The 70,126-nt window shown below is 44.8% G+C and overlaps 5 protein-coding genes across 6 annotated transcripts; 1 reads left to right on the plus strand and 4 right to left on the minus strand.

The window, feature by feature from the left end:
* Positions 1-4,286: 4,286 nt before the first annotated feature.
* LOC139388444 (stanniocalcin 1, like) lies at positions 4,287-5,728 on the minus strand. Its single transcript, XM_071135106.1, has 5 exons — positions 5,614-5,728; positions 5,190-5,332; positions 4,923-5,030; positions 4,652-4,755; positions 4,287-4,584 (listed from the first exon to the last, which is right to left on the minus strand). The coding sequence occupies exons 1-5, from the start codon at positions 5,726-5,728 to the stop codon at positions 4,287-4,289; spliced, it is 768 nt and encodes a 255-aa protein (XP_070991207.1).
* A 945-nt stretch (positions 5,729-6,673) lies between these two features.
* Positions 6,674-19,309, minus strand: LOC139388028 (cGMP-dependent protein kinase 1-like). The gene is made up of 21 exons (XM_071134521.1): positions 19,179-19,309; positions 18,697-18,896; positions 18,293-18,425; positions 18,111-18,177; positions 17,788-17,887; positions 15,190-15,303; positions 13,506-13,611; positions 12,270-12,333; positions 11,655-11,732; positions 11,364-11,458; positions 9,901-9,966; positions 9,498-9,572; positions 9,237-9,333; positions 8,968-9,107; positions 8,771-8,860; positions 8,349-8,490; positions 8,031-8,194; positions 7,778-7,900; positions 7,570-7,632; positions 7,275-7,341; positions 6,674-7,196 (listed from the first exon to the last, which is right to left on the minus strand). Exons 2-21 carry the CDS (start codon positions 18,890-18,892, stop codon positions 7,098-7,100), a joined length of 2,079 nt encoding a protein of 692 aa, XP_070990622.1. The 5' UTR covers positions 18,893-18,896; positions 19,179-19,309; the 3' UTR covers positions 6,674-7,097.
* A 519-nt stretch (positions 19,310-19,828) lies between these two features.
* LOC139387942 (L antigen family member 3-like) lies at positions 19,829-20,740 on the plus strand. Its single transcript, XM_071134340.1, has 3 exons — positions 19,829-19,913; positions 20,054-20,182; positions 20,340-20,740. Exons 1-3 carry the CDS (start codon positions 19,864-19,866, stop codon positions 20,482-20,484), a joined length of 324 nt encoding a protein of 107 aa, XP_070990441.1. The 5' UTR covers positions 19,829-19,863; the 3' UTR covers positions 20,485-20,740.
* Positions 20,741-21,339: 599 nt separating this feature from the next.
* LOC139387941 (ras-related protein rab7-like) lies at positions 21,340-32,541 on the minus strand. Its single transcript, XM_071134339.1, has 6 exons — positions 32,312-32,541; positions 28,761-28,836; positions 28,386-28,512; positions 27,436-27,654; positions 23,200-23,328; positions 21,340-22,934 (listed from the first exon to the last, which is right to left on the minus strand). Exons 2-6 carry the CDS (start codon positions 28,811-28,813, stop codon positions 22,845-22,847), a joined length of 618 nt encoding a protein of 205 aa, XP_070990440.1. The 5' UTR covers positions 28,814-28,836; positions 32,312-32,541; the 3' UTR covers positions 21,340-22,844.
* A 112-nt stretch (positions 32,542-32,653) lies between these two features.
* Positions 32,654-36,016, minus strand: LOC139388083 (WD repeat domain 45). 2 transcript variants are annotated; one of them, XM_071134639.1, is made up of 11 exons: positions 35,877-36,016; positions 35,534-35,649; positions 35,335-35,409; positions 35,146-35,250; positions 34,722-34,827; positions 34,480-34,574; positions 34,302-34,381; positions 33,862-34,070; positions 33,670-33,771; positions 33,272-33,417; positions 32,654-33,072 (listed from the first exon to the last, which is right to left on the minus strand). In XM_071134639.1, exons 2-11 carry the CDS (start codon positions 35,580-35,582, stop codon positions 32,963-32,965), a joined length of 1,077 nt encoding a protein of 358 aa, XP_070990740.1. In that variant the 5' UTR covers positions 35,583-35,649; positions 35,877-36,016; the 3' UTR covers positions 32,654-32,962. The 2 variants fall into 2 exon arrangements, with proteins under 2 accessions (XP_070990740.1, XP_070990739.1); XM_071134638.1 differs by having other exon boundaries at positions 32,707-33,072; positions 35,146-35,409; positions 35,877-36,003.
* Positions 36,017-70,126: the final 34,110 nt, after the last annotated feature.

Here is a 70,126-nt window from a genome sequence, read left to right on the forward strand (position 1 = left end):
GAGAGAGACACAGTGAGAGAGAGAGCGAGAGAGAGAGAGAAATAAAGTCTTTATGTCATTACGGAACACTTAGGGGGCCATTAGCAGTATAGATCTTTTCCTCTGGTACACCTCCCCTCCGTTTCAAACTGTCTGGGCCAACAACCTCCTAACTGATCACACGGATTGATTGAGGAGACTTATTACCGTTGCCTCAATTTAAAAATTCGGCATGTTTTAAACCACTGCTGTACACTTAGGGCTGGTCTGCCAGATACAGACCTGCTTGGTAAACCAGCCCTAAGTCATCTAACAGACGAGTTTGCAAAGCAGAGAAACTGACTGTGAGAAAGTGGTAAGAGGGCTTACAGGCCTGTGATTTAGAATGCTGGTTCTGGCTGTATGTACAAAGGTCTGGTAAAGTCATAGGCCTGGGGAGTTTGGCTGGGACTGGAGATTTGTACCAGAGATAATCTCGTTGGAGGATAGACTGTCCTAAAGACGCCCAGCCCCATCAACGACAGGAGTATACTGCCACCCAGTGGATGGAAATTACAGAATAAACTTTGAAAATACTTTAACCTCACACTCTATATTTATTTTATTTTATTTAACCTTTATTAAATTAGGCAAGTCAGTTAAGAACAAATTCTTATTTACAATGATGGCCTACCCCGGACGACACTGGGCCTATTGTGCCCTGCCCTATGGGACTCCCAATCACGGCCGGATGTGATACAGCCTGGATTCAAACCAGGGACTGTAGTGACCCCTCTTGCACTGAGGATGCAGTCCCTTAGACCACTGAGCTACTCAGGAGCCCAAATCTAACACCAATGCAAACGATTAAAGATTACCAATGTGTGAAACTAGGATCGCTCAATCACTAGTCTGGTATGGCAACTGCTCGGCCTCCAACCGCAAGGCACTACAGAGGGTAGTGCGTACGGTCCAGTACATCACTGGGAACAAGCTTCCTGCCATCCAGGATCTCTATACAAGGCGGTATCAGAGAAAGGCCCTAAAAATTGCCAAAGACTCCAGCCACCCTAGTCATAGACTGTTCTCTCTGCTAACGCACGGCAAGCGGTACCTGAGCTCCAAGTCTAGGTCCAAAAGGCTTCTAAACAGCTTCTACACCCAAGCCATAAGACTCCTAAACAGCGAATAAAATGATCCCGAGTGGCACAGCGATCTAAGGCACTGCGTTGCGGTGCTAGGGGCTTCACTAGAGACCCTGATTTGATTCCAAGCTGTATCACAACCGGCCATGATTGAGAGTCCCTTAGGGTGGCGCACAATTGGCTCAGCGTTGTCCGGATTAGGGTGTGGCCTGGGTAGGCCTTCACTGTAAATAAGAATTTGTTCTTAACTGAATTGCCTAGTTAACATTTTTTTTACCTCCGCGGACTATTTTCATTGTCCCCTCCCCACATTTTTACGCTGCTTCTACTCTCGGTTTATTGTCTATGCAGTTACTTTACCTCTACCTACATGTACATATTACCTCAACTAACCTGTGCCCACCCCTGTATATAGTCTCGCTGTTATTTTGTTGTTGCTCTTTAATTATTATTGTTTGTTTAATTATTATTGTAGGGGCTACATTTATTTTTAACTTGCTTATTTTAGTAAATACTTTCTTAACACGTATTTTTCTAAAAACTGCATTGTTGGTTAAGGGCTTGCAAGTGAGTATTTCACTGTAAGGTCTACTGTACACCTGTTGCAATCAGCGCATGTGACAAATAACATTTGATTTGAAATCTCTGTAGTCAATATGATGCAGATCACAACATTTATTTGTAGCAGAGAGAATTACCCCCAAGCCCCCATAGTGTAGAGTACCAGACTTGACTACACTATAACACACACACACACACACACACACACACACACACACACACACACACACACACACACACACACACACACACAGGATCTCAAATCATACACGATTTAACCACATCTTCCACAGCATACTATTGTCGTGTTCTTACACAGTACAGGATCTTACATTAACACAGACAGTGACAGAGAAGGACGTGGTGAGCCCCCCGACCAGCGCGTTGACATCATGTTCCCGTGAGGGGGTGGTGACATCGTCGTAGAGCGGCATAACAGCACGGCATCAGAATTTGACGTCCCATCTAGATGTCAAGCTCCGCCCGCTGCCGACAACTCAAACCAATCACAACTAAAGACGTATAACAACATCATAAATAAACATTTAGTGAGAAAATAAATATCAATAATAATATTATGGTAATATATCCAGGGGTCTTTTTAAATAGGCTTCTCTTGGTAATCTCTGGTCAAAACTGGGACGTTATGGCTGCTGTGCCATGTTGAAATCAGATGGAAACGACAGTGAAGGTTCGTCTTCTTAGATAGCCTTTGAAACGTTTCAATTGGTTCACATTAAATGATCAGACTTTTCAACAGCTCTCTAGGTTAAGTTCAGTCTATTCTGAGCGGATGTCATCCTCCACATTCAACGTCCAGCTAACAAGTTTCAACCCCCATTCATCAAGCGTCAGCCGGCACAGAAACACTTTCAACGGCAGTTAGAGATCGACGCTTCCCCAAATCAACTACTACATTACAGCAGCTCCAAACTTCCCTTAATCATTTGGCCTTAATCATTTGAGGAGAAACCTGTGTGTGTGCGTGCATGTGCACGTATGTGTGTGTCAGCATGCATGGAGAGTTGAAGCATTCATGACTGTCTGAGTTGTGTGTTTAAGGTAGCTGTGGTGTGTTTGTGTGTATAAGGTATGAGTGGTGTGCATGTACACTACCGGTCGGTCAAAAGTTTGGACACACCTGCTCATTCAAGGGTTTTTCTTTCTTTTTTTTACTATTTTCTACATTGTAGAATAATATTGAAGACATCAAAACTATGACATTACACATGGAATCATGTAGTAAGCAAAAAAGTGTTAAACAAATCAAAATTCTTCAAATAGTCACTCTTTGCTTTGACAACAGCTTTGCACACTCTTGGCATTCTCTCAACCAGCTTCACCTGGAATGCTTTTCCAAAAGTCTTGAAGGAGTTCCCACATATGCTGAGCACTTGTTGGCTGCTTTTCCTTCACTCTGCGGTCCGACTCATCCCAAACCATCTCAATTTGGTTGAGGTTGGGGGATTGTGGACGCCAGGTCATCTGATGCAGCACTCAATCACTCTCTTTCTTGGTAAAATAGCCCTTACACAGTGTTGAGGTGTGAAAATCAAATGGTAGTCCCACTAAGAGCAAACCAGATGGGATGGCGTATCGCTGCAGAATGCTGTGGTAGCCATGCTGGTTGTGTGCCTTGAATTCTAAATAAATCAGACAGTGTCACCAGCAAAGCACCCCCACACACTAACACCTCCTCCTCCACGCTTTACGGTGGGAAATACACATGCAGAGACATCATCCGTTCACCCACACTGTGTCTCACAAAGACAAGGCTGTTGGAACCAAAAATCTCACAATTTCCACGGGTCTAATGTCCATTGCTCGTGTTTCTTGCCCAAAGCAAGTCTCTTCTTATTATTGGTGTCCTTTAGTAGTGGTTTCTTCACAGCAATTCAACCATGAAGGCCTGATTCACCGTCTCCTCTGAACAGTTGAAGTTGAGATGTGTCTGTTACTTGAACTCTGTGAAGCATTTATTTGGTCAACAATTTCTGAGGCTGGTAACTCTAATGAACGTATCCTCTGCAGCAGAGTTAACTCTGGGTCTTCCATTCCTGTGGCAGTCTTCATGAGAGCCAGTTCTATCATAGCGCTTCATGGTTCTTGCAATTGCACTTGAAGAAACTTTCAAAGTCCTTCACATTTTCCGTATGGACTGACCTTCATGTCTAAAGTAATGATGGACTGTCGTTTTTCTTTGCTTATTTGAGCTGTTCTTGCCATAATATGGAGTTGGTATTTTACTAAATAGGGCTATCTTCTGTATACCCCCATGTCACAACACAACAGATTGGCTCAAACACATTAAGGAAAGAAATTCCACAAATTAACATTTAAGGCACACCTGTTAATTGAAATGCATTCCAGGTGACTACCTCATGAATCTGGTTGAGAGAAGCCAAGAGTGTGCAAAGATGACATCAAGGCAAAGGGTGGCTACTTTGAAGAATCTCAAATTAAAATATAACACTTTTTTGGTTACTACATGATTCCATATGTTACTTCCTAGTTTGGATGTCTTCACTATTATTCTACAACGGAGAAAATAGTAGAAATAAAGAAAAACCCTGGAATGAGCAGGTGTTCTAAAACATCTGACCGGTAGTGTTTGTCTCCTCTTTACTCCATCTCTCTATCCGACTCCTCCAGAGAGCGTTTCCTAGCGAACAGGTGGGTGGGGTCTCTTCCTCTCATGCTGGGCTGGATCTTGAAGGAGGGGGGAGACCCCATTGGCCAGTGCCAGCCGGCGGGGGCGGAGTTAGCACCTTGGTTAGACTCCTGGGGGCAAGGCTTGTTCTGCAGCAGCTGGAAGAGGGTCTCCATGTCTGGCCCCAGCCTAGAAACAAACTCCGCCCTGACAACCGCCACTGTCCCCTGATCACAGGCCAGCAGGGACTGAAGCAGAGTGCTGTAGTACCTGGAACGCACACGTCGCATTAGACAAATACACCGGGTTAGTCACGCGCACACACAGTTTGGCTCACCTGTTGGGGAAGTGTGCAGGTACCTGTACCACCTCTCCAATGGCCTCAGGGTTGGAGCGAGCCACACCACAGATGTCTAGTCTACTGTAACACTCCTCCTGGACCTACACACACACACACACACACACACACACACACACACACACCTTAACTCTCAGAAACTAGCACTTCATCCTACCACACAGTAGAGGTTATTTGGGATCACTTTGGCGCCGATAGAAAGATATGACGGCTGACAAGGAGTGAATCTCTAATAAAGCCAGTGACTGACCTCAGAGATCATCCTCTGGAAGATTCCACAGCGCCTGATGGTCTGGAACACTTTAGATGTGACGCCGTTGGCAATACACCTCAGACTCTCCTTTACAAATGTCTTACCCTGTGTGCACACACACACACACACACACACACACACACACACACACACACACACACACACACACACACACACACACACACACACACACACACACACACAGGGTTAGAGACACTGCGGTGGGTCGTCACAAAAGTGTGTGTGTGTGTGTGTACAGATTACCTGTGTGTTGAAGGTAGCTGCGGTGTGGAGGAACAGTTGGCAGATATCGTGCATGCCATCCGTGTCACAGGTAGAATTCTCCAGGCAGGCAAATGTTCCACATCCCACAGCTAGAGCACCATTCAAGCACCCAGCCACATCCGCTGGAGAGAGAGAGAGAGAGGGGGGGGGGGGGGGGGGGGGGTAAATCAAACTTCGGCAATTGCCAGAGGCTATAGTGGGCTACACTCACATACATGTAAGAAAGTGCCTATGTCTCTATTCATGGGAATGCAACTATTTTAGCAAGGTTTGATTACAGGAGGCAACTTTCACACCCAACTCTTGTGCATGAACCCAACGCACTCGGTATATACAGCCTTTTTAGGATAAGAACTGCAGTTTGCATCGTCTTTTGCACTTTAGGCTAACCAACGGTACTCACAGGGGCTACTGGAGGAGAAGCGTGCACGGCCAGGAGAGGATTCCTCCGGTTCGGCATCGAAGGCGGAGGTCCCCAGGACTAGGAAGATCGCGAACAGGCCGAATTTAGCTAGCATCTTGTTGAAATATGGTGATGTTCATCGGGTGCAAGAGGTAGGCTTGATTTTTGGTGGAGAACACTTGGGATGTAGCTCTCTGTTAGTTCCCTGGTTAGTGTTACATTGACAAGCTGTTTTTTTTATAGCTGTTTGTTACACAAATCACTGGACCCCCAGCGGGTTTGTCCAATCAGCGACCGGCATCTCCAGTGGGGGTCGCGGTGCATGCGTTAGGCTAATTTATCAAATGTTTCCACTGAGCGCTTTGGAACTTTCCGTGTGTCTGCTCATATTTATTCATGTAAGAACGTTCATTGTGGAAATTGAAACTAAAGTGATTATTTAATTTCAAAATGCATCGGGCGAGGTTACAATGGGTCTGCTAATTGTGAGAAGCAGCTGTTCAGGTGTGGTTGTAGGAAAAATGACTTGTCTTCAAAACCAGAATCCTTTCAGCATTGTAATACGACTACGATTAGCTCAAGTTTTGATTTAGAATAGGTGACCTCCCTAGTTAAATTAGGCCTAGGAAACTGAAATGAGTTGTTTTAAAAATTCCAGTCATGTTTCATGTTCATGTGGTTCAGTCATGTAGAAAGGCCGATCAGTCATTGTGAAAGGCATGCGTGTGTTGGTTTGTGTGTGCGTTATGGGGGGGGGGGTTGTTCGTGGAGGTGGCAGGGTCTCCATGATGACCTGTGTTGCCATGGAGTAACAGTCGACAACCTATTTTGGATCTGATAACCTGTCACCGCTCATAAGAGGTTCAAATGTCTGTTAAGGGTCTCAGAGCTGTGACATGTGAGAGAGGAAATGGTTATGTTTTAACTTTCATTAACTTTCCCCTCATTCATTCTCACACCCCTTTATTCTTCCCTTGACATGCACAGTCACATCTCTCTCCCTCTGGGTGCTCCTGCACGACGCCGCTCTGTCGAGTTATTCAGACATTTGCTACAGAGTTGAATGTTTTTTGATAGATGTTTTTTATTTTGGTGATATATTTTACGACCAAATACTGCGGGAACTAACAATCACCCCAGTCAAAACAGATGAACACAAACAAATCTCCAAAAACTCTTATTGTATTGTAGAAAACTGTCACGAGGAGGAGTCGGTGACAGCAGCAGCTGATGGGCCGCTGCTACCTGGGGGTTCTATGACTCCCCCAGCTCACTTTGGCAGAGTCACAACCTGACATACTTAGCTTACCTGGTAACCTGTCAGATACTCCTAACTCACCTGGTAAACCCACCAGTTAAACCTAGCACAACCAGGTTCACATTGGGGAGGGCGCAGACAGAAAGGCCATTATTGGAGCTGACGCGATGCCTTAATCTACATGTCAGAAAGGGCATGTCTGTTCTACATAATGTATGTTGTCCAATTAGAACTCCAGGTCCCAGCCGGACTCCTCGTCTGGGGGCGGGGCCTCGCTGTCATCGGGGAAGCAGTCAAAGTTTCTGGTGTCCAGTGGACCCTCCACCTGGGAAAGACGAGACACGGCTGAGTGTGTGTGTGTGTGTGTGTGTATATGTGTGTGTGTATTAACGTGTATACTCACAGTAGGAGTGAAAGGAGGGGCCAGAGTTGTCTGTCGGAGGCCCTCCCAATTGAAACCTTCAAACCACCTGAAGACAAATAAAAAAAGAATCACAGCTAGGACAACTAAACTCAGCTCTCGTTGTTGTATCACGATGACCGTGGCTGTGTCCAAAAATGGCACCCTAATTGAGGCAAAATAATCTGCATGGGAGCTGAAGAACAAAACGTCCTTTCAGAGAACGTAGCTATTTCTGTTCCATGCAGTCCTATTGGCTGGTAGGTCCAGCAGTCCTCGTCACCACGGTAACTCTTACTTGTGTTTCTGGATGTCCTTCACCCCATTCTTCTGGTTCCCCACCCTCTCAGATGGGTTGTCCCTGGGCAACACACATACACACACACACACACACACACAGTCACATATACACACTCTGCAGCAAGCACCATTTGATGAGGTCTCTATGCTCTGTGTTTGTGCGTGGTGTGTGTGGGTGTGTGTGTTTGTTTGTGTGGGCGTGTAACCTGCAGAGGCGTTTGATGAGGTTGGCAGCACTCTTGGAGATCTTCTTGGGGAACTCCACCATGTCGATTCCTCTCAGGATGATGTTATAGGTGTTCATAGGGTCAGAACCAGAGAACGGAGGACTGTAGAGGAGGTGGGGAGGGAGAGAGAGAGAGAGAGAGAAAGACAATCCCGGCATTGAGACCAATAAGAAGATCCCATCTCTGAGCGCGCGCGCACACACACACACACACACACACACACGCGGTGTACCTGCCGCTGAGCAGTTCATAGATGAGTATCCCCAGGGACCAGCAGTCTGCAGAGATGTCGTGTCCCTTGTTCAGGATGATCTCTGGGGCCACGTATTCTGGAGTCCCACAGAACGTCCACGTCTTCTGACCCAGACCCACCTTCTTAGCAAAGCCAAAGTCCACCTGATAGATAAACACGCACACTTAAATATGGTGCTTTTTGTTCTGTGTGTCTGCGCCCCGAGATTCAATCAACTGAAGACGAAGGAAAACCACACTGCCTGCTTATCCCGAAAACTCTATGCCGCGTCAGAGGTGTTTGTGCGTGAACTAGTACCAGTTTGGCGTATCCTCGTTGGTCCAGTATGATGTTCTCAGGTTTGAGGTCTCTGTAGATGATGCCTCGAACATGGAGGAAGGCCAGAGCCTCTACAACACAGCCTGTATAGAACCGTGTGGTGCCGTCCTCAAACGAACCCCTAGAAGAGTCAGATGAACATGTTTAGGCCCATAGATGATCCAGGGGTGCTCAGACTATCAACCGCGACTCTATTGATATGTAACAATTTGCCAGGGCGAGGGTTCTGGTTCGGGTTGAACTGGGAGGTGGACGTGAAGCTAGGGTTAGGTTGTGGGTTGTGGTTGAGGGTTAGAGTTGAACCGGGATGTGGGCATGACGCTAGGGTTAGTTGATAGCTGGCTGAGCAGTTTGTGTACAGTCAGGTTTCATTTGGAGTCGTTCTAGACCTACACACACACCTGGCACTCAGTAGAGTCCACAGTTCTCCTCCCAGACAGGCCTCCTGCAGCATGTACAGATACTTAGAGTCCCTAAACGTCCGATACAACCTGGACAAGGACACACAGCGTCAGTGTGTGTGTGTGTGTGTGTGTGCGTAATTGTCAGTGAAGTGGCTGTGTGGTGTGTGTGTGTGTGTGTTTGTGTGTGTGTGTACCGGACGGTGAAGGGGCCGTGTGCGTCCATCATGATGCGTCTCTCTGAGAGGATGTGGCCCTGTTGGCTGGTGTCCAGAATGTGACGCTTCTTCAGAACCTTCATAGCAAACGTCCTGCTGGTGTCACTCTTCAACTGCACCTGAACACACACACACACACACACACACACACACACACACACACATTATACATATTAAAACACACACAGGCGTTGCACACACACACAGTCCTGTTAGCGCACACACGTTATACACACACTCGCACCCACCAGTTCGACGCGACTGAAGCCTCCAATTCCGAGGGTGCAGATGACGTGGAAATCGTTGAGAGACACGCTGGAGAAAAACACTGCCTCTGCCTCCAACCTGGAGACGGAGGGGGGTCAATCAATTGCCCAATATCTTCTCACTGAAACTAGCGAGTCTGTGTGGTTGGATATATCACAAACTAAATGTACTAAACTTAGTTTGGGTGAAACAAGAGAAAGGAGGATCGAAAGAAGAGAATTCAGAGGTGTAGCGACACTTACTTGGCCTTGAGCTCGTCACTCTCGTTGTGTCTGCTGCTGTCGTCATCAAGCCCTCCTATCAGCTGCATGAACGACCTGGAACAGGGGAGGGGTTAGGGTTACACAACCCCGCATCTACCAATGAAGAAGGGTTCAGTTACACACACACACACCACAGGAGGTTGGTGGCGCCTTAATTGGGGAGGACGGGCTCATAGTGATGACCGGAGTGGAATGGTCAACTCATCGAACACGTGGTTTCCATGTGTTTGACACGGTCTCATTTACTCCATTCCAGCCATTATTTTGAGCCATCCTCCCCTCAGCAGCCTCCTGTGGTACACACACACACACACACACACACACACACACACACACACACACACACACACACTCTTGCTTTCTCCCCCCAGGGGTCTCTCACTCTCTGTCCACGACCAGACAGGTCACTCCCCCTACTGCTGTGACACTGGCCGTACGAACATCCTCCCTGGGGAGAGAGAGAAATATTTATTAATTCATTCATTATAAACATAAATAAGCAGTCATCTTTATTATTTTCCTTTGCAAAACACAACTCTACTCTAATCCTATGAGACTATATGTTTACTTAGGCAATTGGTTGGTGTGTTTGGTTGTTCTCTAAAGCTGCTGGTTGTTGTTTGGTTGTTAGAGGTGTTGTTTGGTTGTTAAAGGTGTGTTTGGTTGTTAGAGGGGAGTGTTTGGTTGTTCTCTAAAGCTGCTTGTTGTTGTTTGGTTGTTAGTGGTGTTGTTTGGTTGTTAGAGGAGTTGTTTAGTTGTTAGAGGTGTGTTTGGTTGTTAGAGGTGTGTTTGGTTGTTCTCTAAAGCTGTTTGTTGTTGTTTGGTTGTTAGTGGTGTTGTTTGGTTGTTAGAGGTGTTTTTTGGTTGTTCTCTAAAGCTGCTTGTTGTTGTTTGGTTGTTAGAGGTGTGTTTGGTTGTTAGAGGTGTTGTTTGGTTGTTCTCTAAAGCTGCTGGTTGTTGTTTGGTTGTTAGAGGTGTGTTTGGTTGTTAGAGGTGTTTTTTGGTTGTTCTCTAAAGCTGCTGGTTGTTGTTTGGTTGTTAGAGGTGTTGTTTGGTTGTTAGTGGTGTTGTTTGGTTGTTAGAGGTGTGTTTGGTTGTTCTCTAAAGCTGTTTGTTGTTGTTTGGTTGTTAGTGGTGTTGTTTGGTTGTTAGAGGTGTTTTTTGGTTGTTCTCTAAAGCTGCTTGTTGTTGTTTGGTTGTTAGAGGTGTGTTTGGTTGTTAGAGGTGTGTTTGGTTGTTCTCTAAAGCTGCTTGTTGTTGTTTGGTTGTTAGAGGTGTGTTTTTGGTTGTTCTCTAAAGCTGCTGGTTGTTGTTTGGTTGTTAGAGGTGTTGTTTGGTTGTTAGAGGGGAGTGTTTGGTTGTTCTCTAAAGCTGCTGGTTGTTGTTTGGTTGTTAGAGGTGTTTTTTGGTTGTTAGAGGTGTGTTTGGTTGTTAGAGGGGAGTGTTTGGTTGTTCTCTAAAGCTGCTTGTTGTTGTTTGGTTGTTAGAGGTGTTGTTTGGTTGTTAGAGGAGTTGTTTAGTTGTTAGTGGTGTGTTTGGTTGTTCTCTAAAGTTGCTGGTTGTTGTTTGGCTGTTAGAGGTGTTGTTTGGTTGTTAGAGGTGTTGTTTGGTTGTTAGAGGTGTGTTTGGTTGTTCTCTAAAGCTGCTTGTTGTTGTTTGGTTTAGAGGCGTTGTTTGGTTGTTAGAGGTGTTATTTGGTTGTTAGAGGTGTTGTTTGGTTGTTAGAGGGGAGTGTTTGGTTGTTCTCTAAAGCTGCTTGTTGTTGTTTGGTTGTTAGAGGTGTGTTTGGTTGTTCTCTCATAGCTGCTTTTTGTTGTTTGGTTGTTAGAGGTGCTGTTGTCTCACCCTTTTAGCGCCTGCTCTCCAAACCAGTCCCCCCTAGAGAGTGTGGTCAGAAACTCTGGCTCCTCATTGGATGATTTCTGTTGCGTGACCTTTACCTGAGCGCAGACAGGAGAGACAAGAAAAAAAGGGGGGAGAGGAGAGGGGAAGAGAGAGGAAGTTATTGGGAGGAAGTCTGTGAACTTAAATTATGATTATTACTGGTATGTTTTAATTGCATTACTGATTGTGTCCACATGGTGGCAGTGTGATTGTGATTTTATACACTTCTCTCCTCCACCTCCTCTTCCTCACCTGTCCTTCGCTGATGATGAAGAAGGTGTCTCCTGTGGCGCCCTGCCTGATGATGTAATCACCTTCACTGTAGTGAGTCTGAGCGAGAGAGAGATAGATAGATAGAGAGAGGGAGAAAGAGAGATGAGGAAAGGGAGTGGGAGAGGATAAGGGAGAGGGAGAGAGACAGAGGACAGCAGAGGAGGAGAGAGAGAGGTGGGGAGCAGGAGAGGACAAGGGAGGGGGAAAGAGAAAGAACAGCAGAATAGGAGAGAGAGAGGTGGGCAGAGAGACAAAGGGAGAGAGTGAAAGATGAAGGGAGGGAAGATGGAGAGAGAGGACAGCAAGGGAAAAGAGAGAGAGGGGCATGGCTCTCAGACAGAAGCACTTTCCCACAGAAAGGAGAAACAGTCTGCGTGTCTCTAAAAGCTGGAAGGCATGTGACTATGGCAGTATGCAGTTAACACACACACACATGCAAGTGCCCTCACGCACACACACGAACACACAAACTCTTAAAACAAATCCACACTGACTGTCACCACCAGCTGCTCTCCATCTGACCATGCTTGTGTGTGTGTGTGTGTGTGTGTGTGTGTGTGTGTGTGTGTGTGTGTGTGTGTGTGCACTCCTCACCTCCTCCAGAACATCAGCTACCTTACTAAGAACGTCCTCAGGCAACGACTGAAAGGAGGGAACACTGACAGAAAGAGAAAGAGAGGGAGAGAGAGAGAGATGGAGAGAGAACAACAACATGCTTGCCAAAATCAATTGTGTGAATAATAATAATTTGAAAATACGTGACTAGGGTTGCAAAGGGAGGGTATATTACTTGAAACTTTCTAAGTTTACCAGTAAACTACTAGAATTTTGGTAACTTTCAAGAATTTCATGTAATTTATTACAAAACATCTAGTGGCCATTTGGGGTACTTCAGATTATCTCAGGTGTTTGTAATTATCTCTGGCCCTCTGCGTGGACTTAGAATATAGAATATAGAATATAGAATATAGAATATAGAATATAGAATATAGAATAAAAGAATATATCAAATAATCAAAAAAGATGATTTTAAAATAAAACATAGAGTGGCGAAGCTGTAATACATTATTTTAAATATAAACCATCAACTTAGTGAATACCATTTAATATGAGGGTTTCAGCACTTTATTGTCCCTCAGATGAAATCGTGGAGAGGAATGTGTATCTGTCTCCGTCCGTCCATCCGCTCGTACGTTAGTTACACGCGATAAGGACACGGTTATAAAACATGAATAATATAAATACTTATTTAAAAAAATAGTTATTTTAGTGTACATTTCCAAAATTACCATAGATTACCTGTTAAATACCAAAATGACAGAGTATTCCAGTAACTTTGGTAAATGACTTGTAGCTTTGCAACCCTAGACGTGACAGAAGCTAGCGAACATTCTGTGTTCTGTGGCTACTGAATCTTAATCTTCTGTCTATTCAACTAGGCTCACAGAAGTCTGCATAGCTGCAGAATAAAGAGTGTGTTCCAAGCAGAAGCGAACCGTGCTTGTGTGTGTGTGTGCGTGCGTGCCTGTGTTTGTGTGTGTGTGTGTGTGTGGGTGCGTGCGTGCGTGCGTGCGTGCCTGTGTTTGTGTGTGTGCGGGTGCGTGCGTGCGTGCCTGTGTTTGTGTGTGTGTGTGGGTGCGTGCGTGCCTGTGTTTGTGTGTGGGTGCGTGCCTGTGTTTGTGTGTGTGTGTGTGTGTGTGTGTGTGTGTGTGTGTGGGTGCATGCGTGTGTGCGTGCGTGCCTGTGCCTGTGTTTGTGTTTGTGTGTGTGTGTGTGGGTGCGTGCGTGCGTGCGTGCGTGCCTGTGTTTGTGTGTTTGTGTGTGTGTTACCTGCGGAGGAACTCCATATACTGGGAGTGTTTAATGAGTCCAGTCCTCATCATGATGGTCTGGAAACCCTGTCTGTTTATCGCCCACAGCTTAATGTCCGTCAGAGCTGGAGGGAGAAATGGAGAGCGAGAAAGACAGAGGAAGAAAGAGGGAGAGGAGAAAGAGAGGGGGAGAGAGAGAGAAGAGAGGGGGACAGAAAGGCAGAGAGAAGGGTTCAGAGAGAGATATGAGGAAGTGGAGAGGGGTGAAAGAAGAGCAGGACAATTTCAATGAATTTCAAAGCCTCCATATTCACACCTACTGCTCACAGGAACACTCTCCATCCCGTTCAACACACACAAAAAAAGACGATAATATGATTCAATCCTTTAGCAAGTAGCCAGTAGAGGGAATCTCAATGAAAGACTTACATACACAAACAATCAGAGAGATGCAGGCCCTGCGTGCGTGTGTGTGTGTGTGGTTGCAAAAGGAATGAACAGGGCACAGTTTCAAGGTCTCGCTCCTTTTCTCTCACACACATTTACAACCACACGTACTGCGCACTTTATGAAAAACATACACACACAATAATACACGGACAAAAGTACACACGCAGTCACGTGCAACAACACGCGGCAGCACAGTACACATAGCAGTTGATAGGAAATGCCATTATCTCAACAGTTCTCCTTCTAGAGATGAGAGCCTTCACATTCCCACTCTAATTATCTGCTATAACACACACACACACACACACACACACACACACACACACACACACACACACAGTTTCTCTCTATTCTAATAAGAGGGTAATTATATAGATTATATTTATATATATACACATTTCACCTCCTCCTGCAGCCCCTCACAGACCCTGTCCTCACCCCCTCCGCCCACACCACACATGTTCACTACCTGTCAATCAACTCCGATGATGGAGAGAGACAGAGACATGAGGAAGAATGATTCAAGAACACATGGTCCAATCAAAAGACTTGCGGGTGTGGAAAGAGGAGAGGACAGAGGAGGGGAAAGGATGGGGGAGAGATGCTAAAGGAGAGGGACTGAGAAAGCAGTCAGAGGAGTTGTTTCTTTTCCTATTCACATCTCTCTCTCCCTCCCTCTCTCACTCAGCAGACCAATAACTGCCTGACCCTGAATAGCATTGTACAGTAAACACTTCACCACTCAGAGAGAGAGGGACAAAAAAAGAAGAAAGAGTAGAAGATGTCAGAGGATGATTTGTGAACTGCGGAGGTGGTCACATACTCACGCACACACACACACACAGGCAGGCAGCCTACTGACAGGACTGGCATATTATAGCCCAAATCAGACAGTCACCGCCTACAGAGTGTGTGTGTGTGTGTGTGTGTGTTTTTCAATTATTACTGTATCTCTCTGCTGAAATTAAATAAATACTTTTAGCACAGCGTAGATCTGACACCACGCCTCACCCCAATCACTTAGCCTAAACACATGCATACACACACACACACACACACACACACACACACACACACACACACACACACACACACACACGTCTGACACCAAATCTCACTTCAATCCATCAGACTAAACGTCAGTGGCAGAGAGGAGGATGAAGAAATTACAAAAACAATTCCTAATCCTGAACTCAATCAAATAAGTGTGTGTGTGTCTTACCTAAAATAGCAGCGATGTGTGTGTGTGTTACCTGTAACAGTAGCAGTCCTGGTACAGTTGTAGAGGATGGCCAGTTCTCCAAAGACCTTCCCGGGATCGATGGTGCACAGCTTCTGTTCCCCTTTAGTCACCTCCACCTTTCCCTCTACACACACACAACCACACACACTCAGGCACGCACATAAACAACATTACATCATCAAACCTGCCTGAACTGAACAGAACTCCCCAACCATTCACAGATACAGTTGAAGTCAGAAGTTTACATACATTTAGGTTGGAGTCATTAAAACTCGTTTTTTAACCACTCCACAAATTTCTTGTTAACAAACTTTTGGCAAGTCAGTTAGGACATCTACTTCGTGCCTGACACAAGTCATTTTTCCAACAATTGTTAACAGACAGATTATTTCACTATAATTCACTGTATCACAATTCCAGTGGGTCAGATGTTTACATACACTAAGTTGACTGTGCCTTTAAACAGATTAGAAAATTCCAGAAAATTATGCCACGGATTTAGAAGCTTCTGAAACACCTGTGGATGTATTTCCAGGCCTACCTTCAAACACAGTCCCTCTTTGCTTGACATCATGGCAAAATGAAAAGAAATCAGCCAAGACCTCAGAAAAAAAATTGTAGACCTCCACAAGTCTGGTTCATCCTTGGAACAATGTCCAAATGCCTGAAGGTACCACGTTCATCTTTAAAAACAATAGTACTCAAGTATAAACACCATGGGACCACGCAGCCGTCATACCGCTCAGGAAGGAGACACGTTTTGTCTCCTAGAGATTAACGTTCTTTGGTGCGAAAAGTGCCATTCAATCCCAGAACAATAGCAAATAACCTTGTGATGATGGTGGAGGAAACAGGTACAAAAGTATCAGTTCGCAACTGCACATGGGGACAAAGATCGTACTTTTTGGAGAAATGTCCTCTGGTAACAAAAATAGAACTGTTTGGCCTTAATGACCATTGTTATGTTTGGAGGAAAAAGGGTGAGGCTTGCAAGCCAAAGCACACCATTGCAACCGTGAAGCATGGGGGTGGCAGCATCATGTTGTGTGGGTGCTTTGGTGCAGGAGGGACTGGTGCGCTTCACAAAATCTATGGCATCATGGGGCAGGAAAATTATGTAGATATATTGAAGCAAGATCTCAAGACATCAGTCAGGAAGTTAAAGCTTGGTCGCAAATGGATCTTCCAAATGGACAATGACCCCAAGCATACGGAGGAATGGGCCAAAATTCACCCAACTTATTGTGGGATGCTTGTGGAAGGCTACCCGAAACGTTTGACCCAAATTAAATAATTTAAATGCAATGCTACCAAATACTAATTGAGTCTATGTAAACTTCTGACCCACTCGTAATGCGATGAAAGAAATAAAAGCTGAAATAAATCATTCTCTTTAATATTATTCTGACATTTCACATTCTTAAAATAAAGTGGTGATCCTAACTGACCTAAGACTGGGAATTTTTACTAGGATTAAATGTCAGGAATAGTGAAAAACTGAGTTTAAATGTATTTGGCTAAGGTGTATGTAAAACGTCTGACTTCAACTGTAAAGGACTGCATTAATATTAATAATCTCTTCATGGTAATACATACTCTCTAGATGGATGTTTACCAAAGTGAATGGACTGTATAATCAACATGGTCTAGTTGTCTGTGTCTGTGTGTGTGTGAATGAGAAACAGAGAGAGAGACAAAGAGACTCTGGTAAAAAGAGAGAGGACAGATTAGATATTTTTCAGAGGAGAGGAGTCGAGGTGTCAGGAACAGATGTTTCAAAGCGCCTGAGAGAGCAAGAAGTGTGTGTGTGTGTGTGTGACCTGTCTGCCTCTGCTACAGTGAGCTCACTGTATGATATCACCTGATATATATAGTATAATCAAAGATTCTTATAACTAAACCAAGATAGACCACAGCCTGTTGTTTCAAATGGGAGCAATGAGCCATAGATGGCAGAACAAGCAAGGAGGTGGGCAGAGCCAAACACGAGCTAATGAGATCCTATTGGCGTTTTCTAGCATTTGGGGAACTCGTACTCTAAAGTGCGCGTGTGCAGTAACTCAATTCACATTTCCACAAAGGGTAAAGTCTAAAGAATGTAGTCCACTCTGTTTGTAACAAATTGTAGTTTTGGGAACAGAGAACTGTATTGAGATCAAATGTTTGATGAGTAAATTAGCAGAATGTCTGGCAAAATCCATCTTGTTCCATCATCTCCCACTGCCGGCCACTGGGCTTCCTCTCACTACCATATTTGGTAGTGAAACACCAACCGGATGCTTCACATTTATACATTCTGTGAAATATCTGTCTCATTGTGGTATTATCTGTCCCTCCCTTGCCTCCCCTTTCGCCTAGACTGTCATAACTTCTCTCCTATCTACTTCCCTCCCCCCTTCCTCTCTCACAGTCTCGCCCTCCTCTCTTTCACCCTCGCTCCCTCCATCTCTCACCCTCCCTCCCTCCACCTCTCACCCTCTCTCGCCTTCTCGCTCACCCTCCCTCCCCCTTCTCTCTATCCCTCGTCATTGCCCTATTTTCCCCCGTCCTCTCTTTCGCTTCATCCCTCCCTCCTCCCCATCCCTCCACCTCCCTCCATGCCTCTCACCCTCCAGCACATAGACCAGAGATCCGTCGTCTCCCTCTTGTATGACACAGCAGCCCCGGGCCAGACGAGTGGGATGCATACAGTCAACTATGGTCTGAATCTACAGAGTGAGAGTGAGAGAGACATAGAGAAAGAGACAAAGAGAGAGAGACAAAGCAAGAGACCCGTTAATAAAAATATAGCACTTGTTTCATTAAATTGAGAGAGAAAGAGAGAGTATGTGAGAGAGAGGGGGGGGGATAAATAATTGGATATCTAAGAATAGACAGTGAGAGTAGCAGTAGTACCACAGTAATACTATACAGTTGTAGTAATACTAGTACCTGTCCCTGCTCCAGGTGTTTCATGAATTCATTCTCCAACAGAGCTCTATGGATCAGCTCTCTAGACCTGTACACATGTACAGAGACAGGATCAGTGTGTGTGTGTGTGTGTGTGTGTGTGTGTGTGTGTGTGTGTGTGTGTGTGTGTGTGTGTGTGTGCGTGTGCGTGTGCGTGTACTCACTCTTCACTCTTGCTGTAGTTGGTGAGTGTGACGTGTGCGAGTTGGGCAGGGTCCAGGGCTGTGGGTTCTGCTGATATTGCCTGTCTCTTAGTCCTCTGCGGCTCATCAGGCACTGGTGGGGACAGCCCGGGTCCTGACAGACACCCATTTTGGTCAGGCTTTACCTCAGCGAGCTAACACAGTCTTGTGGCAGTTAGGAGACCGCGTTCAACCCCAATCTGTCACATTAGCCGTGAGAGTGATGGCTCACAGGTTCATGCCTAACTACCCTTGAATTCACATGAACACCTCCAGGTGCATTATGACTGGTCTGGTACCCTGTGTTGTTTTCCGTTTCCCCTAGGTCTGTGTTGTATTAGAGGTGCATGTTCATGTCATGTAAGGGTGTAACGAGTAGCACCTACCTGTGTTCTCTGTGCTCCCAGTGGCCCCTGCGTGTTGAGGAGCGTTGCGATGGCGGTCCAGTTCTGTCTGCAGCTGTCGGATGAGATCATCCTTGGTGTCCAGCTCCAACTCCAGCTCATCTATCAGACTGTCTCTCTGGCGGAGCTCCTCGATCTTCAGCTGCAGTGCAAACTGCAAGTCCCTCAAAGTACCCATAGCCCTGATATGCACATTACATGCAGGAGGAAAGGCAGTCAGACAGAGGCACACACACAGGAATGGGGAATAAAGAGTTTCACTAGTGAGTTTTGGGGACTCCACCACATGCTGAATTCATTATTGCTTAATCCACACAAACACAGTGAAATACAATAACCATGTGCACATGCAGGTTACTATAAAACGGAAATATCTAACACACATAAACCACTTACTGATACTTTGGGAATGTCGCGTTAATGCAGCAAAAATACATTTGAAGATGTAAAACATGTTGTCTTACCTGTCCAAGCGCTTGTCTGGGTGTAAGTGAAGAAGATGCGCGTACCGACTGCTAATGCTGCACTCACAGTTATGTGCCGATCTCCAATCTCATCGTGTGTAAATTGATTTATAGCTGATGTGAAAATCAAACAGGACAGGCTAATCGAAATGAGACTGCGACGAATGTTAATTAAAAACGGAAGTTTTAAAGGTGTATAAAGACACTTCAGATCATGAAGATAGACATACCAACCAGACACATTCTCTCCCTTTGCCGGTTGCGCTCGAGTGAAGAGCCGATCGCTCAAATTACAATTTCTAGAGTATTCAATGTAGCCATACGCGGAGCTGTGCGCGCGTGTCCATTGGCATACAAATGTATATATATATTTTACATAAACGTATGGGTGATTAGTTTACATCATTTAAATAATATCCTTAACAACATACATATTGGATTCACATGTTTTGCCTGAGATGTGTCAAGCTCAATATGTTGAATAGGTCTATTGCTAATAAGATTGTTAACAACTTTTACAACTTTTTTTTATGTAGACAAATCCATGTTACGTTTTTTGTATATGTAAAAACAACTTTATTCATCAACCGTGACGAATCTCCACATCAGATTGTAAATCTATATTTGTTGCATCCAGACGAATCTGCGGTCGCCACATCTTGATTTACTTAGAAGAAAAACCATCATGGCGGCGCCCTGCACGGAAAACAATCACAAGCAAGGCAAATTGGAATTGTATCCTATGTACTCCACATAAGACGTCAATATGACGGTTATTGACATTAACGCTTGGTCGTAAATTGCCTCTTTAATATTGTATGCATATTTTGATAATTTAGCATGAATCAGTGAAAACTTCCTTGACAGTCCCGCAGTGTACTAGACGTCCCGTTTCCATCAAGTCGCGAGGCGTCCATCGCGCTCCAGTCCCTCTCCCCAGACCGTGAGCCCCGGAAAGGAGGCATCAGCAAGGAGCTCACGGTGTCCGGCTGCACGCTGTCTGTGTGAGTGTCTATTGTGTGTTCGCGTGTACTACCACCAAGTGTAATCAATGGTGGAAGTGTGTATGGTGGTACCACTGTATACGAGGTTGTTAAGTTGTATCATACTGACCGTCCATGTGAATCTATCTCCTGTCTCTTCCATCCCTCTTTCCATTAGGAGGTGGAGAGCTGATGAGGCCCGTATTCTGCGTGTCTCTGTGGGGTCGTTTATGGACCACCTCTCCCTTGTGATGGAGACCATGGAGGCCTTTGGACCCCCTGTCTCTGTGACCACACAAACCGTCAGCTCTACGATGACATGATGACCAGAGGGAAAGAAGAGAAACCCAGGATGAGCTGTAATGATCCCCAGTACAGAGGGACACCCGTGTCCCAATTTCCATCATTCTATTCAAATAAGGGAACTGGAACAAAAAACAACAGAAGTACAAGTGCTTTTTATTTAGACACATAGGAATTGCCTCATTTCAGTGACATATGGATAGACTATTTCTTTGTTTAGATTTGTCTATGTATTCATTTGGTTGTATTGTGGAATAAACTTTCTATTTTTCAAAATGAATGTGTTTTACATCAGTGTGATTGCACGAAACATTAGGAACACTTGCTCTTTCCGTGAGACTAACCAGGTGAAAGCTATGATCCTTTATCGATGTCACTTGTTAAAGCCACTTCAGTGTAGAGGAAGGAGACCAGTTAAAGAAGGATTTCTAAGCCTCGAGACCACTGAGATATGGATTTTGAATGCGTGCCATTCAGAGGGTGAATTGGCAAGACTAAATATAAGTGCCTTTGTATGGGGAGTAGGTGCAAGGTGTACTGGTTTGAGTTGGTCAAGAACTGCAACGCTGTCAGGTTTTTCCACGCATCTGTATCAAGAATGGTCCACCACCCGAAGGACATCCAGCCAACTTGACAACTGTGGGAGTCAACATGGGCCAGCAACACCGTGGAATGCTTAACACTTTGTCGAGTCCAAATCCCAACTAATTGAGGCTGTTCTGAGGGCAAAATGTGCAACTCAATAATAGGGAAGCTGTTCCTAATGTTTGGTACATTGTGTAGTTCATTTCAAACATTGTCACAGATTAGAATTACATTTAGAGCAGTGGGCCCTGCAGGTCCAATAATTTAACTAAAGAAAGACAACTGACATATTTCCATAAAGTAAACATTTATTTGTTTACAGTGGAGAAAGAGCATATTCAACAAAAGATGACAGTTGAAGTAGGAGTTGTGCTAAAAAAAAATCATCACATAGGACTAAGGATTTTTGTTAATTGGTTTAAGAACATGTTCATTTCTGTTACATGAATATAGAGCGACACTAGTTGGTGTAGATCGGCAGATTTAAGATAACAGTGGAATGAAAGTCTGGCCTGGGACTACTGTTAGCGCAGAGGACATCCCAAATCAACACTTAGACCCAATTTCTTTCCCTAGACACTTCGAGAGAGAGCCGCCCAGACCTGACAAGTGGTGTAAAATAACATGGCAGAAACTATTGTAGTACTATACTGCTTACACAAATCAGATATGTTTAGATTTATTAGGGGCCTTGAGGTTAGGTTTGACTTTGGACTCAAGAATTTACAGCCAATGTACAGGGACATAGTCGTGTGTAGTATGGATATGGCAACAAAAACAAGAAATGTACAGAACTTAATACAAGATAAAAAGGAGAACAGAACCTAAACGCAGAACTGATACTGCCGAGGGTTGCTGTTGGGTTGACCGAATTTCGGTGCACACCTTTGTATTCTAATTGCAGATTGACTTTCAATGCATCTGGTTAGCTTATCACTCTCTACACAACGATTTAAAACACTAAATAATTGAAGAGAACTGGCTCAACGAGAAACAAGTCTAAGAAAAGGTCTAGGGTTGACAAAGTTTGGCAACATAAGAACTGCAGAAAAATAACACATATACATACATACGAGATCTGCCACAGTAATACTTGTCATGAGATGAAAGGCACAGAGCGAGTCGAGTAGGTACAAATTTCTCCTTAACACTGACACAGGCTTCTAATCCCTCCAATGGTGAAGGTTAGGTTCTGTGGAAAACAGGAATCTGATCCTAGATCTGTAGTTAAGGAGAATGTCTACCTGGATCACAAACAGACAGATGAGCAGTCTGTACCTCAGTATTATAGAAAGGAACAATTAAAACCATAACAAAAGACAAGAAAACATCATTAGAAATCATTATAATAGGAGCATCATGATTGTATTTTCCATAGTAGCAATGATTCTTCTACCTTGTTAAAAAGTGATGCTGTGCAACAGGGGCTTTCTCTCCTTCCTGTCGGCCAGGTCGCCACTAGAGACAGGGACTTAAGAAAAATAAGTGTTTCCTTTTTTTCTCTCTTTTTATCTGGAGTCTTCTGTAGCTGACTGAGGGGAGAGGACTGGGGGCATCGACTGGGGGTGTGTCCCCGGGCACTCTCCTCGGGGTGCATCTCAATCTCCCCTCGACTCATCTTCATCTGCACTGGTGTGAGAACACAGGAAGGCTGTGTGGGAGACGGCCTCCGAATTAGCCTCACCTGTCCCAGTCTTTCACACCAGTGCAGAGGAGGTAAAAGAGACCAGGAGAATTGTTGAGCTGCACCCCATGGTCTTCCTGGTCCCCTCTATCCATCCGTCGTTGGTTGGTCTCAGCAGGAGCAGCCGTCGCTGGGGTCGGCGGGCCGGTCGTCTCTCAGTTTGATCTGGTCTGGGAAGTCATACGTCTCCACCTCTGACTCCTACAGACACACAAAGCACGGGATTACACACAGCCACAAAGTGTGCACAAATCAGAAGTACAAGAATTCTACCCCCCCCAAAAACAATATTCCTCTTTGATGACACAGTGTTTGACTATGACGTCATGAGTTCCACAGCAACCTCAGTGAACCAGTCTAACAGGTGTTTCCCAGCCAGGGAGAGAAAGGGGGTTTCTGAACAGCTGGAGGCACTCTGCCTACAGGTTTACCTGTGGCTGCTTGAGTCTATATTTCATGTGTGTACCTGTTTAAGGGCATTGCGGGCAATGGTCTGGAATGCTTGGTCTACGTTGATGGCCTCCTTGGCGCTGGTCTCAAAGTAGGGGATGCTGCTCTTACTGGCACACCAGGCCTGGGCACGTTTTGTCGTCACCTACACAACAGAAGATTATTAATGCCATTGTCTCATACATACTTCCTCATTTTACATGGAACAACCTGTGGCATATAGTCATCCTTTTAGCACGTACCAACACACGGGTGTGTAATCATTCTACAGTGGTTCCTGCAGCGTACGCTCAAACTAGAACACTTATTTAGAACGTCCTAGTTACAATGTGAGCATTTTGTCTTTACAGCATTATGTCCTCAATGTGAGCATTTTGTCTTTACAGCATTATGTCCTCAATGTGAGCATTTTGTCTTTACAGCATTATGTCCTCAATGTGAGCATTTTGTCTTTACAGCATTATGTCCTCAATGTGAGCATTTTGTCTTTACAGCATTATGTCCTCAATGTGAGCATTTTGTCTTTACAGCATTATGTCCTCAATGTGAGCATTTTGTCTTTACAGCATTATGTCCTCAATGTGAGCATTTTGTCTTTACAGCATTATGTCCTCAATGTGAGCATTTTGTCTTTACAGCATTATGTCCTCAATGTGAGCATTTTGTCTTTACAGCATTATGTCCTCAATGTGAGCATTTTGTCTTTACAGCATTATGTCCTCAATGTGAGCATTTTGTCTTTACAGCATTATGTCCTCAATGTGAGCATTTTGTCTTTACAGCATTATGTCCTCAATGTGAGCATTTTGTCTTTACAGCATTATGTCCTCAATGTGAGCATTTTGTCTTTACAGCATTATGTCCTCAATGTGAGCATTTTGTCTTTACAGCATTATGTCCTCAATGTGAGCATTTTGTCTTTACAGCATTATGTCCTCAATGTGAGCATTTTGTCTTTACAGCATTATGTCCTCAATGTGAGCATTTTGTCTTTACAGCATTATGTCCTCAATGTGAGCATTTTGTCTTTACAGCATTATGTCCTCAATGTGAGCATTTTGTCTTTACAGCATTATGTCCTCAATGTGAGCATTTTGTCTTTACAGCATTATGTCCTCAATGTGAGCATTTTGTCTTTACAGCATTATGTCCTCAATGTGAGCATTTTGTCTTTACAGCATTATGTCCTCAATGTGAGCATTTTGTCTTTACAGCATTATGTCCTCAATGTGAGCATTTTGTCTTTACAGCATTATGTCCTCAATGTGAGCATTTTGTCTTTACAGCATTATGTCCTCAATGTGAGCATTTTGTCTTTACAGCATTATGTCCTCAATGTGAGCATTTTGTCTTTACAGCATTATGTCCTCAATGTGAGCATTTTGTCTTTACAGCATTATGTCCTCAATGTGAGCATTTTGTCTTTACAGCATTATGTCCTCAATGTGAGCATTTTGTCTTTACAGCATTATGTCCTCAATGTGAGCATTTTGTCTTTACAGCATTATGTCCTTAATGTGAGCATTTTGTCTTTACAGCATTATGTCCTCAATGTGAGCATTTTGTCTTTACAGCATTATGTCCTCAATGTGAGCATTTTGTCTTTACAGCATTATGTCCTCAATGTGAGCATTTTGTCTTTACAGCATTATGTCCTTAATGTGAGCATTTTGTCTTTACAGCATTATGTCCTCAATGTGAGCATTTTGTCTTTACAGCATTATGTCCTTAATGTGAGCATTTTGTCTTTACAGCATTATGTCCTCAATGTGAGCATTTTGTCTTTACAGCATTATGTCCTCAATGTGAGCATTTTGTCTTTACAGCATTATGTCCTTAATGTGAGCATTTTGTCTTTACAGCATTATGTCCTCAATGTGAGCATTTTGTCTTTACAGCATTATGTCCTCAATGTGAGCATTTTGTCTTTACAGCATTATGTCCTCAATGTGAGCATTTTTTTTTGTTGGATGCAATGCTCAGACATTCACAGAAGTAGAGACAGCACAACACAATTCCCATCCAAAACGGGAACATTTTGGCTACATTAGTCGTAGCGCTAACTGAGGAAAGAGTAACCCCAACACAAGCAGTTATATTTAACCAACTCTCCTCTGACAGAAACCGTAATATGAATTAGCCAATAGTAATTACTATTTACAAGTCATCACACCACGGGGAACCTCACCAGTGATAGAAATAATTGAGTAAAACACTTTCAAGAAAGGTTACAAGAGCCATTTACCATCACTTCTGGAAGTTTACTCGAAAGATGAGTGAACCATCTCTTTACCACATTTTATTATTATTATTATAACATCTTTGGTCTGACAGACGTTTACGTGACAACCAGAATGCATTGCATGTCAACAAACATGGCACCACATATAGCTGGCAATTAGCTTAGCATTAGCTCACCATAATCAATACTTTTTTGAAGGTTGTACGACACACTAGAGGTCGACCGATTAATCGGAATGGACGATTAATTAGGGCCGATTTCAAGTTTTCATAACAATTGGAATTTTGGGGCACCGATTTGACATTTATTTTTATACCTTTATTTAACTAGACAAGTCAGTTAAGAACACATTCTTATTTTCAATGACGGCCTAGGAACGGTGGGTTAACTGCCTTGTTCAGGGGCAGAACTTTCACCTTGTCAGCTCGGGGGATCCAATCACGCAACCTTACAGTTAACGAGTCCAACGCAATAACGACCTGCCTCTCTCGTTGCACTCCACAAGGAGCCTGTTACGCGAATGCAGTAAGCCAAGGTGATATTACTAGATATTATCTAGCGTGTCCTGCGTTACATATAATCTGACTGAGCATACAAGCATACAAGTATCTAAGTATCTGACTAAGCTGTGGTAGGCAGAATCAGGCACGTAAACATTCATTCAAACAGCACTTTCGTGCGTTTTACCAGCAGCTCTTCGTTGTGCGCCAAGCATTGCACTGTTTATTACTTCAAGCCTATCAACTCCCGAGATGAGGCTGGTGTAACCGAAGTGAAATGGCTAGCTAGTTAGCGGGGTGCGCGCTAATAGCGTTTCAAACGTCACTCGCTCTGAGCCTTCTAGTGGTTGTTCCCCTTGCTCTGCATGGGTAAAGCTGCTTTGATGGTGGCTGTTGTCATTGTGTTGCTGGCTCGAGCCCAGGGAGGAGCGAGGAGAGGGACGGAAGCTATACTGTTACACTGGCAATACTAAAGTGCCTATTAGAACATCCAATAGTCAAAGGTTAATGAAATACAAATGATAGAGGGAAATAGTCTTATAATTCCTATAATAACTACAACCTAAAACTTCTTACCTGGGAATATTGAAGACTCATGTTAAAAGGAACCACCAGCTTTCATATGTTCTTATGTTCTGAGCAAGGAACTGAAACGTTAGCTTTCTTACATGGCACATATTGCACTTTTACGTTCTTCTCCAACACTTTGCTTTTGCATTATTAAAACCAAATTGAACATGTTTCATTATTTATTTGAGGCTAAATTAATTTTATTGATGTATTATATTAAGTTAAAATAAGTGTTCATTCAGTATTGTGATTATTACAAATAAAACTTTTAGTTTTAAATCGGCCGATTAATTGGTATCGGCTTTTTTGGTCCTCCAATAATCGGTATCGGCGTTGAAAAATCAGAATCGGTCGACCTCTACTACACACATTATAAGTGTCCATTATAATCTAAGCAAGAACAGGAATGCATTATTTGTCACCAGTGCTTGAAAATGTGAGTAACAGTTAAATACATTATGCTCCATACATACATACATACATACATACATACATACGGTGTGCTACAGTAGAAACGACAACGCGATATACAGTGAAAGGGCCGACATCTGTGTGAATTGATGCGTGGGCAGAACACGCCTCAATTCAAAATGTTATCAGAAAATAAAACTTGCTAGAAAATAACTTTAAAATGAACAAAACATAGCCTATAGATAATTAGCAGGCAGAGTGCCTTGGTTGGACCGGTCCTGTTGCGTAACAATCACATTTTGGAACAGTGAGTGCATTCTGACATCACGCCCATAAAAATGGAATAAACAGAATACATTTTTAAAAACTCACGCTAAGGTGACCGTTAGAGATATTTGAAACTCATGCATGAGAACGTTAAGGGATGTAGAAATCACAACAAACATTTGACCAAGTCTGACTCTGTACTGCCTACGCCCCACCACCTGCCTGTTCTGGCTCTCCAATGGACGGACACCGACATACCAACCTGTCTGTTCTCGAGGTCAATCTTGTTGCCTAGCACCACAAAGGGGAAGTTGTCTGGGTCTCTGGGGCTGGCCTGGATCAGGAACTCATCCCTCCAGCTGTCCAGTGTCTTGAAGGTGTTGGGCGCCGTGACATCATAGACCAGCACACAGCAGTCAGCGCCGCGGTAGAACGCCACGCCCAGAGACTGGAAACGCTCCTGCCCCGCCGTGTCCCAGATCTGACAGAAGAGAAGAGACGATGATTACCATGTTTTTGGCATTTTAGTATTTTGTTGTATCATTTTTAAAGGTGATTACACAGAGAGGGAGAGAAAAGGAGAGAGAGAGGGAGAGGATCAGAGTGAGGAGGAAAAAGAGAAAGAGTGAGGAAGGGGAGGAAACAGCAATTAAGATAAAATAGCATTTAATTGTCTGTTTTCATAGAAATGTGCCTTGCAACAAAAACTCTTTACAGGACATGGGTGTGGGAGAGAGGGAGGAAAGCGGGAGAGGGAAAGGGTGAGAGATGCGTAAGAGGTAATAAAGAGAGGGAAAGAGAGAATGAAACCATATGACTCGTCACAGAATGAGTTGCCCAATATCTGACTTAAACACACTATGACAAGCCAGCAGAGGTAAGCACTCATGACTAGCCTAATATTATAAACTGGGTGGTTCGAGCCCTGGATGCTGATTGGCTGACAGCCATGGTATATCAGACAGTATACCACGGGTATGACAAAACCGGTCTTTTTACTTCTGTAATTACACTTTCTAACCAGTTTATAATAGCAATAACGAACCTTGGGGGTTTGTGGTATATGACCAATATACCACGGCTAAGGGCTGTATCCAGGCACTCCACTTTGCATCATGCATAAGAACCGCCCTTAGCTGTGGTATATTGGACATATACCACACCCTCTCATGCCTTATTGCTTAAATATACCAGCACACACACGAGACGCACCTGCATGGTGACCAGCCTGTCGTCCACCATCACCTCCTTGGTGAGGAAGTCCGCTCCTATAGTGGCCTTGTACTGGTTACTGAACTTCTTATTTACATACTGGTTCATCAGAGAAGTCTTCCCTACCCTGGGAAGGAACACACACTTAGCTGCACATATAGAACTGTAGTGATTGAGGGTAACAGCCAGAGAAGGGCTTCAAAACCACTGACGACCTGCACAGCTACATGTGCCAGAAAGATCCTGACTTCTTGACAGAGGCTGTTGTACACTCGCATACAAGGGTGCTACAGAACCTATACACGTCTGTTGGGAATATCCAAAATGAGTGACATCTGGTTGTGTAAACACCATGACGATCTTCCGATCACTCACCCAGAGTCTCCGAGGATGATCACCTTCAGCAGCACCTTCTTACGGGAGGCCATCCTTCCCTGGGGATGTGACTCTTCTGAGAAGAGACAGACGGGACAACAGTCAACTAGCTGGATCTGGAACTGGTCGTCACGAAACAGTCGGCTTTTGGGTTCATTGCGATAACATCCTTATTTACACGGAACACAGACTTGTTAGTTGGGTTAAATGCGGAAGACATTTCAGTTGAATACATTCAGTTGGACAACTGACGAGGTATGGCACCCCTCAGGTCTCTATTATAACGAATGATTAATACCATGTTAAGTTCACAAATCCAAAACCCATCTTCCCTTTGCTAAGAACCGTTAGTAAATTAGCATACCATCTAGCTAAATATGTAGAAATCTAAATTGAAATGCAATAGACTGGCCATCTGGAAACCGTTAAACGGAATAGCGAGTCAAGACTTAATTAAGTAGGCCCAACTAAAATTGTGATCATATTAACTGTAGCTAATAACTAAAAAATCTGACCTTAATGTTACCAGGCTGGCACTATAGCCAGAATAGATTCTGACCCTACTCTTGCTTACAGCTGCACTGGGGTCAGATTAACTCATTCATAGACGCTAACTACCTTTAGCACTGAGAACAATGAGCCAGATGTTTCACCGAATGAATAAATCTGAAGCATCTGGTTAGCATTACCACTAGTCACCAAATATAGTGTTGAGAGGAAGCACAGTTGCCAGCTGTGGAAGAAGATGTGGATTTTGGCTGTCATTCTGCTAATTTTGTCATTGATGAAACATTTGATCTCAATACTGTTTTCTGTACTAGAATCTGTTACGAACAGACTGGACCAAGTTTTGTAGACTTTACCCTTTGCCAAAGTTTTACAATAATTGTGTTGTTTAGGAGTGCAAGGACGAATTGAGTTATTGCACCCGCACACTTCAGAGTTGGCATTCCCTAACAGAAATATGCAAATGCATGCTAGAACGGATCTCACTAGCTCATGCTTGGCTCTGTCCACCTCCTTGCTTGTTCTGCCCACTATAATGAATTTGCTTTCATTGGAAATGAGAGGCTGTGGTCCATCTTGGGTGAGTTATAAAAATCTTTGCCTTTAGCACCTATTGATGATAGTATCTTCTAGCTGGGGGAGCCCCAATGCTCATTCTGAACGTTAAAAATATATGAAACATGTCTCTCATCAGCGAGAAACAAAATGGCAAGAAGCTGCCATGCGAGGAATCGTAGGTGGCACGTTTGAGATAAAACTATCTTGTTCTGGATACCAGGTTTTGTTTTGAGGCGTTTTGACAGATGCTAATATGGCAAAAATTATGGCAAAAATTAATTAGCCAGCTAACCAACAACTGTAACGAGGTATTTGAGAAACAACAAGTGCTCATTGTGCAAATGTATTTATGTTTTCAATAAACACTGGAGACAAAATATAGTTTACATGTTGTGAATCTAAGCCCGCCTGTTTTGCCCCATAGTTGCACACACGTCGGTTTTGTTGCTAAACAACCAACACGTCTATAGGGTTATGGTTCCTACACAGTCATATTTCCATGTTACAGCATTTGTTTATGGAAAACAGCCTGAAGACAGAGGTATACCTGTGCTAATTAGCCATATGCGTCTCCGAACACCTGTGTTTAAATATAAGACTGAAGCCACAAATGTGTTGTCACTGAAAAATACTGTTGGTGGCAACTGTGTTAAACCCAGTTAAAACAGTAAGTGTATATTTTGCATTTGGGAAATTATTTTGATGTGATATGAAAGTTGAGTTGTTCCCAGAACCGTACCGCACTTGAGAATTAATTCACACTTAGATGGAGTGTTTGGCTGCCAAAGCCAATTCTCCTCTAAACAGAAATTGTAAGGTCTTTGGAGTATAAGGTAGGTAAACTGACCCCCTTCCGTACAAATGTGCCCAACCGCAGCATTCAAATGAGGCTACAAAGAAAACTAATGGGACTGTAGCGACTGTGTTGACGTCAAAACCTGGGGTGTGAACTACGTTTCTATTCAAGCGTTGATCGACATGGTAACGGCTCTGTAGTATTGGAGAAAAGTTTAAAAAACGGACCCTCCAACGTGTCATGTCGTAACATACAGCACGCATAGAGCAACTATTTCTGTCTTACAATCTCTCTCCACTAGGTGTAGCACTTCTCTCATTCTTACAAAAACAAGAAATGGACAGTGACATAAGGGGGATACCTAGTCATTTTTTGCATCATTATTGCATGCGATCATCATTCTCAAAGCCTTTGTTTACTTCTAAGATCACTTTAGCACCGCCCTAAAATCCGATTCAAATTCGACACAAATCTTCAAATAGGTATGTAATGACACATTATATAAACTCTTTATAGTGTTTTATTTGCATTTTAGAGGCGATAAGGTGATAAGTTGGACAGATCAAGTGAAAAAAAGCCGTTTTCCCACATGACATCTCTCCTTCTCACTACCACGCATTAGTTTCGCTTCCACACCCGCCATTTTTAAAAACGCCCGACGGGACTCATTGCCTTCTTGAATCGTGCAGAAACGGGCAGCGTTTAGGTCATGTAATTGATTCCGTTGGAAAGGGGAGAAATTGTGCTTTTACAATGGTATTGACATTACAGTTTACCTGGAAGTATTACGTTTTTGGGGCGCTAAAATAAGGACAGTTGTACGGACCAAGGCGATGTACAAAAGTGAGTGAGTTTACATTAAGGTAACCCTCTTTTAGTCCACAATTGAGCTAGGGTCAGACAGACTTCCTGATTAGAGACAGCTGAGTGGGCACAATGTATGGCTCGGAAAACCTACCTCAATCCAGGGATGAGAAATGAGTTTCTCCAAATTGTCCCATTATTCCAACTGTTGCACCGGAAAGACTGCTAGTTTTTAATAAACTGCCGTTTGTCCTCATGCTAACTAGCAGTAGCCACAGCAGCCATTATGGAATGGCACGTTGCATTTAACAACAAAGGAGCTGATTGGCTAACACTGACATTCCAAAATGGCATCTGCTACCTAGCATGATGACAAGGGCAGTTTTCCGAGAAAACTATGAGTAGTTCAATCTTCTCATTGTGATGGTTAGGATAATGAGACAATTCGGAGTATAATGCATTTCTCATCCCTGGATTGAGGTACCTTTTCTGAGCCTTAATCTCGCACTGGCTCCGCTGTGTCTTAATCCAAACAGGAAGACGGTCAGACCCCAGTGCAAGTGTAAGCAAAAATAGGGTCGGAATCTATTCTGGCTAGCAGGCAGTGTATGCGAACTAGCCATCTGCTGACTGGTCACGCTGCACTGCCGACTATCAAGAACTGTCAAACAGCTAGGCTAACGGCTCATGTTGATTGATGCCAACCAAGTACGCAGATATACGACAAAATCGTTAGCTAACTTTACTCATTTATCATCGAAATACTAGCTAGCTAGCTAACGTTATGTGGACTGTCACAGAAAACAATGTTCAAACGTTAGCGAGCTAGCTAGTGTAAGAATATAAATAAATAAATAAATACAAATTGTGGACCAGTTAACGTTACCTGTTCAATAGTCAAGCGACGATGTTACGGCACCAGGACAATTTTTTTAACAACTTAAGTCCCTCGAAGTCAGTTTTTCCGGGATCACTTACTATTTTTCAAGAAGTGAAAGTGGAAAAATCTAACCAACTGACGTTAGCTAGCTTGATAAAGTCTTGTCCTAGCTAAGAACATCCGCTTTTTGTTACGCTGTTGCTCAATATGGCAGTCACGAGGGGTTGACGTGTCCCCAGGTCGAAACCAATGAACGCCCTTTAAATATTCGCATCAATTGTTTATTATTTTCCTGTAATATGAATTTCACCCTGTATCTGTGCGTGTCCTGGAAGTGACTACACCACATTTGAACAGGCTTGATTTATTAAATCAAAAGGGGACCACAGACAAGCCAGCAGTCATCGTAAAAATGTTTTTAATCTTCATACATTTTTAAATACACTTGGTTACAATAAGAACACGAGGCAATCGCGTTAAACAGACCCTTTTCACACACCTGTATTTTGTTCTGTACAACATCTGCTTCACATCTGTCTGATTCTAAATCCAACCTACCATTATCACATTTATCACCAGGTCTCTTCTCTTCTCCCCTGCCCCCCCCCCCCCCCCCCCCTCTCTCTCTCGCTCTCCTTCTTCCCTCTCTCCATCCTCTTAGAAGTCGTCATCATCACAGATGTCCAGGTAAACGTCAAAGGCTTCTCGGTTACAGTTACCATCAGGGGTGAACACGTATTTATGGAACGTCCCGTCAACACAGATAGCTAGAAAAGGGAGGAATGCAGAGAAAAAAAAATTTTAAAACTATTATTACAATTTTACACGACACAGCTTTATTGTATAAATTAAATAAATATATTGTTAATACCCACAGTACAATGAATGTTCCAACTACATGTAGGACAATAACTATATTGATTGATAGATATGAAACATTGCTGTCTAGTTGCTTAGAGGACTGACCGATGACAGAGTTGACATTTTTAGAGGTGTTCTTCCCAAACGCACAGATACAGGCACACTCTGCCGGAACGGTGAAACTGGCCAATGACCACTGGCTGTCCACATACTGACCAATCACTGGGCCCACCTTCCCCACACGAGCCAATCTGTAGAGAGGGGAAGAGTGGTGATAGTGGCATAAACAAGCCATGAACAGTAAATTGTCAAATTTGGAATTGAGGTACGCACAAACACTAGCCTGGTTGCCAGTCTTTTTAGCTAAAATTCCACTTCTTGTATTCCGTGTCATCTGTCATTGGCATATGACACGGAGTACAAGGATTGGAATATTAGCTCAAATGGAATGCTAAACCACACAACGAAACTCTCTCTCAAACACACACATGCGTGCATCTTACGCTGAGCGTCTGTTGAGTTTAGTATCTTTGAGAGCAAAGATGTGAACAGTGCCCTTGTCACTGGAGGCACACAGGAACGAAGAGTCATGACTGAAGTTGATGCTGGTAAGAGAGAGCAAGAAAGGGAAGTGATGAGACACTCAGCATCACTTCCACCCCCCCACCCCCCTTCCTCTCTCTCCCCCCCAGTACCAGTAGAGTGTAGCAGGGTCTGTTCCTCTGCGCAGCTCCACTAGTTTGTCTCTGGTGGTAGTATCAAACAGTCTGATGAGGGTACCCTTGCGGGAGGCCGAGGCCGCGACGCTGCCAGGCTGGTTGAGCGCCAGGCAGGCGATCTCACTCTGGTGGGCGTTGATGGTAAAGGGGGCGGACGATGTGCCAGGCTTGGTGTTGGAAAGGTCCTGGAGCGGAGAGAGGGAGAGAGTTCAACACTGACTGACTGGGATCTCATGGGTAATGTGAAAAATGATCAGCACACACAGAGCAGTTTCGAAAGGGCAGATAGTCTTCAACACTAGGAATCCATCAGTTGATGGAATGACATGTGAAGGTGTGCTTTATGAACAGCTTATAAACCAACATAGTTAGTATAGTACCATGCAATACACTTTTAAATGAAATGGATGAATTACCACAAGCTGTAGACTTCCACACTTATGTCCAGGGAAGACCAGCAGCTGTTTCTCCAGACTGGGGCACAGGTCACACAGTCCTGACAGAGAGAGAGAGGGGGGTATCTACACGTCTATCAGATAAACATAACCAGGAGCGTGTGCGTATATGTGTGTGTGTGTGTGTATGTGTTTGTACCTTTAGGGTTGTCTCTGGTGTCAAACTCAAACAGTTTCACAGGGTTGTCAGGGAAACTGTAGACATAGATCCTGTTCTTTAACACAATGATGATCCTGAGAGAGAGAAAGCGAGGGGAGGGGAGGGGTTGAAGTGTGAGAAAGCAGAGGGAGAAAAGGGTTAGTAAAACAACACACTACAGGGTGCTCTATGGAAAGTTGGGGCTTGTTCAGGAGAATGTTACTAAACAGATAGTAACTCACTTGTCGTGTCTCATGCGTACGGCCAGAACAGGCTTGGTAAAGGTAAACTCCAGCACTAGCTTGTCCTTGGGGTCCCTCCCCTCCCGAGCATCATCCCAGATCAACACTAGGATTTAAAAAAAAACATTTGGTTTTGAATGAAATGAAAACAATACATTGGAATCATTATCAAACATGTTCTAAAATCTAAATACAATCAGTCCCAGTCACTGCCATTATTTAAACTGAGACCCAGCAATTTGACATTGCCATGACCTGCACTGCAGACATTGAGATGAGCGCAGTGCAGGAATTTGCTCTCACAGTCATACGGAGTATCTGCGCATGTGTAAAGTTTATCTCCGCTCTTCAACACCCTTAGTAGTTTGGAAAATCAAGTCTGATCAGTAATTCAATCAAATATGTGGTCCGCTCATCCACTCACCTGAGATCTCAGAGAACTTGGGGTTGACTCCACCTCCTACTACAGCCAGCAGGTTGGAGCGATGCAGCATTGAACACTGGGCCACACTACCCACCTGCTCATGGTCTGACACACACAAGCACAGGATGATCACACACACAGTATGCGAACACACAGATCGCTCGTACCACAGGTCTGAATTCCACTCACCAAGGTGCCCCTTCTCTATAAGAGGCTCCACATTGTAGATCCTGACACCGGTTTCCATGGCACAACAGAAACAACCTGGGGAGGGAGGGGTAGGTACACTGATAAATGTACACTGTCTGAAACAAGAGTAAGACTGACACAAGTAATGTACTCTACAGATCTCTGTCTGGCTTCACAGAGTAGGCTACTCTAGTCTTACTCTGGTCCTGGTTGAACTGTAGACTGTTGACTCCTCTCGGTTGGGCCATGTTGGAGGAGTGACGTTAGGCTGATGTTACCAGATATAGCTTAGAAGAAAACCCAGGGCTAGGCACCCTGATTGAAACAAAAGAGAAAGGAAACATCACCGACCACGGTTTAGAAGCGGCACCGTCAACGTGTTTTTTTTTCCCCCAAGCGAAAATAAGTTAGCTAGCCTGGTAAACAAACCCAGCCAGTGAAGAACTCAAGCAAATTTGGCTATCTCTATCTGCTGCAGTTATTTTTCATCGTAACAGCTGTATCATGTTATTGAACAACGAATATGGTGTTTAAAAGCTTACCATGAAGCGAGGGCAGAACACGAGTTAAAGATTAAAAGCGCTCGACACTGTTAAAATGTCTCCAACAAAGCTACACTGTGATGAAATGTTTTGTTGTTATTTTTCCTGCAGATGACGATGGTCGCGTGTTTCCGGTTTCTGACTTCGTGTCTCCGCGCCACAAACGAATCATACCGCCACCTAGCGTGCTGAAGTAAAATAGAACTGTAGGTAAATGGTTGCAACCCGAATTGTGTGTGTGTGTGTGTGTGTGTGTGTGTGTGTGTAGGCTCAAGCTTAGGCTCGTCTGCTCAGAGTATACTAAAGAACAGTGTGTAGAAGGACGGAGTATACTAAAGAACAGTGCGTGGAAGGATGACGGTGTTGCAATTGTGGTGGGGATCACAATGCTGAGTTCCTGGAGTGCCCTGTGAAGGAGATTGAGGTGGCAAAAGTTAGAGCGACCAATCTAATGTCAGAGGCGAAGGCGATTAAAATAATTGAGAAAACAAGTGATGCTAGTGAAGATATGATAGTGGAAGCACCACAGGCTGTAGTACATGTTTGCTGCCAGTCAAAAGATACCCTGTGTGTTAAAAAGGTGAATTTTGTGGCACTCATTGCCACAGTTATAAACTGTACGGCTCAAGTCTCAAAGAAGTCTAAGAAACTGAAAATTGGGGCTGCGGCAGAAAAGTTTTTGGAACTTAAGGATTTTAAATCTGAAGACTTGCAAGGGGTACTGGCGCTGGAAAACGGCCCACCCTCCCAAGCTCCCCTTGAGCCTGTGTAGGGATTTTTTTAACAGTAAAGTTGTTTGATATATTTTATTTTATGTAGTTTGTTCAGTTTCTGGGGGAAATCCTGTTTCCATCCCGTACAGTAGGTGGCAGGAAGTACATTCAAATGTGCAATCGTCAATATATCATAGAAGAAGAAGAAGCTCTGGTTGACAGGTATTGTGGAGAGAGAAGTGTGAAGACACAATGGCGAAACAATGGCACTAACTACAAACCATTCTCTCCTGAGTACAAATCAAGTAAACTTACTTATGAATCTAATTGCTCTCTTGAGAACCTTGAGAATTTCAAAAATGGAGTCGTTCGGCAGTAGTGATTGCTCTGAAGTTGAGCCTGACCTGGATGAGGTACTTGTGGCGACAGGTGTGGAGGAGACTTCCAAGTCTTGCCCTGATGATCAAACCAGAGACGATTTTGGACCGCAGGGACCCACTGGGCACAAACTGATTGATCAACGTTGTTTCAACCTAATTTGTCAACTTATTGTGACATGGAATCTGCAGTGCCTTCAGAAAGTATTCACACTCCTTGACCTTTTCCACATTTTGTTACGTTACAGCCTTATTTTAAAATTGATTAAATTGTTTCCCCCACCCCCCCTCATCAATCTACACACAATAACCCATAATGACGAAGCAAAAACAGATTTGTTGACATTTTTGCACAAAAAAAACAGAAATATCACATTTTAAATAAGTATTCAGACCCTTTACTCAGTAATTAGTTGAAGCACCCTTGGCAGAGATAACAGCCTCGGGTCTTCTTGGGTATGACGCTACAAGCTTGACACACCTGTATTTGTGGAGTTTCTCCCATTCTTCTCTGCAGATCCTCTCAAACTCTGTCAGGTTGGATGGGCAGCGTCGGTGCACAGCTATTTTCAGGTCTCTCCAGAGATGCTAGATCGGGTTCAAGTCTGGGCTCTGGCTGAACCACTCAAGGACATTCAGAGACTTGTCCCGAAGCCACTCCTGCATTGTCTAAGTTGTGTGCTTAGGGTTGTTGTCCTGTTGGAAGGTGAACCTTCGCCCCAGTCTGAGGTCCTGAGTGCTCTGGAGCAGGTTTTCATCAAGGATCTTTCTCCGCGACTCCTCCATCCTCTCTCCTACTTTACCCGGTAAGTGAAGAGTGTCAAGCGGTCTAGGAGAGTCTGATCCCCTCCCCGATTACCTTCTTCGACAAAGCTTGCACAAAGACTATTCTCACGGCAGGTAGCGTGGAGGTGTTTTAAAATACGCCACACCCCCTTTGAATCAGCTGTTGTTTTCTCAATGGAGAAGAGCATGCACACATTTAAAAACATACGCTGTTGTCTGCCACAACTAGCTACATTTGTTTTGATCACTTTACACATTTATTTGGGGATTCCAACCCCTGCAAACGTAATTTGTCTGATGACGTGCGAGCGGAGAAGGAGAATCTCATTTCAAGAGTATTTATTTCTACGTTTCCTCTCCTCGCCTCCGCTCCTCGGTTACCTTTTTGACCTTTTTCAAAAAGAGGCAAGGAGAGGACGGGAGAAAGGAAAAGAGCAAAACCATTTGGGATTCTCCCAGGGTGTCTGAGAAGTGGAGGAGGAAAGGAATAGTTTCGTGTCCCTTGAAGTTCCCTTCCTATCCTTCACTCCCTCACTCTCTCCTGTTATGATGACCCACTGAGAAAAGGAAGCAATAGACCACACAGATCAAAGACACACACACACACTAGTCAGGTAGCTCAAGATCCACTTCGAACTCTGCTGTCTGTTCAGGTACCCAGGACGTCGGGAGATGCTTTCAGCACCGGCCAATAGGGGCAACAGTGAGTGCTATTACCATCAAGCAGGCTTGGGTTTTGCTAGTGTGTTGTGGACAGGGGCGGCTCCAAGGGTCTTGTGTTGAATCCTAGTGACAGGCACTAGTTTTATTTTGTTTTGTTTTAACCCTATCCAAAACCTTGACCCTATTCAGAATTATTACCGAAACCGAACCAACCGCAATTGGTGCAGCAGTCTAAGGCACTGCATCTCAGTGCTAGAGGTGTCACTACAGACACCCTGGTTCGAATCCAGGCTGTTTTTCAACCGGCTGTGATTGGGAGTCCCATAGGGCGTCGCACAATTGGTCCAGCGTGGTCTGGGTTTGGACGGTGTAGGCCGTCATTATAAAGAAGAACTGACTTGAGATCATGTTACACACACTTATGAATTAGAGAAGTGTCTACTACAGGGATCTATAGCCTTAGATACGGGTGATTCCTCATGAAGCAATGATTCTTTTTTATTTCCGCAAAATTGTATCCACAGAAGGGTCGTTTTGGAGGAAGGATTGTTGTCTTAAAGCATAATTCAGAAATCATTAATTGAAGTTGGAACATTTGTGCCAGTATATGGAAATATTAGCCAAATATAAAATTGTATTTTCAATATTCATGTTTATATTTTTCAATACTAATATATTAATGTAAGAAAATCTTTATCGAATTCCAAATACTACAGAGCACACACAGATGAAACATTATGGAGTCTTAAAGGTCTAGGTAAGACTAAAATGTCAACAATGTTCCAACAATCCTTCCTCCGAAGGACCCGTCTATAGATTACTTTTTGTGAAAATCCAAAAATGTTCCTTTTTTTGTTCTAGTCTCGTGAGGAATCATCCATAGGCCCGAAGTTGATATTGTTCATCTTTGCCTTCATAGCTTAACATTCCACCAAATCCACATTGATGCAACACGGTCAGTCATGGTGAATTAACAAGTTAACAAATCAGTTAGGGCCAAATCCCTGCTGCATATCTCCTCGTTTCATAACGCCTCTGTCTTTATGGCTGCCATCAAATCAAAACAGCTTCAATGTGAGGTTTTCATAATGCACTAGAAGATACACAGACACATACTGAGCTGGTCGTGGCATTGACGGAATCCAATCCAAATGAGATTCTAGTTTTATTGCTCTGCTGCTGTTTTGTCTTGCTTTTGAAAACCTTCTCAACCAATTCGGCAATGAAAAGTTGACTGTTGTGGTGTGTGTGTGCGGTATTTACAATAAGCCCCATAAACAGCACCACAGGCAGCAGTGGCCATATTAAAAAGGTGAAACTAACATTGGCAGGCAGTGTGCCTAGATCTGTGAGAATATACTGTACAGTCTAGTAATTACAGCTAATTTGATGACAAAGCAAAGCCTCAGGAACAATACACCCAGCCAAGTGTGTGTCGTACGCAGTCCCTTCTGTTCCCTAGCTGTGCCCACAGTGTGAGGGATATAAGGTGGGCGGTATGTAAATGAACTGCTTGCCTCCTCTCTGCCTAGTATTAATGTACTGCAGTTCCACTGCAATGTGTCAAATAGCTACTGTACCATTTTGCTAATATGGTTGCTTGCTGTACCTCCTTACACATTATAAGAGATCAACTTTAGAGAGATGCACTTGCAATTCCAACAGCTGTAGGTAATGAATTTAGAAGACAGCCATCTGGGACCAGGTCAGTTTGAATCTCATCTAGTTTAATGTATTCCTTTGCAGGTTCTCCTCTTGTATTCTCCCCTACCGGTCTGAGACTGTGTTACCCCCTCAGGAGGGGGGGGGGAGAATAAGAGAACAGCAAGTGTTCATGGTGCTCATTATGAGAATGAAAACAGGTTTGTACATCAGCGATATAAAATGAGATGTCATTACTGTTCTGGGGTTGTCTTGGACTCAATATCTGGTTAACGTAGCCACGTCTAGTCCTCTGGGGGTGTGAACCAAGGTTCATTAGAATCCCGGAACCACAAACAGACAGTCAATTTATGGTTATTTTTATTATTATTTATGAAAGAGGGAAAAAAAGTGGTTACAGGATAAAAGCAATGCAGAACAAGGACAGGCCCGTGCACACTCACACCACATACACGCTAGAGTCCACAATTGTTTGGGGTGTAACGTTCACACCCCCTCCCCCGGCATCACAGGGTTCCAATCCGGGTAGTCGCAGGCTCAGCAGTCTCGTCGTAGCAGGCCACGTCTGGAGAGGGTGGAGAAAGCTTCATCAGTAACATCATCATACTGGAAACCATTGGTACGCACTCACTCGGAGTTCGGCTCGCTCTCCTGAGAAGGTCCCCTCTCCCCAGATGTAGTGGGGTGTGGCTTGAGTCTCCTGAACATTGTCTGAGAGCTGCCTTTGTTCAGGGACAGCTCATTAACCCCAATGCTCATCAGGTCCCTGATTAACACCCTCATTCACAAAATGAGCCAAACACTGAAAAGGCAGTTAACCAATTCAAAGTAAAGGAAGTCACTGAAGTGGACAAGAAATAAACCAAAACACACGATAGGAAAACATTTAAGTTTAATACAGTCAAAATTCAAAAGGCCCTCGCACATCTATCTTTTTTGCAAGTGCATGGTAACAGTTGAATAAAATTAGGGGAAAAAGAAACCTGCACACTGCTCTTGATAGTATCACCGCTCTTTAATAAGCCGTGAGGCTGATACGTGAAGCTTATTAAAGAGCAGTGATACTATCAAGAGCAGTGTGCAGGTTTCTTTTTTTCCCTCCTAAGTTTTTTTTTTTTGCCTGATTGCTTTGAAAATATAGGCTATTTTTTTTACAAAACTCTACACACTAACCACAAAACCTTACACCAAACTAGCAAAACATTATACATGTCTTTCAAAAGCCTCCTCCATTGCCTGTAGAAGTGGGTGACCAATTGCAGGCACAGCAGCCCGGTAGAAACTAACATTGTCCCAGATGATAACGTACTCTGGCCCTTGGTCAATAGGGATTAGTCTGTTGTGTAGGGTGTCCAGAAATGTGATAATATGTGCAGTGTTGTATGGGCCTAGGATTGCATGATGGCGAAGGACGCCGTTTTGACTAATAGCCACACACATTGTTATGTTGCCACCACGTTATCCCGGGATGTTGATGGTGGCACGGTGTCCGATGATATTTCTGCCGCGGCCCCTTGTTTTTGCAAGGCTGAAACCGGCCTCGTCCACATATATTAGCTCATGATGCACTGCATCTGCTTCTAGCTCCATGACTCTCTGAAAGAGACAATACAAAACACATGTAGCACAGTACAAAACGACAGGGATCAGTCAATACGATGTAGCACCATACACTTCCAGATCCAGTACCAACGATAGGATAGTATAGCTTACCTGCACATACAGTGCCTTGCGAAAGTATTCGGCCCCCTTGAACTTTGCGACCTTTTGCCACATTTCAGGCTTCAAACATAAAGATATAAAACTGTATATTTTTGTGAAGAATCAACAACAAGTGGGACACAATCATGAAGTGGAACGACATTTATTGGATATTTCAAACTTTTTTAACAAATCAAAAACTGAAAATTTGGGCGTGCAAAATTATTCAGCCCCTTTACTTTCAGTGCAGCAAACTCTCTCCAGAAGTTCAGTGAGGATCTCTGAATGATCCAATGTTGACCTAAATGACTAATGATGATAAATACAATCCACCTGTGTGTAATCAAGTCTCCGTATAAATGCACCTGCACTGTGATAGTCTCAGAGGTCCGTTAAAAGCGCAGAGAGCATCATGAAGAACAAGAAACACACCAGGCAGGTCCGAGATACTGTTGTGAAGAAGTTTAAAGCCGGATTTGGATGCAAAAAGATTTCCCAAGCTTTAAACATCCCAAGGAGCACTGTGCAAGCAATAATATTGAAATGGAAGGAGTATCAGACCACTGCAAATCTACCAAGACCTGGCCGTCCCTCTAAACTTTCAGCTCATACAAGGAGAAGACTGATCAGAGATGCAGCCAAGAGGCCCATGATCACTCTGGATGAACTGCAGAGATCTACAGCTGAGGTGGGAGACTCTGTCCATAGGACAACAATCAGTCGTATATTGCACAAATCTGGCCTTTATGGAAGAGTGGCAAGAAGAAAGCCATTTCTTAAAGATATCCATAAAAAGTGTCGTTTAAAGTTTGCCACAAGCCACCTGGGAGACACACCAAACATGTGGAAGAAGGTGCTCTGGTCAGATGAAACCAAAATTTAACTTTTTGGCAACAATGCAAAACGTTATGTTTGGCGTAAAAGCAACACAGCTCATCACCCTGAACACACCATGCCCACTGTCAAACATGGTGGTGGCAGCATCATGGTTTGGGCCTGCTTTTCTTCAGCAGGGACAGGGAAGATGGTTAAAATTGATGGGAAGATGGATGGAGCCAAATACAGGACCATTCTGGAAGAAAACCTGATGGAGTCTGCAAAAGACCTGAGACTGGGACGGAGATTTGTCTTCCAACAAGACAATGATCCAAAACATAAAGCAAAATCTACAATGGAATGGTTCAAAAATAAACATATCCAGGTGTAAGAATGGCCAAGTCAAAGTCCAGACCTGAATCTAATCGAGAATCTGTGGAAAGAACTGAAAACTGCTGTTCACAAATGCTCTCCATCCAACCTCACTGAGCTCGAGCTATTTTGCAAGGAGGAATGGGAAAAAATGTCAGTCTCTCGATGTGCAAAACTGATAGAGACATACCCCAAGCGACTTACAGCTGTAATCGCAGCAAAAGGTGGCGCTACAAAGTATTAATTTAAGGGGGCTGAATAATTTTGCACGCCCAATTTTTCAGTTTTTGATTTGTTAAAAAAGTTTGAAATATCCAATAAATGTTGTTCCACTTCATGATTGTGTCCCACTTGTTGTTGATTCTTCACAAAAAAATACAGTTTTATATCTTTATGTTTGAAGCCTGAAATGTGGCAAAAGGTCGCAAAGTTCAAGGGGGCCGAATACTTTCGCAAGGCACTGTATTCATATCTCAGTTGTTTTACACGGTCTGAGTTTTGTTTCTAAAGGGACTCCGTTACAGCTGCTTCATCCTAATTCTATTGTGTTTCAGTAGATGAGACAGTGCAGAGAGACTCACTCTGTCGACGTTTTGGAATATGGTGTTATCTGCCATTATGTGGTCCTGCAGTTCTCCGAGTCGTTATTTGCAATGACCGTATTTACAATGTGGGTCTCCTGCTCTGGGGTGAACAGTCAACATCTTGCACCAGATACTGGTTTTCTTGCAGTTCTGTAAAAACATTTGAATGGTTTTAGTGATAGATCCTTCTCATTATGAAAGTATAGTACATAATACTGTACCAGTAAGACTACAGCACTTACAGTTACTTACGGTTCTCATTTCAAAATATTCAGATGATACCTGCAACAGTATAGTGGCTAAGATGTGGTTGAACCCGTTGCCCAGCTTCCCTCATGCTCATCCCATGCTTGACAACATGGTCAACCACAGTCGCTCTGAATTAATCAGTTATTGTGTTCCTGACTCCCCTTCCTCTTCCCCGTCCTCTCCTTTACCCCTGTCCTACTTCACCTCTTCCTTCTCTGCCTCCTCCTTCTTCATCTCCTCATCCTCCCCCTCTAGTTCTCACCCCTCTTACTCTCTGTCCAATATTGGCCTCCATTGTTGTCCAAACCAAATGTTTACCTGTGGCCTATTTATAGTGCTCAAGCTCTGATTTGTAAGTGAACTCATTATCTGAAAGTCTTTTCATGTGTCAATGTGGAAAGGCAAGTGGCGAAATAGCGTAGCAACGTAGAGGCCCATGTTTACGGTTTTGCTAGAAGTGTGTTATCAAATTGCAAACTGACTGTAAAGCAGTGAGTTGTGTTTACAGTTTTGCAAAAAAAGTGAGTTCTAAAAATTCCAGCCCGAGTGTAAAGCAGAGATCGTGCATTCAGTTTGGCACACCTGGCAAACGCATTGGCGACAAGTGTTAATGGTTTCAGAGATAGTGCTTCAAGAATCACCGCTAGTGTTTCAGCACTCAGGAAAAAAAACTGTAATTATATTCCAAATAAAGCACACGAGGGGAGAAAGATGAAGGGCTAAAAAGAGCCATTGGCACACGTGACACGTGTGCTGCCATAACCATGCTGTAGAGGGCGCTGTAGACTCATGTGGAGAGCTGCGCTGGAGGGACAGGTACTCACTCCACTGTCGGTTGGAGACTGGGAGATTACATCACATCATAATACTATTTTCGATAATAATCATGCTATCAAATGACCCGTTTATAAAGAGGGAGTGAGAGGGCAGTCCCACAAGAGGAGCGAGAGAGAAACAGAAATAATCAGAGACAGAAAACTCCAGCCTGCCTCAGCCAGCACATCGAAACAAGGCTAAAACCGCGGCTCCTCTTTCCACATAACAACCACTCGGTAGCCCTCACTGAGCAGCCTGAATGTACAAATTGGTCCACGGGGAATACAAGTTTATAGCCGACTGCATGCATTCAATTTTGACGGTAATATTAAAAGACTCAATATCACCATCTGCCGGCCTTTGGGCAAAAGGCTGATGGTGCTCTGGGACCAGTGGAGCCTGCTGGGGGAGGACAGCTCATAATAATGTCTGGAACGGCACAAATGGAATAGCATCAAACTATGTGTTTGATGTTTTTGATACCATTCCACTCATTCCGCTCCAGCCATTACAACAAGCCCTTCTCGCAGACCTGTGCCCGAGACTGATGCTCATGATATAATGATACAAACTACTCTTTCTCTCTCTCTCTCTCTCTCTCTCTCTCTCTCTCTCTCTCTCTCTCTAGCTATTCCTCTCCCGCCCTCTCTCTTTCTGTTTCTCTCTTTCTTTTCCCTGCTTTCTCTCTCTCTCTCTCTCACTCTCCCTTTCCCACCCTCTCTCTTTCTGTTTCTCTTTCTTTTCCCTGCTTTCTCTCTTCTCTCTCTTTCTCGCTATAACTACATAACGAGGGAGAGTAGGGGTCACAAGGTGTTGTTCCTCGAAAGAGGTTAAAGTAATTTGTTTGTGTTAATGTTTCTGTGGTTGTCCAAGAAAGTTGTTTGGTTTTCCGAGAAAACTAAGCACCTTCTAAGGGTTGCTGATTGAGTTTAATTTTCCGGAGGGTCTCCTCCACTTTGTGTCTGTCTGTGGATAATGCTAATGAACAGATACAATGTGCCCACATGATGATCCTGTTAATTAACAGTGTCTGCTGTAATTATGCTTCATTAGAATAACTGCATTTATTCAGATGAAGGATTGTCGCAGGGGCCACTCATTGGATGCTTTCCAAATGCAGGGACCAGGGCTCTGGTCAAAAGTAGTGCACTATATAGGGAACAGGGTGCCATTTGGGACGCATACATACGCTCACCGTTTGTTTGCCTGTAAGAGAGAGTGAGGTTGTCACACTCAACAATCAGTTCTGTGTTTCCCTCCTCTGGTTCAGTCATCACACTCATCACCACAATTAAAGGTCTGTGATTAAAATGTTTTCCTGGAATTGAATGGAATCTAAAACATGCCTCCCGTCCCCCTGTGTGTCTGAGTACATTTGTACCAGAAAGGAGGGTAATTAGTGTGTGTGTGTGTGTGTGTGTTTGAATGCATGTGTGTGTGCGTAATTATAGCTTGTGGGATGCTAGCACCACGCAGTTCAGAGTAGAGGGCGTTGATATTGCATTTTGGGAACCGTGACTATAAATGAGCAAACAACACAGAGCGGAGGTGAGGTGGGCTCTTGGCTTCACAGAGCGAGACACAGAGAGAGAGAGAGAGAGGGGGGGGTGAGAGAGAGAGGTGGAGGAGGAAGTCTTGAGCTGGGAGACGGTGCAGGGCAGATCAATATGTTTAATGTGGATGGGATCCAGTTTAATGAGGATAATTCTGTACAGATCTGTGTGAAGAAGCTGGAGCAGATACACCACTGGCCAAGCAAGGGAGAGAAGTTAAGGCCCTGACACGTACGCATGCTCATGTACACACGTGCACTCATTCACCCACTACCGGCAAAGCAGAGAGAGGGGCCAAGAGAACAAATCAATGGGAACAAGAGAAAAGTGTGGAGGAGATAAACAATGGTCAAGTTAGAAACCGCATTTGCTGTTTGTTTTCTGTTTCATGTATTTATTTATATATTTATGAATACATAAATATAGAGAGTTCCTCTGTCCAGTGTCTGTGTTCTTTTGCCCATCTTAATCTTTAATTTTTATTGGCCAGTCTGAGATATGGCTCTTTATTTGCAACTCTACCTAGAAGGCCAGAATCCCGGAGTCGCCTTCTTCACTGTTGACGTTGAGACTGGTGTTTTGCGGGAACTATTTAATGAAGCTGCTAGTTTAGGACTTGTGAGGCGTCTGTTTCTCAAACTAGACACTCTAATGTACTTGTCCTCTTGCTCAGTAGTGCACCGGGGCCTCCCACTTTCTATTCTGGTTAGAGCCAGTTTGCGCTGTTCTGTGAAGGGAGTAGTGCACAGCGTTATACGTTATAAGATCTTCAGTTTCAACTAGTCTAATGAAGGCCAATTGTATTGCTTCTTTAATCAGGACAACAGTTTTCAGCTGTGCTAACATAATTGAAAAAGGGTTTTCTAATGAACAATTAGCCTTTTAAAATGATAAAGTTGGATTAGCTAACACAACATGCCATTGGAACACAGGAGTGATGGTTGCTGATATTGGGCCTCTGTACGTCTATATAGATATTCCTTTAAAAATCAGTAGTTTCCAGCTACAATAGTCATTTACAACATGAACAATGTCTACACTGTATTTCTGATCAATTTTATGTTATTTTAATGGACAAAAAATGTTATTTTCTTATAAAAATGAAGACATTTCTAAGTGACCCCAAACTTTTGAACGGTAGTTTATATTCTACTAATTAAACCAGAGAACAACTACGATGAGAACACGAGAATGCAGGCCAGTGCCAGTACCTTATTTAATGTGCAGGGGGACTAACAATTGACTAGTAGTAGGATATACATGTAAACAGGGCTGAGAAGAGACTCGTAGCTGGAATATATAAATACTTATGGTAATATACTAATGGTAAAATCTATATGTAAATTGGAGTAATGGTCACCAGTAGCAGGATAAATAGATACATACTAATGGTTATGGCAATCAATAATCATTTTAGCAGCATTGTAGGTTGTGTCTGAGTGGGTAGAGACTTGTGCATGGGTATAGATTCACTGTGGACAGTCTGTGGGAGAGGGAGTGGTTGTTAGCCATTTAACAGTCTTATGGCCAGGGGAGAGAAGCTATTTGGGAGTCTGTTTGTCTGAGCCTTGATATACCGGTACCGCCTGTTGAATGGGAGCATGGAGAATAGTTCATGTCTCGGTTTCTGGGGTCTTTTCTGGGGTGTGAGAGGACCATGTTAAGTCTTCAGTGATGTGGATACCGAGGAACTTGAAGCTCTTGACCCTCTCCACTGTGGCCCTGTCGATGTGGAAAGAAAACGAAAATGACCGTGAAGATGCCTGCCAGCTGGTCTGCATGCTCTGAGAATTCCCCCTGGAATATCGTCTGGCCCTGTGGCCTTGTGAGTGTTGACCTTACGTTGGCCCCGGAGAGAGAGATTATTCAGTCCTCTGAGACGGCGAGGGCCCTCGTGCACGGCTCTGTGTTGTTTTCGTCGAAGTGTTCATAAAATGTATTGAGTTCGTCTAGTAGAGAGCCATTGTTGGATAGATCACGGCTACCTTTGTAATCCACAATGGACTGTAGCCCCTTCCACGTGTCAAGCGTCGGAGCCAGTGTAATAGGATTCCACCTTGTTCCTATACTGTCCTTTTACCTGTTTGATCGATCTGCGGAGGTCGTAGCGAGAGTTCTGGCACGTGTTCATGTCCGCAGCTGTCGCCTCGGAGTTGGCTGCAACGGCCCTATGTGTGTCTGTCCTTTAGCTTAGCGCGTACCTCAGTGTTAATCCAGGGCTTTTGATTGGGGAAGCAGAGAACCTTCACCGTGGGGACAAAGTCAGCGATGCTTTTCCTGATGAAACACGAGGTGGTTAGCTCATCGACGCTGTCGGTGAAGTCCCCAAAACATATGGGTCGAAGTTGCAGCTGAACTGTAGGTTAGTAACTGCCAGTCTGATGTTTTAAAGTTTTTGTCGTTCATAAGAAATTATAGCAAATACATGTAGTGCAAAAAGAGTAGAGATAACTGCCAAAATAATCCCAAAATAGCAAAGTTGGGCCGGAGCTCTCAAGACGGCAGCCATACAGTATGGCGCCATCTTATATTATGATACTGATGAGGTTACACAGTGGCTGTGGTATTGTGTGTAACTGTGGCTTTTAATGGATTACTTCTTTCAGCCATACGCACACACGCACACACGCACACACACACACACACACACACACACACACACACAGATGGTTCTGCTCCTGTGCTGCTTTGTAGGAGGGCCGTGGGTGGCTCAAGAGGGAGCCGAAAAGAAATCTATCCAGCGCGTAGGTCTTCAGGATATGCAGGGTTTAGTTCCAGCCCAGCACTAACACACCTGCTTTAGCTAATCAAGATTGATTGATAATCAATCAGCTACTCTTCCAGACTACGGGAAGAGTAGCTGCTGCCTTGGTAATGGGGATTCAATGTGTAATAAGGTGACTGTGCTGGGCTGATATTAAAGCACGTCCTGTAGTTCTCCGGGATTGAAGAACAACCCAAACACAATGTCAAAGAATACTAACATGCTCTGTTTGCATTTAATGTCTATGGAGATATACCTAACCTAAGAGAATATAGACATTGTTATGAGCGTAGTATGATTGATCACACAGTCCTGTCTGACACCTGAGGTGTTGAGGTGATGTGGATCAAATAATGGGTACTAACACACACACACACGCACAAACACGCACAAAAACATGCACACACAACAGCGCCTCTACAACCTCAGGCACTGAAGAAATTCGGCATGGCCCTCAAGACCCTCACAAACTTCTACAGATGCACCATTGAGAGCATTCTGTCGGGCTGCATCAAGCCCTGGCATGGTAACTGCACCGCCCTTAACTGAATGGCTCTCCAGAGGCTAAATGCTGCCTGCCCTCCAGGACATTTACAGCACTCTGTGTCAAAAATCATCAAGGACCTCAGCCATTCGAGTCACGGTCTGTTCACTCTGCTACCATCTCGCAGACAGAGACAGTAAAGGTGCATCAAAGGAATGAAAGGCTGAAAAACCGTTTCTATTTCCAGACCATCAGACTGTTGTACAAGCGATCGCACAATCTACTGTAATAAGAGACAAAGATACACTCACACATACTGTAAGCTCACACACACACCTCATACACATGCACACACCTGTAATCCCATATACACTCACATGCATGAACATGTCCATACTCACAAACACACGTACATAGACAAAACTCGCACACAGCGAACTCTGCTATCCCACGTACAGTATATAGAGACATTAAACACTGGAACGCTTCTTTTATACTGCTTTACACACCGTGAATTCATACTTTATTCTTCGCATAACTCATTCTAATATGCAGAACATTCGGGAAAGTATTCAGACCCCTTGACTTTTTACACATTTTGTCACGTTACGGCCGTATTCTAAAATGGATTAAGTGTTAAAGCAATCAACACACAATACCACATAATGACAAAGCAAAAACAGGTTTAGACATTTTTTGCACTTTTTATTTATTTCTGTCATGTATTGTCATATTATGTCTTGTTCCTGTTCTTTCTCTTCACTTCGTCTCCCTCTGCTGGTCGTATTAGGTTACCTTCTCTTCCTCTCCTTCTCCCAGCTGTTCTTCATCTTCTCTAAACTACCTCGTTCACCCTTTTCCCACCTGTTCCTTTTTTCCCTCTGATTAGGTCTCTATTTCTCTCTCTGTTCCTGCTGCTGTCTTTGTCAGATTCTCGTTTGAGTTTCTCATGCCAGAACCAAACTATCGCCTCGTTTGCTTCACCCTTGTCCTGTCCTGTCGGAATCTGGTTGTTCATCTGATGCTACGTGTGATCAGGTACCTCTGTCCTCTACGACCCGCGCCTACCCAGAGAGACCAGCAGTCTGTCGCCGCTAACCCAGCTATTCTCCTCTGCTGCTAAGAAGGGGACTCTAACCCAGCTATTCTCCTCTGCTGCTAGAAGGGGGACTCTTCTGTAAATATCAGAAGGACTTTATGATTCATTTATCGCCCTCTCTGCGGGTTGTCTATTTTGCCATTATATACATCTGAAGAGGATCTATGTCTTCCCTGTGTTTTGACATTAAAGGACTCTGTTTTTGTTAAACCGCTTTTGGGTCCTCACTCACGTGCATAACAGAAGAATCTGACCAAGAATGGACCCAGCGACTTCGGATCCTCTCCACTCAGCCGTCGAGATCCAGGGAGCGATGCTAGGCAGACACGAGCAGGAATTGTCTGCTGCTCGACATGCCGTTGAGACCCTGGCCGCCCAAGTCTCCGACCTCACAGAACAGATTCACCATCTCCGCCTCGATCCACCGGCCACTTCCAGGGCTTTCGAATCTCCGGAGCCCAGAATCAATAACCCGCCGTGTTACTCTGGGGAGCCCACTGAATCCCGCTCGTTCCTCACCCATTGTGATATTGTTTTTTCTCTCCAGCCCAACACTTACTCCAGGAGCACAGCTCGTATCGCCTACGTCATATCTCTCCTTACTGGACGGGCTCGTGAGTGGGGCACGGCAATCTGGGAGGCGAGGGCTGAGTGTACTAACCAGTATCAGGACTTTAAGGAGGAGATGATACGGGTTTTTGATCGTTCTGTTTTTGGGGAGGAAGCTTCCAGGGTCCTGTCTTCCCTATGTCAAGGTAATCAATCCATAACAGATTACTCTATTGAGTTTCGCACTCTTGCTGCCTCCAGTGACTGGAACGAGCCGGCTTTGCTCGCTCGTTTTCTGGAGGGTCTCCGCACGGAGGTAAAGGATGAGATTCTCTTCCGGGAGGTTCCTTCCAGCGTGGATTCCTTGATTGAACTCGCTATTCACATAGAGCGACGGGTTGATCTTCGTCACCGAGCTCGTGGAAAGGAGCTTGCGCTCTCCGTTGCCCCCCTCTCCGCATCACTACCATCTTCCTCCGCCGGCTCGGGTGCTGAGCCTATGCAGCTGGGGGGTATCCACATCTCGACTAAGGAGAGGGAACGGAGAATCACCAACCGCCTCTGTCTCTATTGCGGTTCCGCTGGTCATTTTGTCACTTCATGTCCAGTAAAAGCCAGAGCTCATCAGTAAGCGGAGGGCTACTGGTGAGCGCTACTACTCTGGTCTCTCCTTCTAGATCCTGCACTACCTTGTCGGTCCATCTACGCTGGACCGGTTCGTCAGCTTCCTGCAGTGCCTTGATAGACTCTGGGGCGGAGGGCTGTTTTATGGACGAGACCTGGGCTCGGGAACATGACATTCCTCTCAGACAGTTAAGGGAGCCCACGGCCTTGTTCGCTTTGGATGGTAGTTCTCTCCCCAGGATTCAGCGTGAGACGCTACCTTTAACCTTCACTGTCTCTGGTAATCATAGCGAAACCCTTTCTTTTTTAATTTTTCGTTCACCTTTTACACCTGTTGTTTTGGGCCATCCCTGGCTAGTTTGTCATAATCCTTCTATTAATTGGTCTAGTAATTCTATCCTCTCCTGGAACGTCTCTTGTCATGTGAAATGTTTAATGTCTGCTATCCCTCCTGTTTCCTCTGTCTCTTCTTCACAGGAGGAGCCTGGTGATTTGACGGGGGTGCCGGAGGAATATCACGATCTGCGCACGGTGTTCAGTCGGTCCAGGGCCACCTCTCTTCCTCCGCACCGGTCGTATGATTGTAGTATTGATCTCCTTCCGGGAGCCACTCCCCCCCGGGGTAGACTATACTCTCTGTCGGCTCCCGAACGTAAGGCTCTCGAAGATTATTTGTCTGTAGCTCTTGACGCTGGTACCATAGTCCCCTCTTCCTCTCCCGCCGGAGCGGGGTTTTTTTTGTTAAGAAGAAGGACGGGTCCCTGCGCCCCTGCATAGATTATCGAGGGCTGAATGACATAACAGTGAAGAATCGTTATCCGCTCCCTCTTATGTCTTCAGCCTTCGAGATCCTGCAGGGAGCCAGGTTTTTCACTAAGTTGGACCTTCGTAACGCTTACCATTTCGTGCGCATCAGGGAGGGGGACGAGTGGAAAACGGCGTTTAACACTCCGTTAGGGCACTTTGAATACCGGGTTCTTCCTTTCGGCCTCGCTAACGCTCCAGCTGTCTTTCAGGCATTAGTCAATGACGTCCTGAGAGACATGCTGAACATCTTTGTTTTCGTTTACCTTGACGATATCCTGATTTTTTTCACCGTCACTCCAGATTCATGTTCAGCACGTTCGACGTGTCCTCCAGCGCCTTTTAGAGAATTGTCTTTTTGTGAAGGCTGAGAAGTGCACTTTTCATGCCTCCTCCGTCACATTTCTCGGTTCTGTTATTTCCGCTGAAGGCATTAAGATGGATCCCGCTAAGGTCCAAGCTGTCATTGATTGGCCCGTTCCTAAGTCACGCGTCGAGCTGCAGCGCTTTCTCGGCTTCGCGAATTTCTATCGTCGTTTCATCCGTAATTTCGGTCAGGTGGCAGCTCCTCTCACAGCCCTTACTTCTGTCAAGACGTGCTTTAAGTGGTCCGTTTCCGCCCAGGGAGCTTTTGATCTCCTCAAGAATCGTTTTACATCCGCTCCTATCCTTGTTACACCTGACGTCTCTAGACAGTTCGTTGTCGAGGTTGACGCGTCAGAGGTGGGCGTGGGAGCCATTCTTTCTCAGCGCTCCCTCTCTGACGACAAGGTCCACCCTTGCGCGTATTTTTCTCATCGCCTGTCGCCGTCGGAACGTAACTATGATGTGGGAAACCGCGAACTGCTCGCCATCCGCTTAGCCCTAGGCGAATGGCGACAGTGGTTGGAGGGGGCGACCGTTCCTTTTGTCGTTTGGACTGACCATAGGAACCTTGAGTACATCCGTTCTGCCAAACGACTTAATGCGCGTCAGGCTCGTTGGGCGCTGTTTTTCGCTCGTTTCGAGTTCGTAATTTCTTATCATCCGGGCTCTAAGAACACCAAGCCTGATGCTTTATCTCGTCTCTTCAGTTCTTCAGTAGCCTCCACTGACCCCGAGGGGATTCTCCCTGAGGGGCGTGTTGTCGGGTTGACTGTCTGGGGAATTGAGAGGCAGGTAAAGCAAGCACTCACTCACACTCCGTCGCCGCGCGCTTGTCCTAGGAACCTTCTTTTCGTTCCCGTTCCTACTCGTCTGGCCGTTCTTCAGTGGGCTCACTCTGCCAAGTTAGCCGGCCACCCCGGCGTTCGAGGTACGCTTGCTTCCATTCGCCAGCGTTTTTGGTGGCCCACTCGGGAGCATGACACGCGTCGTTTCGTGGCTGCTTGTTCGGTCTGCGCGCAGACTAAGTCCGGTAACTCCCCTCCTGCCGGCAGTCTCAGACCGCTTCCCATTCCCTCTCGACAGTGAGACTATACTCTCTGTCGGCTCCCGAACGTAAGGCTCTCGAAGATTATTTGTCTGTAGCTCTTGACGCCGGTACCATAGTCCCCTCTTCCTCTCCCGCCGGAGCGGGGTTTTTTTTGTTAAGAAGAAGGACGGGTCCCTGCGCCCCTGCATAGATTATCGAGGGCTGAATGACATAACAGTGAAGAATCGTTATCCGCTCCCTCTTATGTCTTCAGCCTTCGAGATCCTGCAGGGAGCCAGGTTTTTCACTAAGTTGGACCTTCGTAACGCTTACCATCTCGTGCGCATCAGGGAGGGGGACGAGTGGAAAACGGCGTTTAACACTCCGTTAGGGCACTTTGAATACCGGGTTCTTCCTTTCGGCCTCGCTAACGCTCCAGCTGTCTTTCAGGCATTAGTCAATGACGTCCTGAAAGACATGCTGAACATCTTTGTTTTCGTTTACCTTGACGATATCCTGATTTTTTTCACCGTCACTCCAGATTCATGTTCAGCACGTTCGACGTGTCCTCCAGCGCCTTTTAGAGAATTGTCTTTTTGTGAAGGCTGAGAAGTGCACTTTTCATGCCTCCTCCGTCACATTTCTCGGTTCTGTTATTTCCGCTGAAGGCATTAAGATGGATCCCGCTAAGGTCCAAGCTGTCATTGATTGGCCCGTTCCTAAGTCACGCGTCGAGCTGCAGCGCTTTCTCGGCTTCGCGAATTTCTATCGTCGTTTCATCCGTAATTTCGGTCAGGTGGCAGCTCCTCTCACAGCCCTTACTTCTGTCAAGACGTGCTTTAAGTGGTCCGTTTCCACCCAGGGAGCTTTTGATCTCCTCAAGAATCGTTTTACATCCGCTCCTATCCTTGTTACACCTGACGTCTCTAGACAGTTCGTTGTCGAGGTTGACGCGTCAGAGGTGGGCGTGGGAGCCATTCTTTCTCAGCGCTCCCTCTCTGACGACAAGGTCCACCCTTGCGCGTATTTTTCTCATCGCCTGTCGCCGTCGGAACGTAACTATGATGTGGGAAACCGCGAACTGCTCGCCATCCGCTTAGCCCTAGGCGAATGGCGACAGTGGTTGGAGGGGGCGACCGTTCCTTTTGTCGTTTGGACTGACCATAGGAACCTTGAGTACATCCGTTCTGCCAAACGACTTAATGCGCGTCAGGCTCGTTGGGCGCTGTTTTTCGCTCGTTTCGAGTTCGTAATTTCTTATCATCCGGGCTCTAAGAACACCAAGCCTGATGCTTTATCTCGTCTCTTCAGTTCTTCAGTAGCCTCCACTGACCCCGAGGGGATTCTCCCTGAGGGGCGTGTTGTCGGGTTGACTGTCTGGGGAATTGAGAGGCAGGTAAAGCAAGCACTCACTCACACTCCGTCGCCGCGCGCTTGTCCTAGGAACCTTCTTTTCGTTCCCGTTCCTACTCGTCTGGCCGTTCTTCAGTGGGCTCACTCTGCCAAGTTAGCCGGCCACCCCGGCGTTCGAGGTACGCTTGCTTCCATTCGCCAGCGTTTTTGGTGGCCCACTCGGGAGCATGACACGCGTCGTTTCGTGGCTGCTTGTTCGGTCTGGGCGCAGACTAAGTCCGGTAACTCCCCTCCTGCCGGCCGTCTCAGACCGCTTCCCATTCCCTCTCGATCGTGAGACTATACTCTCTGTCGGCTCCCGAACGTAAGGCTCTCGAAGATTATTTGTCTGTAGCTCTTGACGCTGGTACCATAGTCCCCTCTTCCTCTCCCGCCGGAGCGGGGTTTTTTTTGTTAAGAAGAAGGACGGGTCCCTGCGCCCCTGCATAGATTATCGAGGGCTGAATGACATAACAGTGAAGAATCGTTATCCGCTCCCTCTTATGTCTTCAGCCTTCGAGATCCTGCAGGGAGCCAGGTTTTTCACTAAGTTGGACCTTCGTAACGCTTACCATCTCGTGCGCATCAGGGAGGGGGACGAGTGGAAAACGGCGTTTAACACTCCGTTAGGGCACTTTGAATACCGGGTTCTTCCTTTCGGCCTCGCTAACGCTCCAGCTGTCTTTCAGGCATTAGTCAATGACGTCCTGAGAGACATGCTGAACATCTTTGTTTTCGTTTACCTTGACGATATCCTGATTTTTTTCACCGTCACTCCAGATTCATGTTCAGCACGTTCGACGTGTCCTCCAGCGCCTTTTAGAGAATTGTCTTTTTGTGAAGGCTGAGAAGTGCACTTTTCATGCCTCCTCCGTCACATTCTCGGTTCTGTTATTTCCGCTGAAGGCATTAAGATGGATCCCGCTAAGGTCCAAGCTGTCATTGATTGGCCCGTTCCTAAGTCACGCGTCGAGCTGCAGCGCTTTCTCGGCTTCGCGAATTTCTATCGTCGTTTCATCCGTAATTTCGGTCAGGTGGCAGCTCCTCTCACAGCCCTTACTTCTGTCAAGACGTGCTTTAAGTGGTCCGTTTCCGCCCAGGGAGCTTTTGATCTCCTCAAGAATCGTTTTACATCCGCTCCTATCCTTGTTACACCTGACGTCTCTAGACAGTTCGTTGTCGAGGTTGACGCGTCAGAGGTGGGCGTGGGAGCCATTCTTTCTCAGCGCTCCCTCTCTGACGACAAGGTCCACCCTTGCGCGTATTTTTCTCATCGCCTGTCGCCGTCGGAACGTAACTATGATGTGGGAAACCGCGAACTGCTCGCCATCCGCTTAGCCCTAGGCGAATGGCGACAGTGGTTGGAGGGGGCGACCGTTCCTTTTGTCGTTTGGACTGACCATAGGAACCTTGAGTACATCCGTTCTGCCAAACGACTTAATGCGCGTCAGGCTCGTTGGGCGCTGTTTTTCGCTCGTTTCGAGTTCGTAATTTCTTATCATCCGGGCTCTAAGAACACCAAGCCTGATGCTTTATCTCGTCTCTTCAGTTCTTCAGTAGCCTCCACTGACCCCGAGGGGATTCTCCCTGAGGGGCGTGTTGTCGGGTTGACTGTCTGGGGAATTGAGAGGCAGGTAAAGCAAGCACTCACTCACACTCCGTCGCCGCGCGCTTGTCCTAGGAACCTTCTTTTCGTTCCCGTTCCTACTCGTCTGGCCGTTCTTCAGTGGGCTCACTCTGCCAAGTTAGCCGGCCACCCCGGCGTTCGAGGTACGCTTGCTTCCATTCGCCAGCGTTTTTGGTGGCCCACTCGGGAGCATGACACGCGTCGTTTCGTGGCTGCTTGTTCGGTCTGCGCGCAGACTAAGTCCGGTAACTCCCCTCCTGCCGGCCGTCTCAGACCGCTTCCCATTCCCTCTCGACAGTGGTCTCACATCGCCTTAGATTTTATCACCGGACTGCCTTCGTCAGCGGGGAAGACTGTTATTCTTACGGTTGTCGATAGGTTCTCTAAGGCGGCTCATTTTATTCCCCTCGCTAAGCTCCCTTCTGCTAAAGAGACGGCACAAATCATCATCGAGAATGTTTTCAGAATTCATGGCCTTCAGTCAGACGTCGTTTCGGACAGGGTTCCGCAATTCACGTCTCAATTTTGGAGGGAGTTTTGCCGTTTGATTGGGGCTTCCGTCAGTCTCTCTTCCGGCTTTCACCCCCAGTCTAACGGTCAAGCAGAACGGGCCAATCAGACTATTGGTCGCATCTTACGCAGTCTTTCTTTTCGTAACCCTGTTTCTTGGTCAGAACAGCTCCCCTGGGCAGAATACGCCCACAACTTGCTTCCTTCGTCTGCGACCGGGCTATCTCCTTTTCAGAGTAGCCTCGGGTACCAGCCTCCGCTGTTCTCGTCTCAGTTCGCCGAGTCCAGCGTCCCCTCCGCTCAGGCTTTTGTCCAACATTGCGAGCGCACCTGGAAGAGGGTCAGGTCTGCACTTTGCCGTTATAGGGCGCAGACTGTGAGAGCCGCTAATAAGCGTAGAACTAAGAGTCCTAGATATTGTCGCGGTCAGAGAGTTTGGCTCTCCACTCAGAACCTTCCCCTTAAGACAGCTTCTCGCAAGTTGACCCCGCGGTTCATTGGTCCATTCCGTATTTCTCAGATCATTAATCCTGTCGCAGTGCGAGTTCTTCTTCCGCGATATCTTCGTCGCGTCCACCCGGTCATCCATGTCTCCTGTGTTAAGCCCGTTCTTCGCGCCCCCGCTCGTCTCCCCCCCCCCCCCCCCCCCCCATCCTTGTCGAGGGCGCACCTATCTACAGGGTCCGTAAGATTTTGGACATGCGTCCTCGGGGCCGTGGTCATCAGTACCTAGTGGATTGGGAGGGGTACGGTCCTGAGGAAAGGAGTTGGGTTCCCTCTCGGGACGTGCTGGACTGTTCGCTGATCGATGATTTCCTCCGTTGCCGCCAGGTTTCCTCCTCGAGTGCGCCAGGAGGCGCTCGGTGAGTGGGGGGGTACTGTCATGTATTGTCATATTGTGTCTTGTTCCTGTTCTTTCTCTTCACTTCGTCTCCCTCTGCTGGTCGTATTAGGTTACCTTCTCTTCCTCTCCTTCTCCCAGCTGTTCCTCATCTTCTCTAAACTACCTCGTTCACCCTTTTCCCACCTGTTCCTTTTTTCCCTCTGATTAGGTCTCTATTTCTCTCTCTGTTCCTGCTGCTGTCTTTGTCAGATTCTCGTTTGAGTTTCTCATGCCAGAACCAAACTATCGCCTCGTTTGCTTCACCCTTGTCCTGTCCTGTCGGAATCTGCCTGTTCATCTGATGCTACGTGTGATCAGGTACCTCTGTCCTCTACGACCCGCGCCTACCCAGAGAGACCAGCAGTCTGTCGCCGCTAACCCAGCTATTCTCCTCTGCTGCTAAGAAGGGGACTCTAACCCAGCTATTCTCCTCTGCTGCTAGAAGGGGGACTCTTCTGTAAATATCAGAAGGACTTTATGATTCATTTATCGCCCTCTCTGCGGGTTGTCTATTTTGCCATTATATACATCTGAAGAGGATCTATGTCTTCCCTGTGTTTTTACATTAAAGGACTCTGTTTTTGTTAAACCGCTTTTGGGTCCTTACTCACGTGCATAACAATTTCATATAAAACTGAAATGTCAAATTGACATAAGTATTCAGACCCTTCACTCGGTACTTTGTTGAAGCACCTTCGGCAGCGATATCAGCTTTGAGTCTTCTTGGGTATGACGCTACAAGCTTGGCACACTCGTACTGCTTTTCTACTGCTGCTCTTTAATTATTTGTTATTTTAATTGAATTGTTTACTTCTCTATTTTTTACTTAACACTTATTTTCATTAAAACGGCATTGATGGTTAAAGGCTTGTAAGCTGTAATGTCGACACCTGTGACAAATAACATTTGATTTGATTTGATGTGGGGAGTTTCTCCTATTATTCTCTGCAGATCCTCTCAAGCTCTGTCAGATTGGATGGGGAGTGTCGCTGCACAGCTATTTTCAGGCCTCTCCAGAGATGCTTGATGGGGTTCAAGTCTGGGCTCTGCCTGGGCCACTCAAAGACATTCAGAGACTTGCCCCGAAGCCACTCCTGCGTCGTCTTGGCTGTGTGCTTAGGGTCTTTGTTCTGTTGGAAGGTGAACCTTCTCCCTAGTCTGAGGTCCTGAGTACTCTGGAGAAGGTTTTCATCAAGGATCTCTCTGTACTTTGCGCCGTTCATCTTTCTCTCGATCCTGAATAGTTTCCCAGTCCCTACTGCTGAAAAACATCCCCACAGGATGATGCTGCCACCACCGTGCTTCACCATAGAGATGGTGCCAGGTTTCCTCCAGACGTGACGCTTGGCATTCAGGCCAAAGAGTTCAATCTTGGTTTCATCAGACCAGAGAATCTTGTTTCTCATGGTCTGAGTCCTTTAGGTGCCTCTTGGCAAACTCCAAGCGGCTGTCATGTGCCTTTTACTGAGGAGTGGCTTCCGCCTGGCCACTCTACCATAAAGGCCTGATTGGTGGAGTGCTGCAGAAATGGGTGTCCTTCTGCAAGGTTCTCCCACCTCCACAGAGGAACTCTGGAGCTCATTCAGTTTGACCGGGCGGCCAGCTCGAGGAAGAGTCTTGGTGGTTCCAAACTTCTTCCATTTAAGAATGATGGAAGCCACTGTGTTCTTGGGGACCTTCAATGCTGCAGAAATGTTTTGGTACCCTTCCCCAGACCTGTGCATTGACACAATCCTGTCTCTGAGCTCCTTCGACCTCATGGCTTGGTTTTTGCTCTGACATGCACTGTCAACTGTGGGACCTTATATAGACAGGTGAGTCCCTTTCCAAATCATGTACAATCAATTAATAACCTGCCCAGGGACTAAGGTTTAAAATAAGCCGGCTGGCTAAAACCGGCACTTTTACTTATACGTTGATTAATTTGCACTGTCCCTGTAAAAATAAAATAAACTCAATTAAACTCAACTCAATTGAATTTACCACAGGTGGACTCCAATCTGGTTGTAGAAACTGCTCAAGGAAGATCAATGGAAACAGGATGCACCTTAGCTCAATTTTGAGTCTCATAGCAAAGAGTCTGAATACTTATGTAAATAATGTATTTATATATATATTTGTCATTATGTGGTATTGTGTGTGGATTGATGAGGGAAAAAAAGTAATTGTGTCAATTTTAGTATAAGGCTGTAATGTAACAAAATGTGGAAAAAATGATGGGGTCTGAATACTTTCCGAATGCACGGTATCTACTACTTTATATTGCATTTTGTTACACTGTTTATTTCTACACTGGATTCTCGACATAGCTCACTCTAATTTATCTACTGCTCATATCATTCCAAGTATATATTTTTGGTGTATATGCTAATAGATTGCATTTAGATTACTGAAACCGTGTTAGTTGGATTCATTTTGACATTCGGGATTTCTTGTTTTTTATAATAATTTGTGTTCTTGTTTGACAGTTAGCTATACTGTTAGGCGCTGGTAACACAAGCATTTCGCTGCACCTGCTATAAATCTGCTAAACTGTATACGTGACCCTTAAACTTTGATTTGATTTGACACACACACACACACACACACACACACACACACACACACACACACACACACACACACACATAGATTAACACCTCCCTCCCCTGCTTCTCATCTCTCTCTAATCGTGTTCATCTCCTCCAAACGAGATTGATGTCCTGGGAACCACAAATCGATATTCCTGTTCCCCTGGGGAAGAAAATGTATGTGGGATGGGGAGCTGGTGGAAAGGCAGTTAGGTAGAATACTTCCCCCTAGGACATCACTCACACACACACACACACACACACACACACACACACACACACACACACACACACACACACACACACACACACACACACATCCAGTATATCACCCTCAGTCCCATTACCTGCTAATTAAGATGTGAATGATGTCCTCTGGGAGAGAGGGAGTGTGTGTGTGTGTGTGTGTGTGTGTGTGTGTGTGTGTGTGTGTGTGTGTGTGTGTGTGTGTGTGTGTGTGTGTGTGTGTGTCTTTGGTTTTGCTATCCTTGTGGTGATCCAGGGATTGTAAAACAAGGAACATTCTGGGAAGTGGTCCCCATAGGGAAAAATGATTTTACGCTTAGTTAGGTTGAAGGTTAGGGGTACAATTACGGTTAAGGTTTGGAGTTAACGTTAGGGTTAAGCTTATAGCTCTGGTTAGTTTAAGGGATAGTGGTTAGGGAAAATAGATTTTTGAATGGGAATCAATTGTCTGGTGCCCAAAAGGATAGTAAAACAAACATGTGCATCCGTGCGCTTGAATGCTGCTGAAAACGTCTTCTCAAGATGAATACACAGTCAATGTCGCAATAACAATAAAAGATAAAAGCACATTACAGTCAGATTTTAAATGTAGGGCATCTAATTATCAAATCCTCATACCCAATGTTCCTTCCAATATTTGCACGGAGAAAATTTTAGGTCTGCAGAGCGCAAACATGAATGTTATGAAAATTAGGCTCAAAATTCGGTGCGTTTACTGTGAACAATGAGGCAGTACACTTAAGTTACAGTTTTAACAGTAGGCTACTGTGGCAATTTGATCATAATGTAGGCCTACCCGATTGGCCTACCATCAAAAAATTATAATATTATTAACATGGAATTAGCTGTTCTATCATTCAGCCTACAGTAGCAGAACACGTGTCAATGTAGGCCTTCATTCCATGAGACTTTTGGAAAAAACTTGCAGGGCTTTAATATTGCAGATGTAATTGTCTGTATCATTTTCAATCCCCCATATATGTTTTTGGGTACATATACAGTACTGTGGTTGGAACCAAAAATCAGATCAAAGGACAGATTTCCACTGTTCTAATGCCCATCGCTTGTGTTTCTTGGCCCTAGAAAGTCTCTTCCTCTTATTGGTGTCCTTCAGTAGTCATTTCTTTGCAGCAATTCGATGACGAAGGCCTGATTTTACACAGTCACCATTGAACAGTTGATGTTGAAATGTGCCTGTTACTTGAACTCTGTGAAGCATTTATTTGGGCTGCAATCTGAGGTGCAGTTAACACTAATGAACATATCCAGCAGAGGTAACTCTGGGTCTTCCTTTCCTGTGGCGGTCCTCATGAGAGCCAGTTCCATCATAGCGCTTGATGGTTTTTGCAACTGCACTTGAAGAAACTTTCCAAGTTCTTGACATTTTTTGCATTGACTGACCTTCATGTCTTAAAGTAATGATGGACTGCCATTTCTCTTTGCTTATTTGAGCTGTTCTTGCCATAATATGGACTTGGTCTACCAAATATGGCTGTCTTCTGTATACCACCCCTACCTTGTCACAACACAACTGACTGTCTCAAACCCATTAAGAAGGAAAGAAATTCCACAAATTAACTTTTAAGAAGGCACACCTGTTAATTGAAATGCATTCCATGAAGCTGGTTGAGAGAATGCCAAGAGTGTGCAAAGCTGCTATCAAGGCAAAGGGTGGCTATTTTGAAGAATATCAAATATATTTTGATTTGTTTAACACTTTTATGGTTACTACATGATTCCATATGTGTTATTTCATAATACTGATAAGTAGGTTTGTCCAAACTTTTGACTGGTACTGTATATATCTAACTGATGGGATGTATAAACAATATGGACGGTATGTGTGTGGACTATGTAGTATATCTGAAGAATAGTATATGTACAGTATATGTACAGCAATAGTTAAATAGGACACATACAGTACCAGTCAAAAGTTTGGACACACCTACTCATTCCAGGTGTTTTCTTTATTTTTACTATTTTCTGCATTGTATAATAATAGTAAAGACATCAACACTATGAAATAACACATATGGAATCATGTAGCAGCCAAAAAGGTGATAAACATATATTTTATATTAGAGATTCTTCAAAGTAGCCACCCTTTGCCTTGATGACAGCTCAGCCAAATTATGCTACCCTCTGCCTATTGGCTACATAGCTTATTCAAGACAGTCTAAAACACTGCCCCTTTAAACATAAAAAAAGCTCTTCATCTGACTTGCTTGTCAAAGACATTGTTAACTGGAAATGAGCTCTCACTGGGCTAATAACTCACTAACTAGCAAAGAATGTGAACAAATGTAGACAGATGGCTAGATGCACCTCTGGACAACCACATCTACTCTCGACCGCTCGTGTTGTAAACACAGTACATGTTACATTTGCCCCTGCCACACCCTCTACTTCTCATCCCGTGTCTCCCTAACCTGCCGCCTCTCCCCCACTGCTCTCGCCCTCTGCCTCTGTGTGTGTGTGATTGTGTGAGTGGAGACAGGTGTGCTGGAGGTGGAGCAGATCCCCACCAGCTGCAACATGTTCCATAATCAAGGCCTCTACAAATACTCAGCCCTGCAACTTCCACACTGCTAGTTTGTTGCCTCTGTGCAGTCGGTCTGCGGTTCTTGCCAGTTGTTTCTGCATAGTTCCTGTTATCCTGTTGTGCCTGTTTTTCCCTTGCCTGACGCTGCTTTTCTCTCTGCTACAGTTCCGTCCACTCTGACTCTGGTCCCTGTCTCCAGTCCCTCATCTCGTCAGTCCTGCTTCCTTGCCCTGGACCCCCGCTCTACTTCTTCCTTGGATTCCGCTCCAGACCTGCTTACCCTGTCCCTACTCCCCTTGCCCCAGCTTCAGCTCCTGGTTCCCTGCTACGTTCCCGAGCTTCCCCTGGCCTGCACCCCATCTCCCCCCTGCTTTTCAATAAATACCTTAGCTACCTTATCCCTGTCTCCTCGTCTGAGTCTGCACTTGGGTTCACCTGCTCCACCCCGTGTAACAGTCCAGTTCCAAGTGAATGGTGCAGATCCATATATGTTAATGGTTATTTGCGCATTGCCCTACTCAAGCTCTGATTAGTTATGGCGCACAGCTCTGTTTAGAGAATCCTACTCCGATGCGCTCTTCCTACAAGAGCATTTCTTGCAAAGTTTGTTTTGCATACTAAGTCTTGCATAGTTTGTTTCGGTATGTTACATTGAAAGTGCTGATTCCAGCACAATTCCCACAGTAGAGCGAAACATTGACATTGTTAACTAAAAGGGGAGCTTAGAGGGAACATTGCTCACACCTACATTTCACACCATGGCCACTTCAAAGCTGGAAGATGAAATGCTTGTTCTAATTTCAATACATTTAGATGTCATCCATGGATTATGACAAATATAGACCCACTCTACTCTACAGACCACTCATACACCTGAAACTGGAGTTATTCTGACCTCTACCCACGCGTATGGTTACCTAACGAGACCTTGGCCAGTGGATTTTGGTGCAACTTCTTCGAAGTAGCTCGTATAGATTGTTTCCTGTTGGATGACTTATTTTAGACGTGAGTCAGGGTATTGCACAACATCCAGCTCGTCCACAGCAAGACCTCGGGAGTCGCAGCGGTAGCCTGGGATATGGGTAAACATCACATTGTTGTATAAGCTAAGTCTAATATTGGGTTCTGTGGATGACGCACTGAAGATACTTGAGTTCCATTTGTCTAGATGGAGAGAAATAGAAAAGAGAGTGTGCTTTAATGATCATCAAATGGATACAGGATGGTAAGTTTCAATTGAGTCATTATGACACACACACACGTGAACACACACAAATGTCACCTCGGAGTCTGTGTGTCCCGCCAGCCCACTCATTAACAGCAGACTTCGGCGCCGGTGGAGATGACTTGGCAGTGACACCACATGAACCTCGACCAGTCAGAGAGAGAGAGAGAGAGAGTGTGTGTGTGTGTGTGTGTGTGTGTGTGTGTGTGTGTGTGTGTGTGTGTGTGTGTGTGTGTGTGTGTGTGTGTGTGTGTGTGTGTGTGTGTGTGTGTGCGAAGCAGCTTTTAAGAGGCACAAGGGTACACAGAACAAAACTGTGGTTTAGAATTGACTGTTGTTGATCATTGCGAAATTATGCTTTATCCACTTATAATTATCTCGCATTTTCATAATTCCATATTATGTCATTCCTTAATCAGATTAGCCCGATCAGAAGGTTAATTGGTAATGACATCACGACTCATTAGGAAGAATCTTTTGATAAGATTCTTTTCCGACACGTTTACACTGCAATTTGATCCCAGAGTGGACCTCTCTACCCATGATCCTTCACCTCTAGCAGCTGGAGTTCTGGAACTGAACACTGATTACATCCGGCTGCTGTGGAATTGATATCCTGTTTAGTGTGAAACTGTCTGCCAATGAGGACAGGGTTTGTAAGGGAACCATTGCTGTGAGACAAGTGAAACAGACACCCAGCTTGCAGTAAACAAACCAGCTGAGTTAGTAGAGCGAGACAATTAACAATAGAGCGTTTTGTATTTGTTGCAAATTAAGTCAGAAAGAGAAAGACACAGAGAGAGGAGAGGGAGAGAACAGTCACAGGTTGTATGTTTGTTTTGGTGTGTGCGCACGTGTGTTTCAAATCAAATCAAATCACATTTTATTGGTCACATACACACGGTTAGGAGATGTTATTGCGAGTGTAGCGAAATGCTTGTGCCTCTAGTACCGGCAGTGCAGCAATATCTAACAAGTAATCTAACAATTCCACAACAACTACCTAATACACACAAATCTAAGTAAAATAATGGAATAAGAATATATACTTTATGTACAAATATATGGATGAGCAATGACCGAGCGGCATAGGCAAGATGCAAATGATAAAATAAATACAGTATATACATATGAGATGAGTAACGCAAGATATGTAAACATTATTGTAGTGGCATTGTATGCTAGTGTGTGCGTGTGTATGTGTGCGTGCAAATTTGTGCATGTGTGCATGTATGTGTGTGTTTGCCTGTGGTTCTGTTCTCTCAGTGAAGGCTGAATGGAGGTTGAAGGCCCTAGCTGCCCTCCAGTAACCTCTCAGTGTTCTATACTGCTCACCACTCCACTCCAGCAAAGACAATAAACCCAACTCCCAAGAGTCTTGTTTCTCTCTCTCTCTCTCTCTCTCTCTCTCTCTCTCTCTTTTGCACTACAACCACTTTCTCTCTCTCTCTCTCCCTCTCTCTTGCACTCCAACCACTTTCTCTCTCTCTCTCTCTCTCTCTCTCTCTCTCTTGCACTCCAACCGCTTTCTCTCTCTCTCTCTCTCTCTCTTGCACTCCAACCACTTTCTCTCTCTCTCTCTCTTGCACTCCAACCGCTTTCTCTCTCTCTCTCTCTCTCTCTCTCTTGCACTCCAATCGCTCTCTCCCCCACTCTCTCTCTCTCTCCCCCTCTCTCTCTCTCTCCCCCTCTCCCCCCTCTCTCTCTCTCTCCCCTTCTCTCTCTCTCTCTCTCTCTCTCTCCCCCTCTCTCTCTCTCTCTCTCTCTCTCTCCCGATTCAGAAGGGTTGGGTTAAATACGGAAGACACATTCCAGTTGAATGCATTCAGTTGTACAACTGACTCGGTATCCCCCATTTCCTTTCTCTCTCGCTCTCTCTCCCTTTCCTCTTTCTTCCTTTTGTCTTTTCTCATTCTCACAATCCTTCCGCTTCTTTGGCTTACTTTTCATACCTCCCTCCCACTAAACGTCCCATCCTCTGTAACTGCATATTTCTGCATATTTTCTTTTCCAACCACACACGCACGATTTCATCACTGCCTCTTCTGTATGTGATGGAGTCAGGAACTCCCTCAGAGATCCCCTGTGCTAGCAAGGTGTGTGTTTACGTGCATTACATGTGCATGCTTGCATGTATTGTATGAGTGTCATTGGGGTTGAAGAAGACAGGGGAACAGTGAAACGCTGACCTATAGATCTATAGAGTCAGATCAAACAAATGATCAGAGAGAGAGAGAGAGAGAGAGAGACCATTTAGACTCTGCTTCCACCCATCTTATAAACTCAAGGTTAATTTTGTAACCACCGATTCTCAGATAATATGAGTGCGATCACTTACGGGATTTGCGATAGGCGCATCATTACAGGAAGAATAAATCCCACAGCGTCTGTCAGAGACAGAAAGGTCAAGTGGCGAGTGAGGTGAGCCCCGCCCTCCTTATAAGGCGCCACTCACCCGCCCACTGGTTATTCTCAAGCATGTCTCTCTTCCCTGCAGGTTACAGAAATGCGGTGAAAATAGATTTGAGCTGATGAAGATGATCTCAAAACGTATGATAATCTCCTAAACCCAGGTTTGCCACCAACCTTATTTTCAGCGTTTATCCCCCAAAAAACGACAACAAAAAAACATAGATTTCCATAGGCTTTGGCCAATGAGCCAAATCGGAGTTAATGTCTACAGAAAGATGCAGAGAACCAGGATCAGAGAACCAGGGTTACAAAAGTAACCTTGAGCTCCCCTTCAAATACTCGTTTCGATGTGTCACTTATGGGATATGACCAACTCCGGTATCACAGATATGCTCTCCAAAGCCAGGGTAGTCTTCCAACAGTATCATCCCTCACAGACCCCAACACTGAGGACTGTATGTGCCAACAAAGGTGCAGTGACATCCAGTTGGTAAAATCTCATCTAAGTATGAGGGGTAGCCCAGCATACCACATCAAAAATCTCTTGTAAGCAGATGCCTTTGAATAGTGCGCAGAAGGTAGCCATACCTCTGGTGGAATGAGCCCTACAGGGCCTCCTGTGGCTCTAAATCCTGGCTATTGTAAGCCAATATAATAGCCTCCACTATCCAATGGAATATCTGTTGATGAGAGATGAGCCTACCCTTGCAGGGGGGTGCCCAAGAAAATTGAAGAGTTGCTCTCGTTCTAAGTAAATGTGTAACGCAGGTACTGGACACAAACGGTGGAGACATTCTTCCACGTGGAAGTGAAGGGTGGTGGGTGGAAAGACACAAGCTCTAAGGCGAGACAATTATAATTATCGCTGACCTTAGGCATAAAGGCGGGTTTACAGTGCCTTGCGAAAGTATTCGGCCCCCTTGAACTTTGCGACCTTTTGCCACATTTCAGGCTTCAAACATAAAGATATAAAACTGTATTTTTTTGTGAAGAATCAACAACAAGTGGGACACAATCATGAAGTGGAACGACATTTATTGGATATTTCAAACTTTTTTAACAAATCAAAAACTGAAAAATTGGGCGTGCTAAATTATTCAGCCCCCTTAAGTTAATACTTTGTAGCGCCACCTTTTGCTGCGATTACAGCTGTAAGTCGCTTGGGGTATGTCTCTATCAGTTTTGCACATCGAGAGACTGACATTTTTTCCCATTCCTCCTTGCAAAACAGCTCAAGCTCAGTGAGGTTGGATGGAGAGCATTTGTGAACAGCAGTTTTCAGTTCTTTCCACAGATTCTCGATTGGATTCAGGTCTGGACTTTGACTTGGCCATTCTAACACCTGGATATGTTCATTTTTGAACCATTCCATTGTAGATTTTGCTTTATGTTTTGGATCATTGTCTTGTTGGAAGACAAATCTCCGTCCCAGTCTCAGGTCTTTTGCAGACTCCATCAGGTTTTCTTCCAGAATGGTCCTGTATTTGGCTCCATCCATCTTCCCATCAATTTTAACCATCTTCCCTGTCCCTGCTGAAGAAAAGCAGGCCCAAACCATGATGCTGCCACCACCATGTTTGACAGTGGGGATGGTGTGTTCAGCTGTGTTGCTTTTACGCCAAACATAACGTTTTGCATTGTTGCCAAAAAGTTCAATTTTGGTTTCATCTGACCAGAGCACCTTCTTCCACATGTTTGGTGTGTCTCCCAGGTGGCTTGTGGCAAACTTTAAACAACACTTTTTATGGATATCTTTAAGAAATGGCTTTCTTCTTGCCACTCTTCCATAAAGGCCAGACTTGTGCAATATACGATTGATTGTTGTCCTATGGACAGAGTCTCCCACCTCAGCTGTAGATCTCTGCAGTTCATCCAGAGTGATCATGGGCCTCTTGGCTGCATCTCTGATCAGTCTTCTCCTTGTATGAGCTGAAAGTTTAGAGGGGCGGCCAGGTCTTGGTAAATTTGCAGTGGTCTGATACTCCTTCCATTTCAATATTATCGCTTGCACAGTGCTCCTTGGGATGTTTAAAGCTTGGGAAATCTTTTTGTATCCAAATCCGGCTTTAAACTTCTTCACAACAGTATCTCGGACCTGCCTGGTGTGTTCCTTGTTCTTCATGATGCTCTCTGCGCTTTTAACGGACCTCTGAGACTATCACAGTGCAGATGCATTTATACGGAGACTTGATTACACACAGGTGGATTGTATTTATCATCATTAGTCATTTAGGTCAACATTGGATCATTCAGAGATCCTCACTGAACTTCTGGAGAGAGTTTGCTGCACTGAAAGTAAAGGGGCTGAATAATTTTGCACGCCCAATTTTTCAGTTTTTGATTTGTTAAAAAAGTTTGAAATATCCAATAAATGTCGTTCCACTTCATGATTGTGTCCCACTTGTTGTTGATTCTTCACAAAAAAAATACAGTTTTATATCTTTATGTTTGAAGCCTGAAATGTGGCAAAAGGTCGCAAAGTTCAAGGGGGCCGAATACTTTCGCAAGGCACTGTAGGTGACAAAGCTACCTTGGATAACTTCGGGGCAAACTTTAGGCACAAATGGTGGACTGACAGTGCATGCAGCTCGCTCACTAGCTTTGCAGAGGTAAGGGCAATCAGCAAAAATGTTTTAAAGGAGAGATATTTAATCTCCATGCTTTCCAGCCGGCTCAAAATGCTGCTTTGAAATAGCCTCGAGCACAGTAGACAGGTCCCAGGACATGGCTAAAGGCATGGAGACTGGACGTAAGCGACACACTCCCTTCATACAGTAAAAATATATAAGAGGGTGCTTCCCCACTGTGCCTTTTGAAAGGGGGTGCTGCAGAGA

This window comes from Oncorhynchus clarkii, chromosome 29 (genome assembly GCF_045791955.1).
Source record: "Oncorhynchus clarkii lewisi isolate Uvic-CL-2024 chromosome 29, UVic_Ocla_1.0, whole genome shotgun sequence".
In the NCBI taxonomy this organism is placed as follows: domain Eukaryota; kingdom Metazoa; phylum Chordata; class Actinopteri; order Salmoniformes; family Salmonidae; genus Oncorhynchus; species Oncorhynchus clarkii.

Coding starts and splice junctions, on each gene's coding strand:
- LOC139388444 (XM_071135106.1), bottom strand. CDS start 5,728: ATGCTAGCTAAATTCGGCCTGTTCGCGATCTTCCTAGTCCTGGGGACC. Junction 5,333..5,613: donor CTTCTCCTCCAGTAGCCCCT/GTGAGTACCGTT, acceptor CTCTCTCTCCAG/CGGATGTGGCTGGGTGCTTG. Junction 4,756..4,922: donor TCCAGAGGATGATCTCTGAG/GTCAGTCACTGG, acceptor GTGTGTGTGTAG/GTCCAGGAGGAGTGTTACAG.
- LOC139388028 (XM_071134521.1), bottom strand. CDS start 18,892: ATGGGTACTTTGAGGGACTTGCAGTTTGCACTGCAGCTGAAGATCGAG. Junction 18,178..18,292: donor AACTACAGCAAGAGTGAAGA/GTGAGTACACGC, acceptor ACATGTGTACAG/GTCTAGAGAGCTGATCCATA. Junction 12,334..13,505: donor TATATGGAGTTCCTCCGCAG/GTAACACACACA, acceptor TCTTTCTGTCAG/TGTTCCCTCCTTTCAGTCGT.
- LOC139387942 (XM_071134340.1), top strand. CDS start 19,864: ATGGCGGCGCCCTGCACGGAAAACAATCACAAGCAAGGCAAATTGGAA. Junction 19,914..20,053: donor AAGCAAGGCAAATTGGAATT/GTATCCTATGTA, acceptor ACAGTCCCGCAG/TGTACTAGACGTCCCGTTTC. Junction 20,183..20,339: donor TCCGGCTGCACGCTGTCTGT/GTGAGTGTCTAT, acceptor TCTTTCCATTAG/GAGGTGGAGAGCTGATGAGG.
- LOC139387941 (XM_071134339.1), bottom strand. CDS start 28,813: ATGGCCTCCCGTAAGAAGGTGCTGCTGAAGGTGATCATCCTCGGAGAC. Junction 28,513..28,760: donor ATCATCCTCGGAGACTCTGG/GTGAGTGATCGG, acceptor GTTCCTTCCCAG/GGTAGGGAAGACTTCTCTGA. Junction 23,329..27,435: donor TTGACCTCGAGAACAGACAG/GTTGGTATGTCG, acceptor TCTGTTGTGTAG/GTGACGACAAAACGTGCCCA.
- LOC139388083 (XM_071134638.1), bottom strand. CDS start 35,582: ATGGCCCAACCGAGAGGAGTCAACAGTCTACAGTTCAACCAGGACCAG. Junction 34,828..35,145: donor CAAGTTCTCTGAGATCTCAG/GTGAGTGGATGA, acceptor TTTAAATCCTAG/TGTTGATCTGGGATGATGCT. Junction 33,772..33,861: donor GACCCTGCTACACTCTACTG/GTACTGGGGGGG, acceptor CTCTCTTACCAG/CATCAACTTCAGTCATGACT.